General features: G+C 44.8%; 1 pseudogene; it reads left to right on the forward strand.

Annotated features, from left to right (window-relative positions):
- The first annotated feature begins 28449 nt into the window (after window positions 1-28449).
- Window positions 28450-41367, forward strand: LOC144499228 (vasopressin V2 receptor-like; annotated as a pseudogene).
- The last annotated feature ends 30722 nt before the right edge of the window (window positions 41368-72089 follow it).

Below are 72089 nucleotides of genomic sequence, written 5' to 3' on the forward strand. Positions count from 1 at the left end.
CCTTTATTGGTCCATCAGATAAATGTTCAGACTTAGCCAATTTATGAAGAAAGTTTCTGACAGCCAAGGCTGTTAGTTTTGGAGGTCAATAAAAGGTGTCAATCATAAATTTGGGGCCAGTGGCTCAGACTAACTGAATCCAAACAGCTTCAACTACTGCTGATGTGCCAATTTCTCAGGTTACAGCAGACAGAGATTCTCTAACAAATGAAGTTACACTTCCAGCTTTTAACCTATTCCTTCTTTCCTGAAAGAGAGCTAATTACTGCAACATAACATTTGGTGCTGTCACTTAATATAAGAACATAACATCATAACTTGGAGCAGGAGTAGGCAATTCAGCCTCTTGAGCCTGCTTCGCCACTCATTAAGATCAGGACTGATCTTGTCTGGAGGCTTTTTCTCCATAACCCTTCAATCCATTACTAATTAAAAATCTGTCTATCTCCTTAAATTTACTCAATGTCTTGGGATTCACTGCACTCTGGGGTAGTGAATTCCACAGATTCACAACCCTTTGAGAAGCAGTTTCTCACCTCTGTTTAAGTCTTCTACCCTTTATCCTAAAATTAGAACTCTCGTTCTAGATTGCCCCACAAGAGGAAGCATGTACTCTACATCTACCCTGTCAATCCCCTTTAGCATCTTATCTACCTCAAATAGATCTCCCCTCTTTCTTGTACACTCCAGAGAGTATCGGCCTAAACTGCTCAATCACTCCTCAAAACAAACCCCTCATTTCTGGAATCAATCCAGTGGACCTCCTCTGATCTGTCCCCAATGCAACTATATCCCTCCTCAAGTAAGGGGACCAAAACTGTGCATAATCCTCCAGGTGCAGTCTCACTAATGCCTTGTACAGCTGCAGCAACACATCCCTACTTTTATATTCTATTCCTTTAGCAATAAATGCCAAATTCCAAATTAAATCCATGTGGGTCTTGGTATGAATATACAAAAAATGAATTAGGTGCATGAGTAGACCACTCAGCTCCTTGAGCCTGCTGTGCCATTCAATTAGATCATGGCTGATCTGATTGTAACTTGAATCCCACATTCCTGCACACCCCCAAGAACCTTTCACCCATTGTTAATCAAGAATCTATCTCGCTCTGCCATAAAAATAAGACTCTGTTTCCACTGTCATTTTCTAAAACTGCACAAGATTGTACTTCTCTGTGCCTTTCTCTTTGTAAATATAGGTGGGGTTTTGTTAGTGCTACCCACCTACACATGTTGGCTGTTAGTCCTACTTAGCCAAGTAAAACTATTGGTTGGTTTATCTATTTTAACCCTTGAATCAACAAATGTAAAGCCCACCTCAAAATTCTTGACCAATATCTGTGCACCCAGAAAATTAAACAGCAGCGATGTCCGAAAATGCTTTATCTTGCCGCTGAAACATTCCTCAGTGATCTTTGAAAGAAAGCCATGCTCTCCTTATGCAGGTGCTTGATTGAATTGCAGGTCCATTCAGATTATTCTGCTGCTGCTTTCTGCAGAGACGTGTAGCACACTGGGAAGGACTGGAGGCCTTTGCTCTGCTGACCTTTATTTGAAACCTAAACCAACTTCCTGTGGTTGTCCTGCAAGTGAAAGGAATTACCTCATTTGTTCCTGCCTGCAAGAGCATGATGATTCCATGTTGCTCATCTTCATTTAGTCATCTCCTTTAATCAGGAAAAGGAAAAGATGGTAGCCTATTGGCAATGCTCACTGAATTAGAGGTTCAGGCTAATATCCTGGGGATATCGGTTTGAATCCCACTATGGCAACTAGCAGAATTTAAATTCAATTAATAACTCTGGAATACAAAGCTAGTCTCAGTAATGATAATACTGAAACAATCATCAATTGTTGTAAAAACACATCTGGTTCCTTTAATATCCTTAAGGGGAAGGAAATATGCTGTCCATATGGTCTGGCTTACACAAGATTCCAGACCCACAGTAACATGGATGACTCTTAACTGCCAGCAAGCCATTCATTTGAAGGGCAATTAGGAACAGGCAACCAAGTACTGATCTTGAGAGCGATGCCCACATTCCATGAGAAATTAAAAAATAAACTAACCTTGGCCCCTGAAAAATGCATAACTTTAAAGGATAAAATGTGAAGGCTGACCACGGAGATCTGATGACCAGAACCTTTTATCGGATATCTCTTTCTTTGACTACGCCTTTCTATTCTCCTATGCTTTGCCTTATTTTCATTAGGATCAGCATAGAATAAAATCCCTACAGTGCAGAAGCAGGCCATTTGGCCCATTGAGTTGCACTGACTCTCCAACAGAGCACCCCATCCAGACCCTAACCCTGTAACCTCACGTATTTACCCCACTAATCCCCCTACCTACACATCCTGGGACACTAAGGGACAATTTAGCATGGCCAATCCATCTAAGCTGCACATCTTTGGAATGTGGGAGGAAACCTGAGCACCCGGAGGAAACCCAGGCAAATACGGGAAGAATGTGCAAACTCCACACAGAGGGTCACCTAAGGTTAGAATTGAACCAGGGTTCCTGGCACTGTGAGACAGCAGTGCTAACCACTGTGCCACCATGTCACCCCCCTCTTTTGATGGCAACTTGGGTTGTGCCATCAGACACATCTACAATGTATTGGAATCTGTCCTTGTGTAGGAGCTGCAGACCCACTCTCAGCATAGAGTGTGGAAAGAAATATTGTCACAATGCAATCAGAGTCCAAAAATTGTTCTAACAAAAAAATGATCAATTATTGAAGCAAGCAAGAAGCACAAGGTCAATGAGAAAGAAGGGAAGGATTTGGACTTACTGTTATGTATCACTTCTTAGAATCTCAAGGCACACTAAAATACTTCATCGCTAATTAAATACTTTTAAAGTGTCGTCCTTGTGGTGAACCATCGTTGGTTCACCACTGGGGGTTGTTACTATGTTACTGTTGGGCTAGGGTGTTGTTACTGTGGGGGTTGTACTACGTTGTTGGGTTAGGGTGTTTACCTGTTATAAGAGTTATCATGGCACATTCCAGTGGGGTCCCGCCTCCGGTGGCGAGGTATAAGACCCCCTGCTCCGGCAGGACCCCTTCAGTCTGAACTGGTGTATTCGTGTTAGTAGTTCCATTGTTACTTTATTAAAGCCTTCAATACCGAAGCCTTGGTTCCATGTGCTTATTGACGCGCATCAATTTAATAAAGTAAACAGAAAACTCACAACTGTGCAACAAGAAGAAAAAACAGAGAGTATGGAACAGATTCTAAAACCGGATCGTCTGACACTGGACCCACGTGCGGTCGGTGCAGCTAACACATTCGACCATTGGTGGAAGTGCTTTGAGGACTACCTGGCAGCCTCGGTAGCTATCACTACAGACAGTGATAGACTCCAGGTCCTCCACGCAAGGGTAAGCGACACGATTTACCTAGCCATTCGTGCAGCTCCCACTTACCAGGGTGCCGTCGAGCTCCTAAAGAAAAGATACACTATGCCACCCAACGAGATACACGCTCGTTACCTCCTCGCTACACGACGTCGGCAGTCGGGCGAAACCATGGAGGATTATGCCAATGAGCTCCTGCAGCTTGCCAGGGGTTGCGACTGTAAGGACGTCTCCGCCGAACAGTATATGTACGACCTCGCCCGAGACGCGTTCGTAGCAGGGGTAGGGTCCTCGTACATCAGGCTTAAATTGCTAGAAAAGGGGAAACTCAACTTAACCCAGGCAATGGAGATGGCCGTGAGGTTGGAGGCGGCGTCGAAGAGCTTGGCGCTGTACCCCGAGGACCACGTGCAGTCAACGTGGTTGGAGCAAGCTCAGCTCCCTCCTCGTCCCGCGAACCCACGCTCCCAGATCGATTCGACGACGGCGGCAGCTCCAGGTGGCCAGCGATGCTATTTTTGTGGAGGGGCCAAGCATCCACGGCAACAGTGTCCGGCAAGAACGGCAATCTGCAGCCAGTGCGGTAAAAAAGGCCACTACGGCAAAGTCTGCAGGTCCAAACCTAAAAACGGCAGTGCAGCTTGTAACCCTCCAGAACGGAGACCATCTCTTTCGGCGTCGCAGTACCCACGAGGTCCGACCACGTGCGATCTCAGGACGGCGCCATCGTGGCAGACAGAGGAGGAGGAAGACCACCAGGAGTCGCTGCGCTTGGCGCCCTCGCCCACGTGCGATTCATGGGGGCGGCCATCATGGTCCACGACGACTAGGAGCGACCAGCAGGGGTCCTCAGCATCCACATCGGCAGCATGCAGTGACGCCCAGGGGCCAACGGTGGCGTCGATCTCCCTGGATCAGACCAGGCATTACAGACTGGAACATTCTATGATGGAGGTAAAGGTTAGTGGCAGAACTGTGAATTGTCTGTTTGACAGCGGAAGCACCGAAAGTTTCATACACCCTGAAACTGCTAAAAGGTGTGGACTCCGGATTCTCCCTGCCAAACAGACAATTTCCATGGCATCACGGTCCCGGTCTGTACCGATCCAAGGACGATGTATGGTAACTCTTGAGGTACAGGGCACAATTTACGAGCAATACAGGCTCCTTGTGCTACCTCACCTTTGCGCGCCAATTCTCCTCGGACTAAACTTTATGGCCCACATGAGGAGTGTGATCCTACAGTACGGTGGGCCACTCCCTTCACTGGCAGTAGGGAATCAGCCGCAGCCTCCAAATTGCCCAAAGCGCCCCGCGTGCAATTTATCCACCCTGAAGATCACGACACCATCCCTTTTTAAAAATCTGGTACCTGGCTGCAAGCCCATCGCTACTAAAAGTAGGCGTTACAGCGCTGAGGACCGGATCTTTATTAGATCTGAGGTTCAGCGGCTCCTCAAGGAAGGGATCATACAGGCCAGTGCTAGTCCGTGGAGAGCGCAGGTCGTGGTAGTCAAAAGCGGGAACAAACCTCGGATGGTCATCGACTATAGTCAGACCATTAATAGATACACGCAGCTGGATGCGTATCCTCTCCCGCGCATTTCTGATATGGTCAATCAGATTGCGCAGTACCGAGTGTTTTCTACCATAGACCTTAAGTCCGCCTACCATCAACTCCCCATCCGCCCAGAGGACCGACAATATACGGCTTTTGAGGCGGATGGTCGTCTATACCAATTCCTCAGGGTTCCATTTGGTGTCACCACTGGGGTCTCGGTCTTCCAGCGTGCTATGGACCGAATGGTGGACCAGAACGGGTTGCGGGCTACCTTCCCGTACCTGGATAACGTCACCATCTGCGGCCATGACCAGCAGGACCACGACACGAATCTCCAACACTTTCTGCGCACTGCATCTCGCCTGAATCTGACCTATAACAGGGAGAAGTGCGTATTCCGTACGCGTAGGTTAGCCATCCTCGGATACGTGGTGGAAAACGGGGTCATTGGCCCTGATCCAGACCGTATGCGCCCACTCACTGAACTTCCCTTGCCCGCTAGCACGAAAGCACTGAGGAGATGCCTCGGGTTTTTTTCATATTATGCACAGTGGGTCCCCAACTACGCGGACAAAGCTCGTCCGCTCATTAAGTCCACGACCTTTCCACTTACGCCGGAGGCCCAATTGGCCTTCAAGGTTTTGAAGAGCGACATCTCGAAAGCCACGATGCACGCGGTGGATGAATCCATCCCTTTCCAGGTGGAGAGTGATGCATCTGACTTCGCCCTAGCCGCCACACTAAACCAGGCAGGCAGGCCCGTCGCGTTCTTTTCCCGCACCCTTCAAGGCCCAGAAATTCGGCACTCAGCGGTGGAAAAGGAGGCTCAGGCCATTGTGGAGGCAGTCAGACACTGGCGCCATTACCTGGCAGGTAAGCGGTTCACCCTGATCACGGATCAACGATCCGTGGCGTTTATGTTCAGTAACACGCAGAGGGGCAAGATCAAGAACGATAAGATCTTGCGGTGGAGAATTGAGCTCTCCACCTATAATTACGATATTATGTATCGTCCAGGGAAGCTCAATGAGCCCTCGGATGCCCTCTCGCGCGGAACATGCGCCATCATGCAGGAGGACCGCTTGAAGGCTCTCCACAATGATCTGTGTCATCCTGGAGTCACCAGACTCTACCACTTCATCAAAGCCCGCAACCTGCCTTACTCGGTGGAGGATGTCAGGTCAGTGACTAGAAGCTGTCGGATTTGCGCAGAATGCAAACCACACTTTTATCGACCAGACCGGGCACAATTGGTCAAGGCCACTCGCCCTTTTGAGAGGCTGAGTGTGGATTTTAAGGGCCCCCTTCCCTCAACGGACCGGAATGTCTATTTTCTCAACATAATAGACGAGTATTCCCGGTTTCCGTTTGTTTTCCCCTGTGCGGACACGTCAACTGCCACCGTCATTAAGGTTTTCAGTGAACTTTTTACCCTGTTCGGGTACCCCTGCTATATTCATAGCGACAGGGGCTCGTCGTTCATGAGCAACGACTTGAGGCAATTCCTGCTCTCATTCGGGATTGCCTCTAGTAGAACCACGAGCTACAACCCTAGGGGTAACGGACAGGTGGAAAGGGAGAATGCTACAGTCTGGAAGGCTGTCCTACTGGCACTGAAATCCAGGGGCCTTCCAGTCTCCCGTTGGCAGGAGGTCCTTCCAAATGCGCTCCATTCTATCCGCTCCCTCCTGTGTACGGCAACCAATGCTACTCCCCACGAGAGGATGTTCTCATTCCCTCGGAAGTCGTCCTCGGGGACCTCATTGCCAGCCTGGTTGACGTACCCAGGACCCGTCCTTCTGCGGCGCCATGTGAGGGCTCGCAAGTCCGACCCCTTGGTCGAACCAGTCCAACTCCTCCACGCCAACCCTCAGTATGCCTATGTGGCATATCCTGACGGGCGAGAGGACACTGTCTCCATTAGAGACCTGGCGCCCGCAGGGGACGTAGCAACTCCTGTCGCTCCTATTCCCCCAGTCACGAATCCACTACTCCTCATTACTTCCCCAGACGTGGCGCGGTCAGCACCGGGACCAGTGCATAACACTTTTACTCCCATGTACAGCTTGCCTGAGACTCGGAGATCGGCGCCACCATCATCATCACCACCACCACTACCACCAAACGTTCCAGGATCCCCTGCACCATCACCTCACCAGGGCCGGCCGGCCCGGGAGTCCTTGAGGGGACAGCCAGACGTTGCTTTGGAAAGAGCGCCACCACAAGCACCTGCTCCGGTTTCGCAACCGGTGTTGAGGAGATCGGCACCTGCTCCGGTTTCGCAACCGGTGTTGAGGAGATCGCAGCGTCGGTGCGGTCCTCCAGACCGTCTGGACTTGTGAATCCTGTGATTTTTCTGTTATTGTCTGTTTATATGACCTGTTTTTCGTCCACCCCGCCACCTTTTGTTCTTAAAGGAGGGGTGAATGTGGTGAACCATCGTTGGTTCACCACTGGGGTTTGTTACTATGTTACTGTTGGGCTAGGGTGTTGTTACTGTGGGGGTTGTACTATGTTGTTGGGTTAGGGTGTTTACCTGTTATAAGAGTTATCATGGCACATTCCAGTGGGGTCCCGCCTCCGGTGGCGAGGTATAAGACCCCCTGCTCCGGCAGGACCCCTTCAGTCTGAACTGGTGTATTCGTGTTAGTAGTTCCATTGTTACTTTATTAAAGCCTTCAATACCGAAGCCTTGGTTCCATGTGCTTATTGACGCGTATCAGTCCTAATGTGAGGAAAGCTGGTAGCCAGTCTGTGTGCAGCAAGATTTCACAAACAGCAGTGTGATAATGACCAAATAAAGTGAAGACCAGGGTAGAGTTTGCATTCTAAAGTGCATGTCTTGGTTTGGGAAACTCAGTTAGGAAACTCAGATGCTCAGAGAGTCACATATTTGAGCTCTCCTCCACCATTTCTATCCCTTGAAGACTAAGTACTGAGCAGGGTCTTCAGCAGCTCTCCGAGTGAAGGAGACATGGGCTGTCCCTGCTTCTTTGAGGTGTTCTCCAGAAAGTGACCCCAAATCTAACTTCGAGTTACGTCCCACTGAAGTATGTGGCTCTGCACTGGTGGAGGGTGCAGGGAGCTCTGTGACAGTTCTTCCTGAGCCCCCTTATCCTCAGACATGCTCCAGGACCTCAGAGCTGCTGGGCTGGCTAGCTGGTCATGCTATGTTGGTGGCTGAAATACACACAAGGACAGTTTTAATGGATGAGCTAAAGCTATTTCAGAATATATTGTACTCAGTGTGAATTGCAGGATTTGGTGAAGTGATAGGGAGGGGATCTGTTCTTGGTTGTTGTGGGAGGCCAAGCGCTGCATCACCATAGGGGAAATCGCTGTCCTCAGTGGTGAGCTCTGTAGCTGTCTCTGCAAATTTGATGAGGGTGATGATCTCTGCTGTCCCTCTCCCGTCTGGGATTGCTTTCGCTTGTTGTACACAAGTTTGGCCTTGTATGGAGACAAAAGAGAGAGATGATGCAGCAGAGGTTGTGTGAAATACATGTCCTGTGTGTGTTGTGCCCTACTCAAAAAGGACAGCGGGGGGATTGTGAACAACAAGACAGATGTGATGGCGATGTTGAGATTGAGTGTTGATATGTGCTCCCTGTGAAAAGAATAGCTGTTCGAGTACATGACGCCATGCTGAGAATTTGATAGTGGAGGGAGCTGAGAGGACTTACCCAGTAAGAAGTTTAACAACACTAGGTTAAAGTCCAACAGGTTTATTTGGTAGCAAAAGCTTTTGCTACCAAATAAACCTGTTGGACTTTAACCTGGTGTTGTTAAACTTCTTACTGTGTTTACCCCAGTCCAACGCCGGCATCTCCACATCAGGACTTACCCAGGCAGAGAAGATGAGATCATTCATCCACTTCCTGCACTGAATGGCAATTTGTGGGCGGATGCCAGCTATGCTGACCTTTGTGCAATTTCCTCCCAGGCCTAAGGTGGTGAGGTTTTGTGCGTTCTCGAGCCATCCCTGGGATAGGACTCCCTGAAACACGGCCTCGAGGGCCCTGGTGGTAAAAGCTTCTCATTGAGACTGCCTGCTGCTTCTGGATTGTGTAACATCCTGCATGATCTGGTGAGTTGGAGAGAGTAATGAGCGTGAGGTGACCTGGTGTTTAAATATAGCGTCGGAATCTTTGAACTCGCCAGCTGATAGTGGGCTGACAAATAAGCTGCCGGCCTGCCAGGTGATTCAGAGGGAGACTCAGCTGTGTATATAGTTAATGAGGTTCAAAGTGCAGAATCTGGTGTAGGATCCCGTCATTCGGGCCAGCAGGAAAGACGACGCTGCACTTAGTCTCAAAAACAGAGAATTCATGAGTCTCTTTCACGGCATTCATTATCTTATCCATGACTTTCTGCATTTCTTATCTCTCATGAGAATACTAGGAAAGGGAGAATCAGAGACGAAGAACAATATTTAGTTTATTTGGCAGTGCTTTGATTTAAAATAATTGTTAACTCTGCTCAGGAGAATCTAAATATCTCTGCAAATGGATAAATTCTGATAGTTTATGAAAACCATTTTTATACTTATTCAGCTGCTGCCTGAGTTGATCAAAATTCACCTCCTTCCTTACATAATGGTTCATTATAGATAGCAGACCAACTGCATTTAAATATACAGCTTCTTCTGCTCTTCATTCTCTGAAAGCACAGAATAGTAAGCAAGTTGTGGTTAACAGCTATCTCAATGAATAGGAAATCAAGGTGGCAATTTACAGATAAGTTAGAGAGGATGCACCTTAACAATAGTTTTAATTGTAAAATACTCTAGTTGTCCAAAAGAATTCAATAGAAAAAATATTTGTGCTGGGACAAAGGGAGATTGTTGATCCTATTTCCTCAGCCAATACTCCTCTCAGATTCAGAACATCCCAGAGCTCTGGCAGAGTCTTCCAGACTCGAAACCTTGGCTCTAACCTCTCCCCACAGATACTGTCAGACCTGCTGAGGTTTTCCAGCATTCGCAGTAATTTGCATCCATCAGAACATCCCAAACTGCTTTACATGAAGTACATTTAACAATTAGTGACAGTAACAATGTAGGAAATGCAACAATCTATAATGTATAGCAAGCTCCCAGAAACAATGAGGCAATGACCAGATAATCTGCTTTTTTTGTGTGCTGTTGGTTAAGAGGTCACCAGGAGCTCTCAGCTCTTCGTCAAACTACTGTACATCTTCCCAAGCGGAAGACAGGGCCACGGTTTAACATCGCATCTGAAAAAGGGCACCTCTGATGGTGCAGCACTCCCTCAGTACTGCATGGAAGGTCAGCTTAGATCTTGTGCTCAAGTTTGTGGATTGTTTGTGCCTCTGACTGGAGAGCAATTATGATACTCACTGAGCCACAGCTAACATCTAATTAGAAGCTAGGACAAAATATTTGACGTTACAGAGCAGCTACAATAGAAAAGCAATGGCAATGCAATCAATATGTTAAAATCGCAAAAGAGAAATTGGATTAGAGAGAAAATTAACAAGAGAGCACCAAGAAGGCTCACCAAAGGCACGTTGCAGTGAAGTGATAGACAAGGTCAGAATAGGCCTTCTAAAAGATGAAGGAATTGCGTTAATCCACAACATGGGAACAATAGAAATACTAAATACTTTGCCTCCGTTTTTACGGAGCAAGGTGCATATTTGTACCATTAAAACTCTAGAGGAGAATGCAGAAGAGTTAGTGTGGGACTTTATTCAAGGTGAGATGCATTTCAAATTTAAGATTGTCAACTGACTGGGATCTGATGGTTACATTGGAAAATCCTGAGGGACAGTGTAGCAAAAATAATTGAAGCCCCGGCTATTAATTCTGCAAAATGCTGTTGAATGGAAAATTAGGCTGGAGGAATCCAAAAAAAGGTGTAAGCTAGAAAATTACAGCCAGCTCCATCTCACCTTAGGAAAGGTTATTTACCTTACTTTATTTGTAAAATGTGTACAGGAGGGTTCGTTGGAACAATATGTAGACAGCTCGACTAGAGAGGGGGCTATACTGGACCTGGTACTGGGGAATGAGCCCGGTCAGGTCTTCAAAGTTTTGGTAGGGGAACATGTGGCAAATAGTGACCACAATTCTGTTAGCTTTAGGATAGTGATGGAAAAGGATGAGTGGTGTCCCAAGGGTAAGGTGTTGGATTGGGGGAAGGCTAACTTTAGTGGGATCAGGCAGAAATTGGCAGCTCTTGATTGGGAGAGGCTGTTTGAGGGTAAATCCACATCTGGTATGTGGCAGTCTTTTAAGGAACGGTTGTTAGGGCTACAGGACAAAGCATGTGCCTGTAAGAAAGAAGTATAGGAAGGGTAGGATTAGAGAACCGTGGATAACCAGGGAAATTGAGGGACTGGTCAAAAAGAAAAGGGAGGCGTATGTTAGGTCCAAGCAGCTAAAAACGGAGGGAGCTCTGGAGGAGCACAAAGAAAGTAGGAAAGTACTCAAACGGGGAATTAGAAGAGCAAAAAGGGGTCACGAAATGTTCTTGGCAGACAGGATTAAGGAGAATCCCAAGGCATTTTATTCATACGTTAGGAACAAAAGGGTTGTTAGGGAAAAAATCGGACCTCTCAGGGACAAAAGTGGGGACTTATGCTTGGAGCCCAAAGAAGTAGGGGAGATCCTAAATGAATACTTTGCGTCGGTATTCACAAAGGAGAGGGATGTGTTGACTGGGAGCGTCTCAGAGGGGAGTGTTGAACCGTTGGAGAAAATCTCCATTACAAAGGAAGAAGTGTTAGGTTTGTTAGAGAATATAAAGACAGACAAATCCCCAGGGCCTGATGGAATCTATCCAAGGCTGCTCAGGGAGACGAGAGGTGAAATCGTTGGGCCTCTGACGCAAATCTTTGTCTCGTCACTGGACGCAGGTGAGGTCCCAGAGGATTGGAGGATAGCCAATGTGGTCCCGTTATTTAAGAAGGGTAGGAAGGATAACCCGGGTAATTATAGGCCGGTGAGCTTGACGTCCGTGGTGGGGAAGTTGTTGGAGAAGATTCTTAGAGATAGGATGTATGCGCATTTAGAAAGGAATAAACTCATTAACGATAGTCAGCATGGTTTTGTGAGAGGGAGGTCATGCCTCACTAACCTGGTGGTGTTTTTTGAAGAAGTGACCAGAATGGTTGACGAAGGAAGGACCGTGGATGTTGTCTATATGGACTTTAGTAAAGCGTTTGACAAAGTCCCTCATGGTAGGCTAGTGAAAAAGGTTGGATCTCATGGGATAAAGGGGGAGGTGGCTAGATGGGTGGAGAACTGGCTTGGTCATAGAAGACAGAGGGTGATAGTGGAAGGGTCTTTTTCCGGCTGGAGGCCTGTGACTAGTGGTGTTCCGCAGGGCTCTGTATTGGGACCTCTGCTGTTTGTGATTTATATAAATGATCTGGAAGAAGGAGTAACTGGGGTGATCAGTAAGTTTGCGGACGACACAAAACTGGCAGGACTTGCAGATAGTGAGGAACATTGTCAGAGGCTACAGAAGGATATAGATAGGCTGGAAATTTGGGCAAAGAAATGGCAGATGGAGTTCAATCCTGATAAATGCGAAGTGATGCATTTTGGTGGGAATAATGTAGGGAGGAGCTACACGATAAATGGAAGAACCATAAAGGGTGTAGAGACGCAGAGGGACCTGGGTGTGCAAGTCCACAGATCTTTGAAGGTGACGTCACAGGTGGAGAAGGTGGTGAAGAAGGCATATGGCATGCTTGCCTTTATAGGACGGGGCATAGAGTATAAGAGTTGGGGTCTGATGTTGCAGATGTATAGAACGTTGGTTCGGCCGCATTTGGAATACTGCGTCCAGTTCTGGTCGCCACACTACCAGAAGGACGTGGAGGCTTTGGAGAGAGTACAGAGGAGGTTTACCAGGATGTTGCCTGGTATGGAGGGGCTTGGTTATGAGGAGAGATTGGGGAAACTGGGGTTGTTCTCCTTGGAAAGACGGAGGATGAGGGGAGACTTAATAGAGGTGTATAAAATTATGAAAGGCATAGATAGGGTGAACGGTGGGAAGCTTTTCCCCGGGTCGGTGGTGACGTTCACGAGGGGTCATAGGTTCAAGGTGAAGGGGGGGAGGTTTAACACAGATATCAGAAGGACATATTTTACACAGAGGGTGGTGGGGGCCTGGAATGTGTTGCCGGGCAAGGTGGTGGAGGCGGACACACTGGGAATGTTTAAGACTTATCTAAACAGCTATATGAACGGAGTGGGAATGGAGGGATACAAAAGAGTGGTCTAGTTTGGACCAGGGAGCGGCGCGGGCTAATTGTTCTTTGTTTCTCGTTTCAAGGCTTCATTCTATGATCATCTTGCTGGTGCCAGTACAGAGCGAGACTGCGGATAGTTGGGAACCTTTCTCGGGGGCAGGGAATTCAGATGGTGTTCGTAAAGCAGAAGTGGAAATGAATAGGGTTGGGAAGCATTTTCTGATCAGGGCCAGTGTGATCTCCTGGACTCGTTTCGATCGCCTCAGGGGGTCGGAGAGGAATTTCCCAGATTTTTTTTTCCCCATATTGGCCCTGGGGTTTTCACTCTGGGTTTTCGCCTCTCCCTGGAGATCACATGGTCTGGAATGGGGGGGTGGGGGTGAGTTAATAGGTTGTGATGAACAAAGCATCGTAGCTGTGAGGGACAGCTCGGTGGATAGGATATTAGGATGTAGATAGGCTGGAAAATTGGGCGGAGATCCTGGATTCAGGATTCAATCCTGGACCGGGGAGCGGCGCGGGCTTGGAGGGCCGAAGGGCCTGTTCCTGTGCTGTATTGTTCTTTGTTCTTGTTCTTTGAAACCACTAGATTTCAGAAGGTGGGATAAATCGATTGAACACTTGAAGAAACATGCATTAATCATTTCAACAGAAATTTCCAAAAGCCTTCACTAACCTGAGCTAATTTTTTGAAGGAAAAAAAGGGTATATGAAAGTTTATTTATTGGTAACAAGTAGGCTCACATTAACACTGCAATGAAGTTATGGTGAAAATCCCTCAATCACCACACTCCGGTGCCTGTTCAGGCACAATGAGAGGGAACTTAGCATGGCCAATGCACCTAACCAGCATGTCTTTTAGACTGTGGGAAGGAACCAGAGCACCCGGAGGAAACACAAGCAGTCACGGAGAGAACATGCAGACTCCACACAGACAGTGACTCAAGACAGGAATTGAACCCGGGTCCCTGGAGCTGTGAGGCAACAGTGCTAGCCACTGTGCCACTGTGCAGATGTAGGGAATATAGAAGAGAATTAAAGTATTGTTCAAAAAACAATACCAGACAAAAGACTTAAAGTCCCCAGAGGGATGATGTTGAAACTTGCCAGTGGCTCAAAGTGGCAAATGATGCCCAGAACTGAAATACTCAAGACAACATGCATGGTTAGCAACAAGGCAGGGTAATTGGCAGATGCAGCAATACATTTTGAAAGTCATCTGGAAAGGAAATGCATCTAAATGGTGAAATGCTCGCTTGTGTAGAGGGACAAAGGAACCTCGGTGTGTCTTGACACCGTTAGTTAAAATGATGGCAGCAAATGGAGGTACTGCGCCATTTAAAAAAAATCAAAACAGAGCGTTAAATTTTCTGATCCCACCCGCCGTGGGAATTGCCGCAGGCGGGACGGACAATTAAAAGGTCTGTTGACCTTTGGTGGGAATTTCCACTCCCCGGTTGGTCTGGAAACTTCCACCCAGAACCATTAATTTTGTAGCAGGAAGCCTAGAATCATATGGCATATTCAGCACAGAAACCGGCTGTTCTTCTCTACTCGTCCATTTCAGCATTTATGCTCCGCTTCAGCCTCCTTCCTTCTCATCTACTTCTATCATTATATTGCCTTCTCCCAGGGGTGGCACGGTGGTTAGCACTACTGCCTCACAGTGCCAGGGACCTGGGTTCAAATCTGGTCTTGGGCAACTGTCTGTGTGAAGTTTGTACATTCTCCCGTGTCTGTGTGGGTTTCCTCCGGGTGCCCTGGTTTCCTCCCACAGTCCAAAGATGTGGAGTTTGTGGATTGGCCATGCTAAATTGCCCTTTAGTGTCCTAAGATGGGTAGGTTAGGGGAATTAGCAGGGCAAATGTGTAGGGTTACAGGAAAGGACCTGCGTGGATCCTTTTTCGGAGAGTCAGTGCAGACACGATGGGCCAATTGGCCTCCTTCTGCACAGTAGGGATTCTATGATTCTCATATGCTTATCTAACCTCCCTTGAATAGTATTTCTCCTGTTCATCTCAACCACTTCCTATTGTTATGGATAGGAGAGAGGCAAACTGACATTTATTCTGTCACTGCCTGTCATAAGTAGAGGTGTTTTTGAATTAGTTTTAAAATAGGCTAAGATGTGTTTCCCCAACCTGTGGTCCAATTTTAACATGCAGAAAACTCTCTTTATAGTTAACTCAGAGGCTAGTTTATTTCACATCCAAACCCAGGGTTGAGGTAGGACACAGTAAGGGGGGATAGGAGGAGAAAGTTTTTCCAACTATGGATAACAACAGGAAAAGAACCACAGAAATGAAGGAGTTCACGTGATTTCCAGAGTCCTGAAAGTTAAAGTCCAGAGGGTATGTTTCCATTGTGACAGAGATCAGACCAGATAAGTTCCTGGTTGGGGAGTCATGTGACCTGCAGCAGCCATCTTTTTCTGTTTGACAAAATCCATTTATAAAAAAAGCAAAGAAGGAATAAAGTTCAATGTACACAGTTAATCCCTCTTCATGTCCTATTTATATGACACTGTGGTTGTGAGTTCCACAGTCACATCACTCCCTGGGTAAAGAAGAATAAATTGCCTATTTGATTTCTCAATGAGTTTTTGCATCGATGGCCTCGATCTTTGCTTTTCTCCACCAGTGTCAACTCTCTCTGTATATTCTATTAAAACATTTTATAATTTTAAAGACATATTTTAGGTCACCACTCAGCCTTCTCTTATCAAGAGCTCCAACCTGATAAATATAACATCACATTTCTGCTGCCAGCATTGTAAAGCCTGTCTCTAGTGTTTTCATACCCTTTACAGGGAATTATACACAGTACACCAATTGTGGGCTAAACAGGGTTCAATTTATGTTTAAAATGTAAATTCTCTACTTCTCAATTCTATCTCTCGATAAATAAATCCTTAGTGCTTGTTTTGCTTTTGATATGGTCTTATAAATCTGCACTGCAATATCAATGATCTGCGTGTTTGCAATCTCAGATCACTTTGCTCCTCTACCCCATTTAGAGTCTTAATTTCCAAGCAAAAAGTTGTACATAAACAGGATCGTGTACCCTGGATCATCTGACTAAATGGCTTACTGACTGGGCTGGGATATCGGACAGGCCGAGTGGAATGTTTAACTGGGTGAAAGAGTCATGATTAAAAACAACAGGTAATTTTGAATCTGTACAATCCTAAATTAGGCTGCTGTTGGAGTAAGGTGCATAATTTTGGACATCCTATCATAGGAAGGATACCAAAGCAATGGAAAGGGTGCAGGGTACATTTTCTAGGGATGAAGAAGTTACAGTTACCCCAAAACCTCTCAGTTTTCTTAATAAATTCAGCAGTTCTGCCTGGTGCAGGAATTGGCACAGGCGGGACTGAAAATTTGACACACCATTGAAAGGTCTGTTGACCTCAAGTGGGAATTTCTGGTCTCAGGTCAGACAGGCTTGGAAAATCCCGCCCTTGTTTTTGTACAGGAAAAAGTAAATGTCTTCAGGATCGTTAAAGGGTATCTAATATTAAAGAGCCGTAGGCTGTTTTGAATAGGCAATTAGACATTTAACAAGCTGGCACAAACTTATGGTAACAAAAGTGAATTACAGGAGAGGTTAGGAAAGAATTATTTACACAGAGAAGAGATTAGAGTGTGGAGGTTAGTCCTAGTCCACTAGTGGATCAGAGTCATAGAATCCCTACAGTGCAGAAGGAGGCCATTCGACCCTTCGAGCCTGCACTGACAACAATCCCACCCAGACCCTATCCCCGTAACCCCACATATTTACCCTGCTAATCCCCCTGACACTAAGGGCAATTTAGCACGGCCAATCAACCTAACTCTTTGGAGTCCATAATTTTTTTTAAAATCAGGTAGTGCTTGACCAGGAATATTGAAGGGTACAGGGAGTGAATGGGGTTAACCTTGGTGAGGTCAATAATTGAGATATGTAAGATGTAATTGAGATATACAAGATACTAATGGGGATTGATAGGGTAGATGTAGAGCAGATGTTCCCGCTGTTGGATATTCTAGAATGAGAGGCCATAATTTTTGGCTAAGGGTGGCAGATTTAAAACAGAAATGAGGAGGAATTACTTCACTCAAAAGGGTCGTGAATCTGTGGAATTCTCTACCCAAGAGTACAGTGGACGCCGGAACACTAAACAAATCTAAGGAAGAAACAGATAGGTGTTTAATTAATAGCGGGATGAAGAGTTATGGAGAACAGGTAGGAAGATGGAGATGAGGCTGAGATAAGATCAGCCATGATTGAATTGAATGGTGGAGCAGGCATGAGGGGCTGAATTGTCTACTCCTGCTCCTAGTTCTTAGGTTTTTTATGTTCTATACCGTGCTCAAAGTGTAAAATTAGCCCACATGAAATTAGGCCATTCACACTCATTCTATTAAATGGTTAATTCACACATTTTCAAATAATACTATGGGCAGTTAAAAAATCTAAGGTCACAGCAATCTACAAAAGGCAAATAAGGATTTGTGTTGAGTTCAGAGCAAAATATGTTTCTATTCTTATTCTGTTACCAGTTATGCAGAAAGCCAAATGTCACTCAAACCCACTCACAGTTACCAGTTTTGGAACAGTTATCAATCAATCAATGGGAATTAACTAAAGTGGTAAAACTAAATAATGGGAATTGAAAGCTCTCACATGGGATGCAGCAGTAGCAGACATTGAATATCAACTAAAGGATGTTCACATTAAAATTACTGATTATTATAGCAGTCTAGTAGCATTGGAGTAATTTGTTACAGTTCCAGAAATATGTAGCCCAATTATATTTTGAATATATTCCAAAGGAACTAGTTAAAAGAATGTCTAGTTTCTCTATTCTAAACAGAAGAGAAGGAGCAAGAGTGATATGGATCCACAGTCATGGTAAAAATTAAATAACGTTGCTTTTAATGAAGATACAATTTCAAATGGAAATCTGGGCTTGAATCCTGCAAGGAGCTTGATTAACCACAATCTTCTTGCGCTGGTTTCCAATTCACTGAAAATAGACTGCAAAGCACAGTAATCCACAACATAGGAGGCATTAATTGTATTTCAAAATATCCAACCCATCCACCACAAACAACCACACACTCAAGACATTTTGCAACATCCACAAAAACATGCAAAGAGCTGGAAGTATTTAACAAATTATTTTGATTTGCACTGCCAAGCAGTGGGCAAGATGGTTAATGCCTTAAAACAGATGGAACGGTCAGTCATCTTGCAATAATTCACTCACATTCACTCTGTTCCTCAGGAGAAGGTCTTCAGAAAAAGCAGAATCTACAGGGGTAGTTTATTTAGCTTATATGTGAAAATATTTTTGAAAATGTTAGGTTTAGATAAATAAAACACATCTCTGAAGGATGATGAGAGAATTAAATGTCAATTGTGTGAATCATAGAAAGGCGCCTTGGTCAGAGGATTGACGCACTTTATGACAGTTTGCTATATTCCTTAAAAGGGCATTTTGCTTGAACTAATTTTATCTCATCCTCTGGAGAGAGCGCTGAGGTTTGCTGAGATGAAATTCAATCATCATATTTACCTTCAGAGTCCATTGTGCACCATTATAGGCCGCAATTGCTTGCTGACTTGACACTGGAATGTACAAGTCCCAAGACTCTCACATACATTCATCAGCACCACTGAATATTTTTTTAAATTCATTTACAGGACATGAGTCTTGCTGGCTTGGCCAGCATTTATTGCCCATCCCTAACTGCCGTCAATTCCAGAGGGCATTTAAGAGTTTCGCATTGCTGTGGGTTTGGAATCACATGCAGGCCAGACCGGGTAAGGATGGCAGATTTCTTTCTCTAAAAGATATTAGTGAACCAGATGGGTTTTATGATAATTGACAAGGGTTTCATGGTTATCTGTAGATTCTTAATTCCAGATTTTTATTGAATTCGAATTTCACTATCTGCCAGGGCAGAATTTGAATCTGGATCCCAAGATTGACAATACCACTGCACCACCGCCTCCAACAACATAGTTATCTGGTCAGTTAGATTTACCTAATTCTTTGCAATGGTCAATGAGACCAATTGTAGCACAGGAGTTGTTGCCCACTGTTTGGAAAAGAATGAGTGGAAGATGGTTCAATGGGTCTTGATTTTCAGAGGAAGATGGAGGTCAGTGCTTGGAATGCTGAATCTCGAGCGCCGAATAAACTAATAATGGAAAGCTCAGAAGTGCATTAGCCATTGTCATATGAACAAAGAGACAGATTAGAATATATTTTGTTTCTTAGGAAGCGGGTGATGCTGTCAAGACTGCATTTATTACCCATCTCTAGTTACCCTAAGACAATGGTGCATGCGCACGAGAGACATGAGTGTGCATGCACGTGAGAGGCTCGTGTGTGCATGTGCAAGAGAAAGGTGAATGTGTGTGCCCCGATCTGTCAGACTCCCTGTTTGCTGGCCAGCCCTATAGCTGGCCGGCCCGGGATCCCCGCAGTGCTGCTCCTCCAGCCCCCCCCACACAGTCCGATCGTGGCCCCCACAACAATTCCCGGGCCAGCCCTGACCGACCCCCCCCCCCCTCTCCCAAATCTGGAGTGCCCCGATGTCCAGCCCATCCCACCCCCAGTAGTGGTGATCCCCCCCACCCTCTCACCCTGGCAGAGTCTCCCAAATCCGGAGTGCCCCAATGTCCAGGCCACCCCACCCCCAGCAGTGGCGATCCCCCCACCCTCTCACCCCGGCAGAGCCCCACCCCTTCCCCCCCACTGACCTCCTTCCGGTGGTCAGACCCCCCCCCCCCCCCCCCCGCCGGGAGGTAGGACCCCCTCGCAGACCACCCCCACCCCCGTAGCCCACCCCAATCACTGCGAGAGAGGGGTAAATGTATGCGCACAAGAGTGAGGGGTGAATGGGTTCGTGCGGGAACAAGAGGCAAGTGTGCATGTGCAGGTGAGGTGAGTGTGCACATGAGAAAGAGAATGCAGCTCTTCAGCAGCAGCCCCAGTATTAAATGGATTTGTGAACAAGAGATCAGCATTACCCCTCCCATTAAAGGAAGTATTTGTTGAATAAGAACTCTTTAATTATGTATAAGTAGAAAACACTTCTATAATTTTGCTCATGTTTGTATGTATTGTGCAATAATAATTGTGGTTTAAATTTTCAGTAAAATAAAAATGTTTCTTAGGAGTTCTGTCAGTAATCCTGGGAGGTCAAAAGCGTTCCATGGCTGGAAATGTTTGGGAAACCTTGGCAGCGATTCTCCCAAAAGGGCTGAATTGCGGAAAAACTGTTCTAGATCCCGACTGTTTTCTCAGTTCAGCTTCTCACCCTAACCTCCCCACTCTGTGCACTGCAGAGGTCCCAGTCGTGATTCTCATTAAAAACTCAGGGGGTGGGGCCTATTTGCGCTGGAGTCTGACAGTTCTGGAACTCTGCGCATGCGTAGTGGTCCCGATCTGTCTGACTCCCTGTTTACCGGCCAGCTCGATCGCTGGCCAGCCTAGGACCCCCGCAGTGCTGCCCCTCCAGCCGCCCCCCACGGCCCGATCGTAGCCCACACAACAATTCCTGGGCCAGCCCTGACCCCCCCCCTCCAATCCGGAGCACCCCGATGTCCAGCCCACTCCCCCCAGCAATGGCGATCCCCCCCACCCTGGCAGAGCGCCCCCCCCCCCCCCCCGCTGACGCCCCTTCCGGGGGTCAGACCCTCCCCCCCCCCCCAGGGAGGTAGGACCCCCCCACCGGCAGACCACCCTCCCCAATCGCTGCCCTCCCTCCATCCCAGACTGATCCTGTCTACAGAGTGGCAGCGGAACCCCGCACCTCTACCGTTTGCCCCTAGGCCACGTGACAATAGGTCCTGGCCCCTTGACACTGCCCGATGCGCAATGCCAAGGTACCCCCTGGGCATGGGCATTTTGCCCCTTGGACAGTACCAGGGAGCACATGCCCAGGGGGCACCACTCCCCCTGCCACCAGACTCCCTGGGGGGCCCCGATTGCCCCCCCCCTTTATTCAAGCGGGGTCTCCCACTAGTTCCCCGAACAAGGGGAACTACTTTAAACCCCGCCGGAATGAAGTACGCCTGGCCGGGTGGGAGATTCAATCGGGATCGGTAAGTTCCCAGTAATCACATTTAAAAGACATTTAAAACATTAAAAACAGATTCAAATGACTTATCATAGAATCCTACCTGCCTTCCCACCGGTTTCCAATGTGGTCTGACCAGCGACTGTTCACCGGCTCTGGGAGATGCACATATGTTCCCGGTGCATGCACAAATCCCGGAACAAGGCCGGCGACGCGCATCTCCTACCCCGACCCGCCAGGAAAGTTGTGGGTTGGGATGGGAGAATCGCGGCCGTTGTTCTTGCCATTCTTGCCAGTTCAATTGACCTAATCTGTCTTTGTTACAGACTTCAATAATTTTGCTTAATGCGCTGCCCAATAGTATAAACTCATGCATATTTCCTCGCAGTGATTAATTTAGCATCACATTCTTTTTTTCCTGGCTTTGAAGGACATTTTACCTCTTTAATTTTCCTCATTCACATCTGTCTTCACAACACTTTTAGCCACAATCCACATACGAGTATGGCTGAGGAAAGGATATCAAAAGCTGCTTACAATGTATTAATGTATTACAATGTATTAACCTCCCCAAGAACTCAATACACTTATCTTTTCAGAGCTGAATGTTGTGTTTCAATTCAGAAATGTTTTCTGTTTGAAACATGAACAATTTCTTCTGGATTGCAAATAAGAATTACTTTCAGTGGTAGATATGCACTCATTTATAATGCATGGAAATTTCACTGACAGGAGGTAGAAAGCAAGATAAAACCGCTAACATTCCAAACTTCCATCTGCATGCCCTGTGCTCACACACTCTTAACTGTACTGCTCTGTAAGTGGTCTGAGGTGTAATTATGGACATATTTTACTGCCAATCGATTCACTTATGAAAAAGATAAACAGGGCTTGAAAAGTACATTCATTCCTTATAATGTGTGACTACAGAGTGAAAATACTTAGTCAATCCAATCTCTGGAATGTTCTTACAATAAAACGTGGAGATAATAAATACTCAAAATGGCACAGTTCTAAAAATGTGCTTAAAATTAAATAATTGTTATTCTGGTTTTGTTCCACAGGCAGTCTCACTCTCCAACATGTACTTCAGTAAATGACAGAGCAAGATATATTTGTCACACTCCAGCGATATTTGGAAAATGTCACAGTTTGGTAATGTGTTTGAGCCATCTTTTTGCCTCAAGAACATATAGTATGTGACTTTGCAGTGCGCACTATTCAGCTATTAAACTTTCATGCTCAAACATTACATTAGATGCCTGTATGTGTGGAAAACTTCCCACATCTTCTCAATGTTTTCAAAGTTCTGGAGTAGATCGCAACTTCAATTATCAATTTGCTAGCAGCAATACCAGATTAAGGGAAGTGTGGTTTTGTGACATTGATCTATTTATATCTGATGTGAACCTCTTGCTGAGAATGGGCATGATGTAGGGAGCCTACAGATTGCAGAGGTGGCGTTTCCTACACAGCAACACCCAAAGCTGTTATCTACAAGGAGGAAGCTTCTGCTTTTTGGAAGGTTAATTTTTTGGGAGAGAAAATGAGTTTGCTGAACCTAGTAAAGGAATAAATGAAACTTCCACTTTATCTGATGCTGTACTCAAAGTATTTTCATCCCAAACTGGGGCAGAAGGGTCAGTTCTGCTATCCTGGGTAGTGGCACAACCTTGCAACCAAATGGTAACCAGGCTGCACTGGAGGCAGCATTCAAATACACTCACCTACATCTCTGGTTTACCAGTCTGAAGTAACTTCCTTAATCGTGATTTATGCAGATAACAAGAATGACCCAAAGCAGTTCCTCAATATGATCCAGCTTAACTTTTCAGTCCTTTCATACATATACATGCTCACCCATATTGCTGCAAGATAGGTCTGTAGCTAGATTTGGGTATGCTTACCCATATTGCTGCAAGATAGTTTTGTAGGTTGGTGGGACAGACCATGTTGCAGCCAAATTTGATGACAAAAATTGGTTGGAGAGCAATTTGTGAGGAAGATACAAAGAGTCTGCAGGTACAGTAATGAGCTAACCCTGAAGCCTTCAGCTTCTTGTATGCACTATTGATACCAGCTGCCCAACACGGAAACCAAGCTCGAGCAATTGGCAGTGATTTTCCAGGACACACAAGTTGACTCTGAAGTTTCCACATGGCACAGGATGTTCATACAATGGGCTCAAGTTCTCCTGCCATGTTAGCTAACAGTATTTCAAGTCATTATTTTTAACTTTAAGGCTAGCTCCAAACTACTGAACCATTAAATAACCCGCTAATCAGTAAAAATACTGACCAGAAATCTACATGCTCTCACTAAGCATTAAAAATACCCATCAATAAATGAGACACATCTGTAATGTACCCATCCAGTTCCATATTCTGTGCCAACAATGACATCTCTTGCTCTATCTGGTAATTTAACAGCACAGATGTCACACCACCATCTGCTCTTTGAAAGAGTTATCATATTTAGACTTATTTCCCAGTTTTTGCCCCCCTTATAAGCCCACAAATTAGGCCTCTTCAAGAGCATCGAAACATATTGGTGCAGGAGTAGGCCATTCAGCCCTACATGCCTGCTCTGCCATCCAATAAAATCATACCTGATCTGTTTGTGTCAAGTTCCACATTTCCCGTCTACCCATGATAACCTTTGATTCCCTTGCCTAACAAGAATCTATCTCCGCCTTAAAAATATTCAGTGGTTCCACTTCCACCACCTTCTGAGGAGAGTTCCAAAGTTGAATAACCCTCTACAGAAAGAATTTCTCCTCACCTGTCCTAAAATGGTGCCCACTTAATTTTAAAACAGTGTCCTCTGGTTCTGGACTCACCCACAAGAGGAAACATCCTTTCCACATCCACCTTGTCAAGGCTGTTCAGGATCTGATAATAATTCAATCAAGTCATAGAATCCCTACAGTGCACAAGGAGGCCATTCAGCCCATCGAGTCTGCACCAACCACAATCCCACCCAGGCCCTATTCCCGTAACCCCACGTATTTACCCTGCTAGTCCCCCTGACACTAGGGTCAATTGAGCATGGCCAATCAACCTAACCCGCACATCTTTGGAGTGTGGGAGGAAACCGGAGCACCCAGAGAAAATCCAAGCAGACACTGGGAGAATGTGCAAACTCCACACAGACAGTGGCCCAAGGCTGGAATTGAACCCAGGTCCCTGGTGCTGTGAGACAGCAGTGCTAACCACTGTGCCACCATGCTGCTCCTCACCCTTCCAACACTAATGGAAACAAGCCCAATCTGTCCAACTTTTCCCTCATAAGGTCCACTCATTCCAGCTATCAATCTAGTAAACATTCTCCAAACTGCCTCTAATGCATTTACATGCTTCCCTAAAAAAAGGACCAAGACTGCATTCAATATTTGAGATGCGGTCTCAATGTGCTGTATACTGAAGCATGTATAACTGTATTGTTCCTCTCATAATAAAGGCTAGCATTCCATTAGCCTTCTTAATTACATGCTGTACCTGCACACTAACTTTATTGCACCAGAGCATCCAGATCCCTCTGCAGCTATTCTGTTTTTTTAAATTCTTCCTGCCAAAGTGAACAACTTCACATTTTCGGCTTTGACAAAGAGTAATCTGGTCTCGAAACGTCAGCTCTTTTCTCTCCCTATAGATGCTGTCAGATCTGCTGAGATTTTCCAGCATTTTCTCTTTTAACTTCACATCTTCCCACATTACACTCCATCTGCAAAATTTTTGCCCACTCGCCCACATATCCAACTGCAACCTCCTTGTATCTGCTTCACAACACAGAGATGGGTGGGAAAGTGTCATCTGCAAATTTAGCCAACATGCCTTCGCTCTCCTCATCTAAGTTGTTTGTTGTTGTTTCACTTCCCACACTTAGTGGTGCACAAGGCAGACTTTCATCTATTCCCACAGTGAATTTTCTCCTGAAACAGGTTACTCTTCTGTCACCAAAGGCTTAAGCTTGAGAGGCACCACTCTACATCAAGCATGGCCGACCCAGGAGTCTTTCTCACTTTTACCACATGTCAATGGTGCATTGGAAGGATTTACAGGTTAATATTCAACCTGTTTCGCCACATTGTGAAAGAGCTTTCCTTGGCCATCAAGTCCTGGAGTGGGACTCGAACCTAGAGCTTGTGTCTCAGAGACACTGGACCACAAGACCTCCATCTCCTCATTTAAATCATTGACATAAATTCTAAAACCTTGAGGCCCCAGCACCCCAGCACTCCACTCATCACATCCTACCAATCAGAAAAAGACCAGGTTATATATATTCTGTGGCGTGCCAGCCAGTCTTATATCCATGCCAATATGTTACCTCCTACATCATGAGTTTTTAGTTTCTGCAATAACCTTTGATGTGGCACCTTATTAAATGCCTTCAGGAAATCCAAGTACAACACGCCTACAGGCTCCTCTTTATCCACAGTGCATGTTACTCCTTCAGAAAATGCCAATAAATTCAGTAAACAAGATTCCCCTATCACAAAACCATGCTCTTTCCAAATTTCTTTTCTTGCCCAGCTATGTCTTGGTCAATTCTAACACCTTCCCTATGATAGGCTTCAAGCTAACGGGCCTATAGTTTCCTGCCTGCTTCCCTTGAACCTTGCAGATAACACCTTCCAGATCTCAATAGCTCGATGGGAGAAATGTATCCTCATTCCCCCTCTAGTTCCTTTGCCAGTTATTTTAAATCTATGCTCTGGTTACCAACCCACTTCCAGAGAGGCAAGTTTTTTCCCCTTACTAGCTCTGACAAACTCCTTCAATTTTGTCTAACTTTCCCTTCACATCCTCTGTTCCAAGGAAACAGTCCCAAATGTCTTCAATCTCTCCACATGACTAAACGCCTTGGTCCCTCCACTATCCTGCTAAACCTCGGGGCCATTGGCACCCTATATAAAGCATGGACACCTGGAGTGAACACAATTCTCCAGCTGAGGCCTAACCAGTTATTTATAAAGGTCGTTAATGTAGCTGTTTGTAACAGCTGAAGTCTGAATTTGCCATAACCGTTATGCTCTGTATCCTTCGCAAATTAAAACAAATTGCAATCCCTAACCATGACTTGATCAGTTGTGTGTAACAAAAGCAATGGTCCCAATATCGAGTCCCCGACTCTCCCATTCGGCTCTGCTGCTGGCAAAAAAAATCTAATCTCCAGTTTTCAAAAATCCACGTGGTTAATGTTGACAGCGACTAAATGCTGGTCAAAGGATCGAAAGGCGGCCTGCCATTTTACAAAGCCGGTGGTTGCTCTAGATTTGGAAAAAAATCAGACGCCAGTTGCACGAAAATAACCAAAATATTGCGGATGCTGGAAATAAAAACAGAAAATGCTGGATAAACTCAGGCAACATCTGTGGAGAGGAAAACAAGGGTTTATTGCAGCATTTTCTGTTCTTATTTCAGTTGCACTATCTATCCAATGGAGCCAGTCTCGCCAGTGCGTGGAGCTGTCCAAGGCCAGGGTGCTGAAATCACTCAACACCAGCATCACTTGTCGCTCAGCAACCTCTCAACAAAACAACTTTTAAATCCTCTCAACAGCTTGTAATGTTTTTTTTAAAGGGGTACATCTGCAAGTCAATGTGATATTTGAAGGTCCACTCTCGACTTCGTAAGAAAACCCAGTGGCAATTGAGTTTCTATAGAGCTGGGTGGGGAAGAAGACAACATCAATGTCGAGGGAAAACGACATTTTGCATTCCATTGTAAGAAATACGTTAATCTGGCGGCACTCGGCTCATGTCCTGGGGCTGGTGGCCTATATGTTTCCAATATCTGGGAGAGAGGGGGAGTCTGCAAATATGTAAGACGCGGAGATAGTCTCAAATTCAGCGCTGTTTACAACACTTAATCATCTATCCACCGGCTGGGTCCAAGTGTGCTCAGGGCTATTGAGATCTCCCCAAGCAGTCATTGTAAAGAGCCGGAGCAGTTGTCATTTAAGAGCCTGTCGCATGAAAGGCGTCTTGTATTTCATTGGGGCCTTACGGTAGCACAATGGCACTGTTGTCTCACAATGCCAGGGACCTGGGTTCAATTCCAGCCTCGGGTCACTGTCTGTGTGGAGTTTGCACATTCTCCCCGTGTCTGCGTGGGTTTTCTCCGGGTACTCCGGTTTCCTCCCACACTCCAAAGATGTGCAGATTAGGTGCATTGGCCATGCTAAATTCTCTCAGTGTACCGGAATAGGCGTCAGTGTGTGGCGACTAGGGGATTTTCGCAGTAACTTTATTGCAGTGTTCATGTAAGCCTACTTGTGACACTAATAAATATATTATGTAACAACATGTATTGCTAAACCTATCAAGACGACCAACTGGTTTAGCAGTAAGGGGAGCATCCTCACAACGGCTTGGAGAGCTTCTCTGGGGAGAAAAAGGACAGCATTCATCTGCTGTCCGACTTCACCTCGAGTTAAAAGACAGTATACTGTCCAATAATCTGAATAATAATCCTGTGTGAATTTGGGTAGCTGGGATATTGGTATAGCATTTCCGATCCATGTTTTAAAAGTTAAAAATATGCCTGTTCAAAATCACGAGTTTAAAAAACTACTAAACGGCACCATCGCATGTATTACATTGTACAACCAGTTGCTGGATAGCACAGCGCACACAATCTAATTGCCTTTGCATCACATCTTTGATTTAGAAAGCAGATACATATGCAGAATAAACGCACAATCAGCAGCTCCTTTCAGTTGTGCTTGGCCTCACACGTATTGCCAATGCTTGGTGCTGTGTCGGGGGTATTTGCGTTGGGAGTTTTGTTTTAAACATTGCAGGCTGCTTAATCTACCCAGTATCTGAAAGTGAAGATTTCTGATCGTGTGGGCTGAGAGTGGAACTGACGAGATTGCACTGAAAGCAAAGCGGGTGTTTCAACCTGCCCACGTCAATGGTAAGTTACTTAATTACTTTCCATTGGGAATGATCAGCTCAGAGGATGATAAACCAGGAACCAGAAACCTGAGCAGCACCGTCAGCCACCCGGAATAAGGTGACTTTTTGAAAAATGACCCGTTCAGTTGCGTGCTGGAGACAACCGTAAAAAGTTGGACAGAAGTTTTAAGAATCATTTCTTCCAAGAAGCATTTGCCGGTGTATTGGTACTGGGGATTAAACCGCTTGGACAAATTCTAATGGCAATACGAGAGCGGAATTCAATCAGTCACACTCAAGGGGAGATGAGTGAAGACAATGGGGACCCTTTCCACTGGGAACAAGCCAGCGCCGGTCAAAATAACCGTGCTCAGCTTCGCCTTCGTCCTGGCCACTTTGGGCAACTGCATCTTCCTCTGCACTTTGTGGCAAAGGCGCAAAAGGAGCAATCGCATCCGCCTCTTCCTCTCTCACTTGTGCACTGCAGATCTGGTGGTTGCTTTCTTCCAGGTGCTGCCCCAGGTCGTGTGGGAGCTGACCGACAGATTCATGACCCCCAACACAGTTTGCAAAGCCGGGCGACCTTCATCAAACTGTGGGGCAGAAAATCCTAAATCACCTGGACAGCCTTGGTCATCTTTGTGATCCCAACAGCTGTTCTGGCCAGGTCAAAATTTGTAGAACCATTTACTGAACTGAGCAAAAAAACAAGAAAGAATTGCATTGACAAGGGCGAACATGATGGGGGCAAGGGGGAGTGCCAGGGGGATACCCAGCACCTTACTGAAAATACTGAAGATGACTATTTTTCTGGTGTTGGTGTATATTTTGCATTGGGCACCATTCTTCATTGTGCAGCTCTGGTCTGTGTGGGACCCAACTGGAGGACCTACTGAAGGCACGTTCTAGCCCACCTCCCCCTTTTGGTAGTTCAGAGTCCTTTTGAGTAGCTGAAAGGTCAATCATACAGAACTCCAGTCCATGTTCATTGCTAGTTATTTGGCCATAGAGGGCATCAATGCAAGTCCAATTGTGACCCCCTTGCCCTGCATATTGTACATGCTCCCTGTATAGCAGCCAGAAGAGATAAATCCTATTGGGTATTTTCTCTCCTACTTCCAGACCAAAGATTTGCTGACTAAACACAGCCACAATTGAGCCTAGAGCCATTCTGATGATATTTAAATTCAGTTAAAATCAGGAATTAAAAGTCTAATGATGACCACAAAACCATTGTCAATTTTGTCATAAAGACCCATCTGGTTCATGAATGTCCTTTCAGGAACGGTGGAACAGTGGTTAGCACTGCTGCCTCACAGTGCAGTGTTACAGTCATAGCCAGGTTCAATTCCCATCTTGGGTGATTGTGTGGCATTTCCATGTTCTCCCCCTGCCTGTGTGTGTTTCCTCCAGGTGGTCCAGTCCAGAGGTGTGCAGGTTAGGTGGATTAATTACGGTAAATGCATGGGGTTATGGGCTCTTTGAAAGTCTGTGCAGATTTGATGGGCCAAATGGCCTCCGACTGCACTGTAGAGTTTCTTCGGCTCATCACTGTTCATATCAGAAATCTGCCATCCTTACTTGGGTCTTTTTCTGATTTGATTTATTATTGTCACATGTATTTACAGTGAAAAGTATTGTTTCTTGCGCGCTATACAGACAAAACATACCATTCATAGAGAAGGAAATGAGAGAGTGCAGAATGTAGTGTTACAGTCATAGCTAGGGTGTAGAGAAAGATCAACTTAATGCAAGATAAGTCCATTCAAAAGTCTGACAGCAGCAGGGAAGAAGCTGTTCTTGAGTCGGTTGGTACGTGACCTCAGACTTTTGTATCTTTTTCCCGAAGGAAGAAGGTGGAAGAGAGAATGTCCGGGGTGCGTGGGGTCCTTAATTATGCTGGCTGCTTTGCCGAGGCAGCGGGAAGTGTAGACAGAGTCAATGGATGGGAGTCTGGTTTGCATGATGGATTGGGCTACATTCACGATCTTTTGTAGTTCCTTGCGGTCTTGGGCAGAGCAGGAGCCACACCAAGCTGTGATATGACCAGAAAGAATGCTTTCAATGATGCATCTGTAAAAGTTGGTGAGAGTCGTAGCTGACATGCCAAATTTCCTTAGTCTTCAGAGAAAGTAGAGGCATTTGTGGCATTATGGTCTACAAAATGTGATTGACTCGAAAATGGCATCTCAAGTGCACTCAGTTCAAGGGCAATTAGGGATGGGTAATAAATACTGGCCCAGCCAGCAATGTCCACATCCCATGAGCTAAGAAAAACTTTTGTGATGCATTGCCAAAGGGATCCATGTAATAAAATAATACAGCCTGTTCAGCCATTGGCCCAGCTGTTCCACTCAAGGTGGCTGATCATGTCCACTCTACCCTCACAAGGTCTATATTTTTGGCTGCTGAAGTTTGATTGTCGGATGGGAGTTGAATGGTTCTTGGTCATTGCGTCCAATTCTGGAAAAGGAATTCCTTGCACAATATGTTCCAGCTCAGGATTTAGAGTCAAACAGCTCAACAGCCATTTATAAACCCTATAAATTGTTTCAGCTGCATATTTTGCACAAAATATCCTTCACATCTGACCAATATTGTAAACCAGCACAAATGCATTTTCCGATCAATTATCAGATGTGTTGTTCGTTGACGTTTCAAATTTGGCACAAAGTACCTCAACTAATGCCGAATAGAAAAAGATGATTTATGATTAAGAGAAATACATGAGAGGTTAAATGGCTCACAAAATAAACAAGTCAACCAAAAGAAAACTGGGAAAAATGCACGTATACAGCTGTTTATGAGAGCGATCTGTAAATCTTGGACATCAATATAAATACTGCTTAATCCAATTCTAAATATGTAAATCAGATGTTATCAAGCACTTGCTAAAAGTAGATCTTTGCCAAGCCAATATCTTCCTTTCCTGATGCAAATATGTCTGGGTGCCAACATCCACAGTAACAAAATACTTCTGAACTTTACGCAAAACTCTCCTGAAATGCTGAGTCATTCGGCTTCCTGGGATAACATCTGCAGGAAGTTGGATTTATGAACCCCCCCTCATTTAACATCAGGAGTCTCTGGACCCATGTTTAGAATTGAGCTTATTCTGGGGGAGGGAGAGATGTAAGGCTGGGGGAAATGGAAGGGAAAGCTGAGTTGATGAGGTAGTTTTCACAAATTGGGAAGGTGGGAGGAAGTTTTTCTTTCATGTTTTCAAGACATGCTGAAGTGCATCACAGGCAATTAATGACTTGATTTAGTCAATTGAATTAGTGAATTACTGGTGTTTGTAGGCTTATGTGGGAGTCAATTTGAGCATAGCAAGGTCACACAATGAAGGAAATAACCAAATAATTTGTCTTTGTTGGGGGTCAGTCAAGAGATAAACATTGGTCGAGCCACCAGAAGAACTCCCCCATCCTTCTTTGAATAGGATGATAGGGGTTCTTAAAAAAATCCCGTGTTGGAGGAGAAAAATTCAAATGGTATTAGATGATCACAAATTGCTTGCTTTTATCCCCCTTCTAGTTTCTAGTGGACTATGAGCATTCCAAGTGCAGTTATGTGGAACCTTTACACCGAGAGGAATTATATTTTAAAAATTAGCTGGCTTCAAATTCTCAAGTCTCTTCTTTCTTGCAATGGTTATGAAAATATTAATAATTAGGATGAATAAAAGCAATGTAGGTTACATAATTACATGGGAAAGATCTCTTTGAATCAATGGTCTTCCAGCTTCTTTATCTGGGGGAACCTCCTGCAATAATAACACATTCCAAGCTTGTTATAGCTTCCAGTATACTGGTCAGCTATACTCAAGATCAATAGTTCTCACATTCCAAAATACATTTTTCCACATATACAACAATAGGAAAAAAAATCAGCTTTTGTCAACAAATATTGAAGTTAGATGACAAGTACAAAATCTGATTACTGTTGGAATCCTCATTGGATCCACTTGGAACTGTAGAAATGCAAATCTTTCACGTACAGATGCTGTCCATAACCTTGGGAAAGTGATCACACCAGAACCTGCATATATGCATTTGTAAACCAATTCTTCCAAATCCAGTCTTCACAAGCTAGTTGCAACTTATTCTTAACACACAAGTGGGTGTCTGCCATAACCACTTCAAGTCATTCCCCTTGGGTGAATTTCACATTCTAAATGTAACTGGTGTTAGGAGCAAGGTTATTTCAAAAGTTGTAGCTGTTAATTAGAATTGCAAAATAAAACACACAGGAAAGAAATCTGCTGAGATAAAATGCTAAAAGGAAATGGAGTTCCAACTCTTTTCCTTCAGGTTTCTACAATTCCTATCAAAGAACTCATTATATCCAGGCACTATCCTGCTCATGACTCGAACAGTTTCAGCAAACATGGAACAACCGCATGCACAAAATTTGTAATCATGTAATTCCTACAAAATAATGTTCATGACTAACCCATTCTAGTTGGAGGTGGTGCACACTAGCTAAAATAGAAAAATCAGCCAATGAGTGGGTTGAGAATATCATCAAAATTACAAATTTAGCACAACTGCCTCTGATAGCATTCCTTAGGCACTCAGGAAAATTCGCTCACAGAAAATGATAATTATTTAGGGCTTGGCTGTGGAATGCACAGATCTGCATCCAAATAGATTTTAAATTGATGCAAAACTGGGGGTCAGTTAACTGTCAACAGGCACAGTACTGCAAAGCACAGATGCCAAAAGATTATGTTTTCTTTGCACAAATGCCCCAATCAAACTACTGAGAGAAAGCCAGATAGACTGCTCAGCAGAAGGTTGGAGAGAGTTGGCTAGCGGTTTTCTTCATTCTTCGCAGAAATTGGTGTAAATGTTTGGGTGTAGGCCAACATTTATTGCCTAATAAAAGCAAATTACTGCAGATGCTGGAATCTGAAACCAAAAGAGAAAATGCTGGAAAATCTCAGCAGGTCTGAAAGCATCTGTAAGGAGAGAAAAGAGCTGATGTTTTGAGTCCAGATGACCCTTTGTGCTGTCAGGCCTGCTGAGATTTTCCAGCATTTTCTCATTTATTGCCTAATCTTCAGTTGCCCTTGAGAAGATGGAGTTCAGCCACCATAGAATCCCTACAGTGCAGATGGAAGCAATTCAGCCCATCGAGTCTGTGCCACCTCTCCGGAACGTTTACCCAGGCGCAACCCCACCCTATCTCTGTAACCCCACACATTTACTCCACCCACCCACCGAACCGACAAATTGTTTGACACTAAGGGGCAATTTAGCATGGTCAATGCACATCTTTGGACTATGGGAGGAAATCAGAGCACCCAGAGGAAACCCAGGCAGATACAGGGAGAACATGCAAACTCCGTACAGATAGTCACCCAAGGTGGGAATTGAACTTGGGTCCCTGGTTCTGAGGTAACAGTGCTAACCACCGTGTGGCCCCCAACTTGAACCACTGCAGTCAATGTAGTACAGGTACGCCCACAGTAGTGTTAAGGAGTTCCAGGATTTTGACCCAGTGACAGCAAATGAACAGCAATATATTTCTATGTCAGGATGGTGAGTGGCTTGGAGGGGAATGTACAGGTGGTGGTGTCCTCTTGTGTCTACTGCCATTGTCCTTTGAGCAGTAGAGGTCAGAATACTTGAAAGTGTTGTTGAAGGAACTTTGGTGAATTGTTGCAGTGCTGCTTGCTGTAATGGTTCAAGGAATGAGGAACTTAAGTTGGAACAGTTTTCCTTGGTGAAGAGAAGGTTGTGAAGAAATTTGATAGAGGCATAATGAGGGGACTCACTGTGAAAGGATTGAGAATTAGGGGGCACAGATTTAAAGTAATTGGCAAAAACAGCAGAAGCCATCGGAGTAAAAACTTTTTCACATAGCAAGTGGTCTGGAATGCATTGCCCCAGAGTGTGATGGAGGTTCAAATCAAGGCATTCAGAAGGGAATTGGACTGTTATTCAAAATAAAATACAAGGGTTTCTGGGAGAAGGCAGGAGACTGGCACCAGGTGAATTGGTCAGAGAACCTGTGCAGACATTATGGGCCTCCTCCTACCCCGTAAGCTTGTGGATGATGCACATTGCTGCATTGTGCATCAGTGATGCAGGGAATGAACATTTTTGGTAATGACTGGGGTGTCAATCAAATGAGTTGCTTTGACCTAGAGAGAGTGTTGTTGGAACTGCACTCATCCAGGCAAGTGAAAAGTATTCCATCATACTCTGACTAGTGCCTTGTACATGGTGGGTAAGCTTTCTGTTACTTTCTACAGAATTTCTAGCCTCCGGCCTGCTCTTGTAGCTACAGTATTTATATGGCTAGTCCACTATGACATCCCCCAAGGGTGTTATAATCCCAGTGGATATTACTATGGGACATTCAGGTCCCAGAATGGAACCCCGGCTCAATAGACTAACTTTTATTTTTTTGTTCAGCAACATAGATGAACAGAGTCTCAAGAGGGACAATTAACTTTTAACAAAAGAATAAAACATGAGAAGATTGACTGAAATACAATACTCCTTAATACCACCTACATCTTCACAGATTTTCAAGAATAACACAAGTTACAAAATATATGTTATACTCTAATGTTCTCAGTAAGTACACAGTCTATGTCAATCAAAAAGCAAACCGTGATCAGACACACCACACTCTGAAATCAAATTAAAGATGCCACCTGAAGCAATTTCTTTGGATTTCTCATCAAATCCTCGAGATGCTAATCACACTGAGCTAACTGATCTGAATGGATTTTGACTTCTATCCAAGTGTTTTCAAACTCCACTCACGAAAAAAAACCACACACCTTACAATCTTCTCTCAAACAACACTCGCTCTCAGATGTCTTCACAAGGAACAACTTCCAGGATTTCAATATCTCCTCAGTGTTCCTCTGCCTTGGATTATCACGTGTATTCAAGCTCTCTCTCATTCTGTCAGGTATCCAACCAAGCCAACAGAACACTGCCGCTTCAGAGGCTGTATTACAATTTCACCAACCTTAATATTACCTTAAATGCATGGCTACTTGCTAACCAGCTTCTCCAGATCTGCACCTTTCAGCTCTGTCTTTAAGTGGGAGTCTCTCTCTGCTCCTTCCTTTAACTTCAGTGAACTGTACCTTGCTGTGATTCCAGTTCTTTGTTCCTTTGACTTCAGACTTCGTGGGACTCCTCTTTTCATCCCCTGGTTTCTAGAATTATTTGTTCTTCAGCTTCTGGGACTTGCTACCTTCCCCTTACTCCATTGTTCTCTATCTTTGCTGGCAGTTTCAGTGTGAGCTGTTTGCTTCTCAAGCACTTGGTTGCAACTGAACGACAAGTGCCATGTATTTCAGTGTGGGCTCCTGGTTCCTAAGCAACAGCCCAGTTTTCCTTTAAATCCCATTTGCTTTCATGTCAAAAAGTCTTTAATTACAAGTGCAATTTGAAATGAAACCAAAACAGACATGCAGGCACCTGTGTTTAACATTAAGCTAACTAAGTTTTAACCCTTTTTTACATAGAAACACAAAATTAAACTTAAACTTACTTAAAGCTATACCTTACTTCTAATACTCACAAATACAGATAAAACTATCTTTATATGTTTATAATGGGGGGATTCAGCGATGATTATGCCATTGAATACCAAGAGGAGACGATTAGATTCTCTTTTTGGAGGTGGTCATTACCTGGCACTTGTGTGGTACAAATATTATTTGCCATTTGACAACCCAAGTCAGAATGTAGTCCAGGTCTTACTGCATACGGACATGGATTGCTTCAGTGCCTGAGTGGTCATGAATGGTGCTGAGCATTGTGCAAACATCAGTGAACTTATGATGGAGGAAAGGCCATTGATGAAGCAATTAAAGATAGTTGGGCCTAGGATACTGCCCTGAGGTCCTTCTGTAGTAATATTCTGAAACTGAGACAATGGATCTCAGACAACCAAGCGCACCTTTCTTTGTGCCAGGTACGAGTCCAGCCTGTGGAGAATCTTTCTCCTGATTACCATTGACTCTAGTTTTGCTGGGGCCCTTTTCTACTACACCCAGTCAAATACTGTGGTGCTGCCTTACAGTGCCAGGAATCAGGGTTTAATTCCAGCCTTGAGTGACTGTGTGGGGAATTTGCATGTTCTTCCCGTGTCACTGGTGGCTTGGCCTTAACCAACCAGTTCGCACACAAAAAGGCTGATGCACTTGAGGCTGAAATAACAGAAGCAAGAGGAGGAAGTGGTTGGTATTGCTGGAGAAGATTATTGATACAAAGATTCAAGGCCATGGAAGAAAATAGTGGGCACCAGTGCAACTTGGATCTCCCTGCTCCACAATGGAACACACAAGTACATTGGAGAAGGCATTTGTGCAAAGTTTCCTACCCCATTCTAAACCTCCCTCTACATTGCAGCCCAAGACTTGGTTGCTTCCAACACCTTCCTAACCAAACCTTCAGCTCGGCTGCTGTCTATGGCTAATTATTTCAGTACTTTACCCTCAGATATACATGACTGATATTTAGAGAAACCTGTTTTCATGTGATTTTGTCATACAAATGAAAGCACTGAATGTCTCCCCAGTCCCAAAATAGTGCCATCAAAAAATGAACACCACGAGCACTGAAAATGACCTCTAATATGTGGGAAGCCTTGAAAATAGTGGATCGCCCGGATTTTGTAATCGTCACCATGATTCATCAACTTCCTTTTTAAGGGGCCAGCCAGTGATGAGATTATTTTCTCTGATTACACAACAAAAATCAAAATGGTCTCTTAAATTCAAATCCCAAACCACAGTAAAGAGAGGACGACAACTTATTTTCAAATTGGAAAGGTGATAAGCTTTCAATAATTCCTTTGCAAAATCTAGAATCTAAGTTAGTCAGCATATGATCCAGGCTCATTACACATGATGATAAAATGGTGACTTCTACCTCAGCCAAACAATTAAATTCAAATGTAGCTATGACTCAAACTTTGCCTGAAATTGTTCTGAAGCATTAGTTGTTGGTTGACCTGATGCATAACTGACTTTAAAAATTGCCACTTTGCAATTTCCTCCTCATCTTAAGTGGAGTGCTATTCTTGTTCATCTGTGACATTTTGCAGGCAGTATTCCTCTCGCCTCTGGGCTTGAATACAGTTAAGTTCATCTGACATGCCAATTCAGGTTTTAAACACCCTCCACACATTCCATAGCTTTATTTAGCCTAAATGGGAAGAGATTTCTCCTTTCTAGGTGGTTTTCAAAGAGTTAGGGAATTCACCCCAGTTTCCTGACCTACAATTTATCGCTCAATCAATGTCACTAGAACAGGTTATCACATTACTTGTGGAATCTTGCTGTGCTCAAAATAACAACTGGAGACTCCCTATATCACAACAGTGGCCACCCTTCAAAATTATTTCATTGGCTATAATGTGCTTGGGAGTATCAGGAAGATAAGATGGGAACAAAATGAACCCAAGTTCATTGTTCCAGAAAGAACAAATAGCAACAGAAATCTTTACACCTTTGTTTACCTTGTCTATTCTTTCCCCTGGGAGAAAATATTAAATGGTTTATATTATTCCTTATTGCGGTGATACAAGTAAATTTCTGACAGTAACTTGGGTTCTCTACTTTTTATTTATTATTTCATGGGATATAGGTGTCACTGGCAAAAACCAGCATTTGTTGCCCATCCCCAATTGGCCCTTGATCTGAGTGGCTTGCTGGGCCATTTCAGAGGGCATTAAAGAGTCAACCACATTGCTGTGGGTCTGGAGTCACGTATACGCCAGACCAGGTAAGGGCAATAGATTTCCTTCCCTAAAGGATGTTCATCAACCAAATGTGTTTTTATGATAATCGATGATAGTTTCATGGTCAACATTGCTGAGACTAGTTTTACATTCCAGATTTATTAATTGAATTTAAATTTAATCAATTGCCCTGGTAGGATTTGAACCCATGTCCCCAGAGCAATCTCCTGTGCCTCTGGATTACTAATCCAATGACCATCACCACTATCACTCCACAATTTAGGTTCAAAGTCAATGATACTCTTACCAGTGGATATCACAACTCCACTGTGCCTTTATCTCCCCACTATCCAAGTAAACATAGCAGGATCCTCATGTTGAACAGAGAATACTCGTCACTGTTCTCTATTCACGTCACCAAGTGACCTCCTTGTTTTTTGGTAGGTCAGTGAACTGACATGCCACCCAGCATAGACACTGATTATATAGCAAACACGCATGTGCATTTAACTCTTCACAAGTAGATGACACATATTCTTTAAAAATAGAACATTTAAGGATTTACAACCAGTACCAGTCTCCTTGAAATATCAATAGGGCAAAGACCAGCATTTCAATGACATTGTTATTTCAGACATGATCACTCACGCCTCAACATACCAAGTCATCCATCACAGAGTGTGATCCAACTGTCTCCTTCTGTTGATTTTAATTCTCTGACTCAATCGATTATTCCAAGGAGCCAAATATAAACTTTCACTGTAAAACTCAACGAGAGGCAATAATCAACCTACCCCTCTTACAGAACCAATCCACGTCTTCAGCCAGACACAGCTTTCAATCATGGATGTCAGTTACCTCAAGATACTTGTTTCAACAGTTTTATGATTATTGGTTTGTCACCCATTGAGGATGCTGCTCAGTAATTAACAGTAATAACATTGCAACAGATGGTTAAAATATATTAGATTTTTAAAGACCCTTTAATATAACATGCTCCTTCAGCAGAGTACGGACCGTACCCAACCATCCCGCATTTGCAAAACCCAATACAAGACATTTCCTTTTAAATGTGATTATGCAATTGGGAAGCACTTGCTGAACAATCCTGGGTGTGCTAATAACTACATTAACAGCCAATTTAAGATAATCAGTCAAATTCGTAATGTGGCTTGTTTACACTTGCTAGAAGTAACAATTCATATGCAGGGACCTGCAAGCAAAGAGAACATGTTCAAGCCTTGTGCTTTTTGTGAATTACCTGGGAGGTCTTTTTTTTAATTCATTCATGGGGCATGGGTGTCACTGGTTGGCCGGCAATTATTGACCAGCACTAGTAGTCCTTGGAGAGCAGTTGAGAGTCAAACCATATTGCTGCTCTGAAGTCACATGTGGACCAGGCAAAGACAGCAGATTTCCTTCCCTTAATGACATTGATGAACCTGATGGGTTTTTCCAACAATTGACAATAGTTTCATGTTATCAGTAGATTCGTAATTCCAGATATTTTTTATTGAATTCAAATTCCACCAGCTGCTGTGGTGGGATTCAAACCTGGGTCCCCAGAACTTTAGCCGAGTTTCTGCATTAATAGTCTAGCGATGATAACAATAAGCCATCGCCTCCCCTATATTTCCCCCATTGCTTTCTCCCTGGCAATATCTCAGCTAATCAGATTCTGCCTGCCAACCAATCTCCTATAGTTATTGTGTTTGCTTGAAATTTGGCATGGTGTTTGTCCTGATCAGTGCAAGATAAAAAGATTCAGCAACGTGTCTCTTGCCAGCAATATTAAATGCTCTTTACTTCAATAGGCACCAGTCCCCTAACATATTAACACATTTTCTGAGCAAATAGTGGTGAATATTCCAAAAGGTTGTAGAACTGGCTTGAAGAAGCCAATATAACATTATGCACGTGCTGAGATCAGTGAAAAGACCGTAGATAATGTAACAAATTAAAAAATGCTTCCCCTTTTCTGCAATGAGTTCTACCCCTTTCCTCAGTCCACAAACTCTTCATCTAATATAATGTCGGAAGACTTCAGTTGGACTCACTGATTTGAAAAGGACAGGTTGATCAATACATTCAAAAAAGTGACCATGAACCATCACATTTAACTAACTGTCTGCCTGAATCAAAATGCAAGTTGCCAAACACATAGAAATACATTAATGTGGAATTTATTCCAATTAGATGGCCTGGCCTCATTCTCCAACACCCATAACAATTGTACCAAATCAAACAGCATTTCTGAAAGTGAAACCGTTTCATTGCAAAACCCACAAAGCAATTCTCGGCTAAATATCAGACAAAAATGCTTCATTTCTCCTGAGGACAAGTTCGCCTTATCCAAATTAATTCACATTATATCCATCAGTTCCCTGGGTTGTGCTTTTTTCAAAAAAAAATCAGCTTGGGATTTTCGTTTAGTTGAGCTGAGACAAGACCAAATGTGAGAGTTCGTGATCTTTCTCCCCCACCATCACCTGATCAGATATTTAAAACGCCAATTGAGAGACTTCTTAAACAGGAACTCTCAAACCACAACCTCCAAAACCCAGAAGAACAAGGGCAGCTGCAGCATGGGAGCACCATCATCTCCGAGTGGCCCACCAAGTAAACATGTGCATATATTGCCATCCGCTTATTGTTACTGGATCAAAATCTTCTTCACCAACTTTTCAGGGTAGCTTACGATGGGCAATAAATATCAGAGACCCACAACCCAAGAATCACTAAACTGAAAAATATGTAGAAAGCTATGACTCCAAGTAAAGTCAAACCTTTACCCAACCTAAAGTATTTAACACATTCACTTTCCACTTTCTAAACGCAAATGTACTTTGAATAGAAGGTAAACAATTTGCTTGAACGTGCTTTGCTCCTACAAATTATGCCAAGGCAATCTCCACATCAATACCGCATCCAAATGTGATCCAAATGTAATCATAGAATCTATACAGTGCAGATGAAGGCCATTCAGCCCATCGAGCCTGCACCAGCAACAATCCCACCCAGACCCTCTTCCCGTAACCCCACATATTTACCCTGCTAATCCCTCTGATAGTAAGAGACAATTTAGCATGGCCAATCCACCGAACCTGCACATCTCTGGAATGTGGGAGGAAACCAGATCACCCAGAGGAAACACAGGCCGGCATGGGAGAATGTGTAAACTCCACAGTCACCCAAGGCCGGAATTGAACCCGAGTCCCTTGCACTGTGAGACAGCAGTGCTAACCACTGTGCCACCCTATAATAAAGCTTCACAACCAAAGTGAATATGAACTCATCAAAGTATTATTCAAAAGTAATTATTTAAGATTAAAATAAAAATGTGAATACAAATATCTATCTGCATCTATGAATTTACATATTGTTAGTATAATGCAATATATTTATATTGTAACTTTTCTTTCTCGGTTTCAAGGGTCATCATTCACCATCATAATGCTCCTTGCAAGCCTCAACAGTTGCACAAACCCATGGATGTACATGGCCTTCTATCGCTAGGTTTATACAGCGTCCCTTTCTGAAAACCTGTGCCCATGGGAAAAACCAGAGACCTTGGCCTGGATTGTGTGGTTGGCAATGGGTGAGTGGTGGTCATAGTTCAGTTTGTCTATGTACTGTATGTTTATTGTTGCACTGGAATTTGTGCAGAGAGCCAAAGCAGCATGGCACCTTCTAGTTGGGATCCTGGAACTGCCCGAACAAGGCAAGCAACAGTGTTTGACTTCTTAGCCATCAGGCTGAAGAATCCTTAATGAGATAGGCAAGCTTCAAATGTCAGCTCCGTAGCCCCACTTGTGCCTGAGCTGTGGAAACCCAGAATCCTCAAAATAGTGATCAATATGCTTCTAGCCACTCCAGCACCGCCCATGTGGTGTGCCATGTTTGTTAGGATGTAGGTGTGCTGTGCGTGTGACGGGAGCATGTGGTAAGGGCAGATCATGTATTATCTCCAAATTTGCAGATGATGCAAAGTTGGGTGGGAGGATGAGCTGTGAGGAGGATGCAGAGTTGCTTCAGCATGATTTGGACAGGCTGAGTCCGTGGGCGCCTGCATGGCAGATTCAGTATAATGTGGATAAATGTGAGGTTATCCACTTTGGTAGCAATAATAGGTAGACGGATTATTACTTGAATGAGTGTAAATTGAGAGAGGTGGATATTCAGCGAGACCTTGGTGTCCTCATGTATCAGTTGATGAAACTAATCGTGCAGGTATAGCAGGCAGTAAAGAAGACAAATGGTATGTTGGCCTTCATAGCAAGATGATTTAAGTATAGGGATGCTTTGGTGAGGTCACACCTTGAGTATTCTGTGTAGTTTTGGTGTCCTTATCTGAGGAAGGATGTCCTTGCTATAGAGAGAGTACAGTGAAGGTTTACCAGGCTGATTCCTGGGATAGCAGGATATTGAATTCAGTGACCAGCCATTATCAAAATGAATGCTGGGTCAAACTCGAAGGGCCTACTCCTGCTTCTAATTTCTATGACATCACTCAGCATCTAATACTGATTTGACATCTGGCCTGCCATTTGGGGCCTTGCAAGTGCTGTTAATACCTCTCGCTTAAATACTCACAGCTGAACATGTATCCAGCTGCATGAGGGATCATCTCATCCCACCCCAGACCCACTAACTCACTCAAAGGGCGCCAGGATGGGATTTTCAGTACAAGGTGTGGTTGATGTTTTTTTTTTGCTCCTGCAGTGTTAATGGAATTAGGGTACATTGGTTGTGTGAGGAGTTCTGAAAAGTTGTTAGAGTCAGGGTGTGTGGAGCCAAGGAGTTCAGTGGAATTTGAAAGCTTGCCAGCAGAAAGGTTATTAACACACATCATCGGGACTATTGCAGTCCCTCTAAGGCTACAATACACTCGGGACATGGAGCACAGGCTGAAGAGAGGGGAAGCTAGGCAATAAGGGAGGAGGAGGAGAAAGGTTCTCAACACAAGGCCATTTCCACAGAGATTGAGAGAGAACTTGTCCAACTTTCACCTCAACCAGAAACAGTATGGCGTAGGTGTGATTCACCAAGAACCGTGCCACCTCCTCTAAGTGGTTCAGCAGCCAAAAAGCAGGGGAAAGATGGCACTGCCAGTGACTGGAAAATCACTATTACCCAATTGCTACACTAATGAATCTCAGTTTGCTGAGTATCGGTGCAACAAGGAGGTAACAAAAGCCCTGTACACGAGGAAAGGGGCAAATCAGACAAAAGCAGACAAGTAACTTGACCAAGGCAGTGGGATTTACAGAGCTGCAGGGAACCATTATAGGGTGGCTCAGTGGCACAGTGGTTAGCACTGCTGTCTCACAGCACCAGGGACCCAGGTTCAATTCCAGCCTTGGGTGACTTGTCTGTGTTGTGTGGAGTTTGCATGTTCTCCCCGTGGGTTTTCTTCAGATGTTCCAGATTCCTCCCACAGTCCAAAGATGTGCAGGTTAAGTGGATTGGCCATGCTAAATTGCCCCTTAGTGTCCCAAGATGTATAGGATAGGTGGATTAGCCATGGTAAATACATAGGGTTATGGGGATGGAGGGGGCCTCAGTCGATGTCGACTCAATGGACCAAAGGGTCAAACATATGGAGAGCACTTGTACGACAAGATCCATGTTGCTGCAGTGAACATTGTGGAGTAAACCTTCTAATCCTTCTGAGGGATGACCTGATCAAGGTGTACAAAATTATGAGGGAACAGATAGGAAGAAATGTTTCCCCTTAGCAGAGAGTCAATAGCCAGGCGGCATAGATTTAAGGGCAGGAGATTTAAGGAAAAACCATTTACACCCAGAGGGTGCTGGGAATCTGGAATTCCCTGCCTGAAAGGGTGGCAGAGGCAAGAACTTTCTGTGTGGAGTTTGCACATTCTCCTCGTGTCTGCGTGGGTTTCCTCCAGGTGCTCCGGTTTCCTCCCACAGTCCAAAGATGTGTGGGTTAGGTTTGATTGGTCATGCTAAATTGCCCCTTAGTGTCCTGAGATGTGTAGGTTAGAGGGATTAGTGGGTAAAATATGTAGCGATATGGGGGTAGGGCCTGGGTGGGATTGTGGTCGGTGCAGACTCGATGGGCCAAATGGCCTCTTTCTGTACTGTAGGGTTTCTATGAACCCTCACAACATTTAGATGAGCACTTGAAATGCCATTGCATACAAGGCTAGGGACCAAGTGCTGGAAAATTGGATTAGAATCGATAAGTGCTCTCTGTGCTGTAAAACTCTAACTCTATAACATTGTTCTAAAACAATGATTCTGCTGCCTGGGTGGAAAACACCACTGGAATAGGTTTCCAGGTTTGTGGTGGGTTGTTACCATGCATAATCTGGCTCTCATGAGAGCCTTGTCCAGGCCCTCAGCAGGAGGAGGTGTCTGTGAACCAGCCGCTCTGGACAGGCTGTTCTTAAACAGTCAATTAGTCTCCATTTGCTCTAAAATTATTTCTGTTACTCAACAATTTCCTCCCTTTCCATTCCTCTGCTCTGGACATCACAACCAAAATTCTGAAAGAAACCATTTCTCCAAATGTTCCATCAATAACTCTAACAACACTTCCAAAAATCCAGACAGAAATGAACTACAACACCCTTGTACCCTTTGTGCCCCTCCCTGGTGCCACTTCCTTGCCTAATGTTTTTATGTAGCGCTACTCCAGTGGCTACAGTACGGCTAGTGGAAGACTATTAGTTTGCCCGACTAAAAGTTGTCACTGGCCTTAAAAAAATCCTTGAGCAACTCAGAGCCAAGGATCTGGTTTCAACCTGCACCATCGCAGCATGGTGGTGGCAGCAGTCTGGTCTGGCTGAGTGACAGACAGTGTCCTCTTGAGAAAGGACATTAGGTTAATGCACCAGAACGGTGCCTCAGCAAAATTGATGTAAATTGCTAAAACTTGCATTTCTGGACTGCAGTGTGAACCTACAAGCCACTTTGACCGCTGGCATCTGCAGCCATAATGGCAGCAGTCTGAATTTGCATAACACCAAGCTAGGCTGGCATGGCAACCAGCATGATCCAAGTCTGAGCTGCCACACAGTTGGTGGTTCTTGCCTGTCTCATTGAAGCTGTGACACCAAAGAGGGGAGGCTAGGGTTATTTAAGGAAGGACATAACTGCATTGGAAGCAGTTCAGAGAAAGTTCACTCTACTGATACATGGGATGTTATCTTATAAGAAAAGGTTGGACAGGTTGGGCCTGTATCCATTGGATTTTAGAAGAATGAGAGATGATCTTGTTCCCTCATGCTAAAAGGATGTTTCCTCCTACTGGGGACCACAGTATAACTACAAGGAGTCTCCCATTTATGACGGAGATAAGGAGAAATGTTTTCTCTCAGAGGATCGTGAATCAGTGGAACTCTGGGAGAGTAGTAGAGGCAGAGAGCAGTCGGATAATTTCAAGGTAGAGGTGAATAGATTCCTGACTAACAAGGGAGGAGGTGCTGAATCACTAGCAGTATCAGAATTGCATTCAACCACAATCTTGTAACCACATGGCCCGGTACATCTCTCACACTAGTACGATCAAATGAAGAGGACAGCAATCAGCACCAGGCAGATCTAAAAATGAAGTACTAACCTTTGTGAAGCTACAATACAGGACTACTTGCATGCCCAACAGCATGCGATAAACAGAGCTAAGCAATGCCACAACTAATGGATCAGTTCAAAACTTTGCAGTCATACTACACCCTGTCATGTATAATGATGGGCAATTAATCAACTAACAGAAGGAGGAGACTCCACAAGTATCTCCATAAGACATAGGAGCAGAATTAGGCCACTCGGCTCATTGAGTCTGCTCTACCATTCAATCATGGCTGGTATTTTTCTCATCCCCATTCTCCTGCCTTTTCCCCATAACCTCTGATCCCCTTACTAATCAAGAATCTATCTATCTCTGTCTTAAAGACACTCAATGACCTGGCCTCCACAGCTTTCTGCAGCAAAGAGTTCCACAGATTCACCACCCTCTGGCTGAAGAAATTCCTCCTCATCTCTGTTTTAAAGGATCATCCCTTTAGCCTGAGGTTGTGCCCTCTGGTTCTAGTTTTTCCTACTAGTGGAAACATCCTCTCCATGTCCACTCTATCCAGGCCTCGCAGTATCCTGTAAGTTTCAATAAGATCCCCCCCATCCTCTTAAACTCCAATGAGTACAGAGCCAGAGTCCTCAACCATTCGTCATATGACAAGCTCTTCATTCTAGGGATCATTCTTGTGGACCTCCTCTCGACCTTTTCCAAGGCCAGTACATCATTCCTTAGATATGGGGCCTAAAACTGCTCACAATACTCCAAATGGGGTCTGACCAGAGCCTTATACAGCCTCAGAAGTATATCCCTGCTCTTGTATTCTAGCCCTCTCAACATGAATGCTAACATTGCATTTGACTTACTAACTGCTGACTGAACCTGCAAGTTAACCTTAAGAAAATCTTGAACAAGGATTCCCAAGTTCCTTTGTGTTTCTGATTTCCTAAGCATTTTCTCATTTAGAAAATAGTCTATGCCTCCATTCCTCCTTCCAACGTGCATAACCTCACATTTTTCCACATTGTATTCCATCTGCCACTTCTTTGCCCACTCTCCTAACCTGTCCAAGTCCTTCTGCAACCCCCCTGCTTCCTCAATATTACCGGTCCCTCTACATATCTTTGTATCATCTGCAAACTTAGCAACAGTGCCTTCAGTTCCTTCCCCCAAATCGTTAATGTATATTGTGAAAAGTTGTGGTCCCAGCACTGACCCCTGAGGCATATCACTAGTCATTGGCTGCCATCCTGAAAAAGACCCCTTTATCCCCACTATCTACCTTCTGCCAGTCAGCCAATCCTCTATCCATGCCAGGATCTTCCAGTGACACCATGGGGTCTTAACTTATTTAATAGTCTCCTATGCGGCACCTTGTCAAACGCCTTCTGGAAATCTAAATAAATCACATCCATTGGCTCTCTTTTATCTAACTTCCTTGTTACTCCTTGTTACCTCCTCAAAGAATTCTAACAGATTTGTCAGACGTGACCTCCCCTTGACAAAGCCATGCTGACTCAGTCCTACTTTATCATGCACATCCAAGTACTCTGCGATCTCATCTTTAATAATGGACTCTAAAATCTTGCCAATGACGGAAGTCAGGCTAACCGGCCTATAATTTCCCACCTGCTGCCCCCCTCCCTTCTTAAACAGCGGCGTTACATTCGCTACTTTCCAGTCCTCTGGGACCCTCCCTGCCTCCAGTGATTCCTGAAAGATCACCACCAATGCCTCCACAATTTCCTCAGCTATCTCTTTTAGAACCCTGGGGTGTAGTCCATCCGGTCCAGGTGATTTATCCACCCTCAGATCTTTCAGTTTCTCCAGAACTTTCTCCTTAGTGATGGCCACTACACTCACCTGCGTCCCCTGATTCTCCTGGAGCTCTGACATCCCACTGGTGTCTTCCACTGTGAAGACTGATGCAAAGTAACTATTCAGTTCCTCTGCCATTGCGTTGTTTCCCATTATTACATCTCCAGCCTCATTTTCCAGTGGTCCATTGGGTATTTTTGTCTCTCTCTTACTTTTTATATATTGAAAAAAACTCTTTCTATCTTCTTTTATTTACTAGCTAGCTTACACTCATATTTCATCTTCTCCTCGCTTACTGCTTTTTTACTTGTCCTCTGCTTGCTTTTAAATGCTTCCCAATCTCTGGCTTCCCACTAATCCTTGCCACTTTGTATGCTTTTTTTTTGCTTTTATGCTGTCCTTGACTTCCCTCGTCAGCCATGGATGCCTCGTCCTCTCCTTAGCATGTTTCCTCCTCCTTGGGATGGATTTCTGTTGTGCTTCCTGAATAACTCTCAAAAACTCCTGCCATTGCTGTTCCACTGTCTTCCCTGCAAGGCTCCCTTTCCAATCGACTCTGGCCAGCTCGTCCCTCATGTCATTGTAGTTACCTTTATTTAATTGTAATACCGTTACATCTGATTCCAGCTTCTCCCTCTCAAACTGCAGGGTAAATTCTATCATATTGTGGTCACTGCTCCCTCAGGGTTCCTTCACCTTAAGCTCCCTAATCAAGTCTCAATGATAGGGGAGCCTAGCACATCAGTGCAAAAGACAAGGCTGAAGCATTTGGGGTCATCTTCAGCCTGATGTACCAGTGAATTATCCATCTCAGCCTCCTCTCTAGCTCCCAGCAGCACAGATACAGATCTTCAGCCAATTCCATTCACTCCATGTGATCAAGAAATGGCTAAAGGGCTATGGGCATGACAACATTCCAGTTTTAGTGCTGAAGGTGTGTGTCCAGAGGTAGTGGTGCCCCAGCCAAGCTGTTCCAGTTTAACTGCAACATTGTCATCTTTCTGACAATGTGGAGAATTACCCAGAAGTCCTGTCCATAAAAAAGTAGGATAATTCCAACCCAGCTAATTACCATCCCTCAGTCTCTTTGTGATCATCAGTAAAGTAATGGAATGTGTCAAACAGTGCCATCTCGCAGTACTTTCTCATCAAATGACCTGCTCAGCATTCAGCTCCTGACCTCATTACAACCTTAGTCCAAAGTAATTCATTCCAGAGGTGAGGTGAAAGTGACTTCCCTTGACATAAGGCACGTTTGACCAATGGTGGCTTCAGAGTAAAATTGAAATAATTGGGAATGGAGATAAATTCTCCACTGTTTGGAGTCAAATCTAGCACAAAGGAAGATGATCTGGTTAATGGAGGCCAATTATCTCAGTCCCAGGGAATTGCTGTATGGGTTCCTCAGGGCAGTGTCCTAGTCCACAACTTCAGCTGCTTCAACAGGGGCAGCCTGGTGTCACAGTAGTTAGCACTGCTGCCACACAGCACCAGGAACCCAGGTTCCATTCCAGCCTTGGGTGACTTTGTGTGGAGTTTGTATGTTCTCCTTGTGTCCATGTGTGTTTCCTCCAGTTTCTTCCCGATGTGCAGGTTTAGTGGATTGGCCATGATGAATTGCCCCTTAGTGTCAGGGGAGACTAGCAGGGTAAATATGTGGGGTTATGGGGATAGGGCCTGGTGGGATTGTCGTCGATGCAGGCTGGATGGGCTGAAGGCCTCCTTCTGCACTGTATGGATTCTATAACAATGACCTTCCCTCCATCATAAGTCAGAAGTGGGGAGTTCTCGGATTGTTCAATATCATTCATAATTCCTCAGATATTGAAACAGTCCCGAACCACATTCAGGCTTGGGCTGTTAAGTGACAAATCAACAAGAGAGATGCTGACCATCTGTCCTTGACATTCAATGGTACTACTATCACTTGAATCCCTCACCATCAACATGCTGGGCGTGACCATTGACCAGAAAGTGAACCAGCCAAAAAAATACTGTGGGAACAAAAGTAAATTAGAAGCTGGGAATTTTGCAGAGAGTAACCTGCCTCGTGAATACCCAGAGCATATATCAGGAATGTGATGGAATACTCTCAAACTTGTTTGGATGCTGCTCTAACATACAAGATGTTCAGCACCATCCAAGACAAAACAGCCCAAATTATTCTGTACCCCATCCACTCAGCCTGCTTGATGGCAACCTATTCACACTCTCATGGTGTGCCGCTGTGTGTACTATCTACAAGATGTACTGCAGCAATTAACCATGGCTCCTTAGGCAGCACCTTCCAAACCCATGACCACTACCATCTAGAAGGACAAAGACAGCAAATACCTGGGAACATGACCACCTGGAGTTCCCCTCCAAGCCACTCACCATCCTGACTGAGGTTTCACCATTGCTTCACTGTCACTGAGGCAAAATCCCAAACTCCCTCCCTAACAGACGTGGATGTCCCTACCCTACATGGTGACAGAGTGGGATTGGGGGAGGGGGGCGGGTGCAGGTTAAAGTCGTGGAAACTGCCCTAGCTCCAGAATAAAGTTTCAGCCCCATGTGTCTGAATGTAGAGTTTGTTAGTGAGCTAAAGGTAGAGCAAAGCAACTCAAAGTAGCTTTCTGACTTCCACATGTAGCTGCCAATGTGTTGCTGTCTGATAAGCTCCTGAATATCTTTGAAGGCCGATAACCTCACTGGTATTTCTATAGCAAAGTCGGGATCATCCAAAATAAAAGAACTCAGAAGTGCCTGCTCCCAGCTATGAACCAAGAGCATGCACAGCAAATAACACTGACCTATTGCCATACAAATACACTGGTACCCAGAAATTGGAGTTTCTCAGCAAGCTGAGGTTTTAACTCAACAGTGTGTGTCATTTGTCCTCGACAGGCTCCACATTCAAAAATCAGTTTGACAGGTTTGGGTTTGAGATTGGAAGGAAGACTATGTGGCAGACCACAGAGTCAGTTACGTCTAATCTATAACTCAACAGGTGGATTAGCAATCCCCAACTCATTGAGGAGGTATTGGAGGGGTGGATCCTGGATATGAGGGCAAGTCAGAGTGGAGCTAGGGAGCAGTTTAGAAAGCTGGCCCACCAGCAGTGCTGTAAACGTCTCCCTGAAGCTGTATTCACCTCTCTTCAGCTGCTGTGTTTCCAGAAGCCTGTCACTATTAAACAAACAAAACGTAGAAAGCAGCTAAATCAAAGGCTGACAGCCTCATTAAAACACTTCGATTTGCAACCCATCTCTTGCCCATTCCTTGTAATGCCTCCTTCAAACCAGAAAGTGGGAGGGTTGGAGGCAGCTTTTATTCTTCTAAAACTTTAACATTTGACCTGACCCCAATGTACCCATTTTTGGGTGTTAAATTTCAGCACATTATGTTCAAACTGTAGACAGTTGAACTATCAAGGGTCACTTTGTCAGAGCTGCTTTAGTATTATTGTGGTTTTCCAGAACGGAAGCCATCTGCCTGTTTAATGAGGCATATTATTTATCTCAGTGCATCCGTTGTACTGTGTATCACAATCTAGTGCTGGGAGGAAAGGATGTTTTTTAAAAAATGTCCTTCTGCTTATGCATTCCAAAAGGATTGACTTGACGTTGACCCTGAGATCATAGCAGTCTCGTAGGATTATTTTTGTTTAAAGTTAAGGGCAGTGAGGCTTTTGTTCAGGGGCAATTTGTCACAACTACAAGCCAAGTTTCAGTCAAAGCTAGGATCCTGTGCAATAAAGGGGGAGGCAGTGGCGTTGTCACTGGACTAGTATTCCAGAGACCGAGAGCAAGATCTGGGGACCTGGGTTTAAATCCCGCCATGGCAGATGGTGAAATTTGAATTCAATACAAATCTGAAAGTCGAATGATGACCATGAAACTATTGTCGATTGTTATAAAAACCCATCTTGTTCTCCAATGTCCAATGAGAAAACTGATGTGTGAGAAACACATGTTTTGTTGCTGGAAACAACACTGCCATTTTTTGTGTAAGAATTCACCTGTAGCCTTTTGGCACAGGCCAATAAAAGTTCCACATAGGAAATGTCTATCATAATGGAATAGTCTACAATTAATTTATCCACCCCACCCTTGATAATTGCAACAGCAAATCCAATTAACTAGCCTATATAGCTCACTGCCCTCTATTGCAGTACTTTATGGCCAGTTTGAGTAATTAAAGGAGATGTCTCTATATTTGTTCCAAGTGTACCAGCAATGATGAGGTGGTTACATTTATTCCCCATTTGCTTGAGAAAAATAATCAGGAAAACTGTAAAGCAGATTAGATAGGGAGGTGGAAGGATGTCAATTGGGAAATGGAAATTGCCACACAGACTAAAGTCAACAGTGTTTGATTTGTGTTGGTCCTGTGCACCCATAGCATCCTCATGAGCTCTATAGATGTCCCTGTGCTTGTGTATATAAATGTAGATTGGGTATTGGAGTTGTTTTTAGTCATAATTTGTTAGGTACTCACAGCCTTATAGCTAGCACCAGTGCAGATTATCATAAACATTTACAGCAGGGATGAAGGACATTTGGCCCATTGTGTCCATGCTGGTCGACCAGTAACCATCCAGCCAAGTTCAACTTTCCAGCTCTTGGACATGATATGGAACTTCGGTTTATCCAAGTCCTATATGACTTTTCCTTGGAGGAAAAGCACACTGGGGAAGGGGAATATGTTTGAATAAAAGTAACCCCCAATTTTGTGTTAAAAATGAAGTACTTTTATTAAAATTATTGTACGACAACGCAGTTTGCAGTACATTTGGTTGTAGTTTTGTTCTTTATATGACCTTAGAGTTGCTTTGATACATGAGGGAACAGGAGCTTCCAGTGGGACATTCTTCTTGATTGTAGTTACACACAACTGGGCAGATTCTTTTTTCTGTATCTTTAATTCCCACAAACCTGGGGAAGCACTTTAAAGGGAACCTACCACAGTATAATGCACCGGTTGGGCAAAATTCAAGAGAAAAGGTCCCAAAGCTTCCACCTGATGTCTGCTGGATCCTGACCAATTTGCAATGTAATTTCTGAGCTTTAATCTGAACAAATAACCCATTCAATAAAATGGACACACTGAAAACTTCCGGACTGTGTTTTTCTCATTGATATGAATGTATAAATTCCAAAAGCTGCAGTGATGTGGAAAGTACTACCAAATCACTAACCAAACTATATCTTGCACAGGTACACACAAGGGATTGATTGTATACTTGGTGGGTTAAAACTGTGCTATGGATTAAGTTAAAAACAAGGCTACAGATCTTTCAAAGGCATGACAGGTCAAACAGTGGCCAACTCAATGGAATATCCTACAATTCATTTATACACTCACTTTTAAATGTAACACAAATCCAATTAGATAGCATGTATAGCCAACTGCAAGAATGGTACTTATGGCCAGTTTGGGTCATTAAAAGTAATGTTCCTTCATTGGTTCCAAGTATGTGAGCAATGGTATTAAGGTTACATTTGCTCTTGAAAGTTAACCAGGGGAAACACTACCAGATTAGTTAGGATAGCCAGAAGATATAAATTGAGCACTTTATTTTTTATAAATGTCATGCTCAGTAAAAGCATGCTCTATTCACAACTTAAAACATGAGTTTCTGGAGCTACCATTTATTTATAATAGGCACTGATGAAATTTCAAGATGGCTGTCAAGGAGTCAGGTGACCTTTGCCTATTCAACACAGGCTATCAAGCTTCCAGAAGTTGAAACTGAATCATCTGTGGTGGGATGGGAGGCCCAGACCCCCTTACAATAGATGTAACCATATATACAGAAAGCACTCATCTGTGAAATTCAGATCTGCATTGTTTGAAGTTTATTCAAAACAGAGTTAATAGACTCCTGGGGGTGGAGGACCATAGAAAGGTCCATTGACCTCACGTGGGAATTTCTCACCTTGATGCTCATCCCAAGGCCAGAAAATCCTAGCCCTGGACTTTAATGTCTCCAGAATAAAAGAAGGCTGATGAGATCAGTCATCTATGAGTGTGAAAGATTACAATCTCTCTCTTATTGTGTCGTGATGGCTTTGATCTTCCAACCTGTTCTGGTTGGACAATGCCAATATTGGTCATGTGATTGAAACCAACTTGAGGTCATGAGTTTTATCTAAAATCAGAGACACCAAGGCAGTCTGCAGAAAACCACCAAAGAGACAGCAACTGCAGGAAAGGCATAATTTTTGCCTTTAAAGAACCATCAGGCATCAGCCAGTCTGAGAATCAGACCCTGAAGATAGCTGCAATTCATCAAGCAGCAAGTAATTAACCAATTCCAGTTTCAAAGTTCACCTAAGAACCAATCTCCTAGATATTCAACTTTAAACCAAATCCATTCAAGGAACCACTGGCCTGTCATGTTGGAGACAGGAAATTGTAAATTAACTGTAATCTACAAAGATGCTCTATAATATCCAATACTGAGACCATGTGTGTCACATTTCATTAGTTCTGGGCAATGTGAAAATAAATGACCTTCTTTATCTTAAACTCACAAAAGCTTGCTGCTGAACTATTTACTAGTAATGCACACCTGCAAGGGAAGAAAGAATATTCTTCATTCCACGCAAATAAAGCTGATTACAAGCAATGAGTGCACAATGATTTGTCTGTGACAAATAGCAAGCACGCGGCTTTCGTCATCAACCTTTTCTAGGTGCTAGCCCACAAATTACCAGAATTACAAAATTATCAGTTGCCATGCTGGGTGCACATCATAGACATTGCAAAAATCAAGTACCACAACCATCACAATACCACACCTTTTATATTACAAATGAGCAGAATTTCTGCCAAATCAATCCTGTAACGAAATGGAAAAAAATGAACGTGAGACTAAGCCAAGGGGAAATAAGCAGGTGCCAGTGAATTACTCAGGTTCCATTCCTGAGTTATGATACCGGAACTGTTGAATGAGCAGTTGTATTATTGTTTACCTGCTTGTCACTCATATCTGCTTCTTCAGCAGTTTTTCTTCTGCAAAAAGAGTGGTTGCTTAGAAATAATGGATGGTAACTCTGCTAAATGTTGCTGATTTTGGAAGGTTTCATCACTGCGTCTTCTGTAAAAGCACCTTGCATATAATAGGATGATATCATCAAATGACACATTTGCACATATTTAGCAGATTTAATTCTTGCCTACACACCATTTCCAAAATATTACCAGTTATAAATTTCATATGAATGTTTTATTGTTTGACCTTCATAGTGTATTTGTACAAGTTTAGGGTCAGCCTTGGATGTCTTGTGGTGCAGTGGGTAGCATCTAAGCCTCTGAGCCAGAAGCTCAAGAGTTCAATCCCACTTCAGGACGAGATGTCCAAGGAAGGTGTTCATAACCTGGCCAAACAGATCAAGTGTCAATTTGTAAATACTTCCAACATAGGTCAAGTGGCAGGTGGAAAGGGTAGGAGAGATTTGTGGCCAGATATGTGATGGAAAAATAAATGGAGCCTCTACCATCACTATTCATTGCTCCAGACTACAATATGTAAAAGTGCATGTTGCCACAGCTACGAGACATGTTAGAGAGTCAGTTAGCTGGATGGCCAGTGTGGATCAGTTTGTTGCCAACAGCACAGTGTTTGATCCCCATTCTCGTTGGAGTGCTTCAGGACCTGTCTCCTTGCCCTATATGGGAGGAGGTCAAGAAACTATGGGTTGGATCTGCCTTTGGGCAGAGAATTGAAGGAGGAAAAGAAGGTTCCATGTGAGGCAATGTGTTGTCTAAATTGGGCAAGGCCTTGCTTGACAATTGGACATACACTGAACAAGATTCCATCCTCCTGAATTCTACCTGGATAAGCCCCAACTCTTAGAATTTGGGCTGTTTTTAACACAAAGTATATTGGTGCAAGAACATTACAAAACTACTTCACATCTATAACAACATTGGGTGATAGAAATCTTGCCTCAGAAATCAGTCTAGAAACTTAAACTACAAAACCTAGACCAATTGCCTTGTTGTAAAAGCACTATCACAAGTTCCTTCTTTCAGATATTAAATCAAGGTTCCATGTGCTATCTCAAATGGGTATAAAACCATGTTTCAATGAAGAAGAGTGGTATTCTTCCCAGTATCCTAGCCAATATTTATCTTGCAATAAATGGCGCTAAAAAGACAAATTACTTTGGTATTTATTTCACTACTCTTCGTGGAATCTTGCTGTGTACAAATTGCCATTGTTTCAAAAAGTAGATACTTGGATGTAAAGAGCCAAGGGATGACTCAAGGGTGTGGAAGGTACAACATAAATGAAGTACTTTAACAGTTTCCAATTGATGGGGCGGCATGGTAGCACAGTGGTTAGCACTGCTGCTTCACAGCTCCAGGGTCCCGGGTTCGATTCCCGGCTCGGGTCACTGTCTGTGTGGAGTTTGCACATTCTCCTCGTGTCTGCGTGGGTTTACTCCGGGTGCTCCGGTTTCCTCCCACAGTCCAAAGATGTGCGGGTTAGGTTGATTGGCCAGGTTAAAAATTGCCCCTTAGAGTCCTGGGATGCGTGGATTAGCGGGTAAATATGTGGGGGTAGGGCCTGGGTGGGATTGTGGTCGGTGCAGACTCGATGGGCCGAATGGCCTCCTTCTGCACTGTAGGGTTTCTATGATTCTATGATCTCCAAGGAGATGAGGTTCCAATTCCTCATTGCTATCAAGTGTTCACTACTGGAAAGGCATTGTGTGTGTTGATGCTGAGGAGATGTCTGGGCCCGCAGTCCCTCAATAGACAGTAGAATAGCTTAGAAGTTCATTATCTAGGCCCAAGCCTCATTAGGATGAGGTTATGAGAGAGCAACTTAGCAACCTGAAGCCCAATCCCTCAGTCAGGAATCAAGGGAGATTGACTCTAATTCCCAATAACAAAATTGAATCTTAGTGCTGGTGCTAGCTTCTTCCGAATAGTAAGTGAAAGGATTGCTCGTCTAAATGAAGCTAGGCTATGATAAATGATACTCAATGCTGTGCTCTGTGAAGCTGAACAAGGATAAACAAGGCAAAGTACAAGGAATTGCATTAAAACCGTTGCCATTACAGTGAAGCAGTTAGAGCTGACATACATATGGTCCTGCTGCACTAACAGGATGCAACATCATTCATCAGCAGTTGAAATAAGAATTGCAAGCATTGCTCAAAGCAGCAGTGTGCGTTTTGTTTCTTTTTCCTCCATCTGATATCTCCAGATGGCCTGGAGTCATGCAGTTCCGTAGGCATTGGCAGTCCTCTCGTACTGCACAAGCTTTGTGCAAGAAACTTATTGAGATAAAATTGGGGCCTAGATTAAGTAAATAGATCATCCCTATTTACTCAAAGTTTAATTAATCGTGTCACAAGTAGGGTTACATTCACACTGCAATGAAGTTACTGTGAAAATCCCCTAGTCGCCACACTCCAGCACCTGTTCGGGTTACACTGACAGAGAATTTTGCATGGCCAATGCACCTAACCAGCACATCTTTCAGACTGTGGGCAGAAACCCACAGACATGGGGTTGTGGGAGGAAACCCACAGACTGCACAGACAGTGACCCAAACTGGGAATCGAATCTGGGTCCCTGGCGCAGTGAGGCAGCAGTGCTAACCACTGTGCCCCCAGCACTAGGGTTCAAAAGCCAGGAGGCTTTAAAGTAATTGGTAGGATTAGAGGGTGGATGAGGAAACATTTTTTTCACCCAGAGTGTGGTGGGGACTTGAAAAATCATTGCCTGAAAGGATGGTAGAGACAGGCACTTACCACATTCAACAAGAATTTGGATGATCACTTGAAGAGCTGTGAATAGCTGGGCTACAGACCTAGTGCAAGGAAGTGGGATTAAGATGGGTACCTTGAAATCAAATAGCACAGATGAGCCAAACGGTCTCCAATATCATCAATTTTTTATGATTTCTAACCTAGACAGTGAGTGTTGCCTATTATTTGACTGTAATGGGCATCCCATTTGGCATGAATCATTGAACACACTCATCATTTTGAAATAAAGGCCCTTGGATGGTGATTAATGCTGAAACAATGGCCGACATTTTGGGTGCATTCAGAACAATTCTCATGTTACAAAATTGGGGGAAAACAAACACCTGTATGGAAATTTTTATTTAACTTATTTAACAAGAACTATTGCAAACGAATCAGGTCACAGCTAGCCCCCTTACTTTATGCAAGATTTTCTTTCCATTCCAGATAGAGCTTTAAATAATAATATTGAACATTACAATTCCTTACAAGGACACAAAGGGAAACAATGATCAGCATGATGTTTATTCAATATTGGAGACAAAGTCCAGGTAGTGGAAATTGTAGCTCCTCTGGGAACAGTGACCATGAATGACACAAATCATAGAAGTCTAAAGCGCAATTGGAGGCCTTTGGTTCATTGAGTCAGTGTTGGTTTTTTGAAATGATTATTCATTCATGGGCTTTGCTGACTAGTCAGCATTTATTGCCCATCCCTAATTGCCCTGGAGAATGTCATGGTGAGCTGGTGAACTGCCTTCTTGAACTGCTGCAGTCTGTGTGGGGTAGATACATCCAGTGCTGTTAGGGAGTTCCAGGGTTTTGACACAGCAACAGTGAAGGAACAGTGGTATAGTTGCAAGTCAAGGATGGTGAGTGGCTTGGAGGAGATCTTCCAGTGGTGGTGCTCCCATGCATGTCACCCTTGTCCTTCTAGCTGGTAAAGGTTGTGGGTTTGGAAGGTGCTATCAAAAAGAGCCTTGGTGAGTTCCTGCAGTGCATCTTGTAGATGGTGCACACTGCTGCCACTGTGAATCAGTGATTGAGGGAGGGGATGCTGAATCAAGAGGTGGCTGGATATAGCACTTGGGGCGAATGGGATCAAAGGTTATGGGGAGAAAGCAGGATTAGGCTATTGAGTTGGACGATCAGCCATGATCGTAATGAATGGCGGAGCAGGCTCGCAGGGCCAAATGGCATTCTCCTGCTATATGTTTCTATGAAGGTGGTGGATGGGGTGCCGAGTAAGCTGTGTCTTGGAATGGTGTTGAATTTCTAAGTGTCATTGGAGCAACATTTAGAAACCATAGAAACCCGACAGTGCAGAAAGAGGCCATTCGGCCCACCAAGTCTGCACCGACAACAATCCCACCCAGGCCCTATCCCTGTATCCCTACATATTTACCCACTAATCCCTCTCACCCTCATATTTTACCCGCTAATCCCTCTAATCTATGGGACACTAAGGGGAAATTTAGCTTGGCCAATCAACCTAACCCGCACATCTTTGGACTGTGGGAGGAAACCGGAGCACCCGGAGGAAACCCACAGAGACACGGGGAAAATGTGCAAACTCCGCACAGACAGTGACCCAAGCCAGGAATCGAACCCAGGTCCCTGGAGCTGTGAAGCAGCAGTGCTAAACACTGTGCTACCGTGCCATCCCTGCAAGCAAGTAGAAAGTAGTCCATCACACTTCTGACTTGCAGATGGTAATTCCCAGCCTCTATCTGCTTTTGTAGTTACAGAATTTAGAAGGTCATGGAATGGCAACCATATAAAGTTAAAGTGGGGGGAAAAGGAGTTGAAGTACAGATCAGAGCTCAAGGGGCTGAGTGGCTGACCTCAGTTTCTATGTTCCTATGCTGAAGCAATTCAAAACTAACCCCCCAATCCTATTCTCTCTCCAGGACCCAGGATCCTTCAAAACATGTCGAATTTCCACTGCAACCACTCAAACAGCAGAGTGTTCCATTGCTTCAACAACCCTCCCTGGGAAGAGTCATTCTCCTAACCCTTTGCCTCAGCTACTTCTCTCAACACTGACTTCCCAATGAGGGCAAACAGTCTTTTCCCACTTTTAAATTTCAGTATGATGAGATTCTGACAGAGGTGCAGGATTTTGATAATCCTACTAAATTTTAGAATCTGTAAAGTCTATGGATTTTATCCTGTAACCAAAGTTTAAAATTAAATGGTTCAGTTTGGACTTTGTTGGACAATTAACAATCAAGGCAGCTGGGGAACAGGAAAGCAGTTGTGAAGAAAAGAAAAACAAAATTGTTTTATGATGGAGCCCCTTTGAATCTTGAGCTGAAGCTTCCATATAGTCAACATGTATAGTAAAGAAATTAGTAAGAATTTATCAATTACAAACTAGAAACAAAACAACCACTATAATGTATAACTCTTAATGAATATCTCTAATGTGTTCCAATGAAAACCAAAACCCATAGACAACAAAAAGTCCTTTTCACAGGTTAAACACAGCACAAATTAATGCTTACTTGGTACTGGGATTGGTTCTTTTCCTTGAGGCTGCAGTCAAATACTCCTGTGACTCAGCAGTTTGAAAACAGAACTTCCACCCTTCAGGAAAGCAAGATCTTGTTTTCAGCTAACCAACAGAATTTCCAAAAAATAAACAAACAGGGAGAAGAAGGATTTGATGCTTTTAACAGTCCATCTCACAAATGGAAAATGTTACCCTGACACCTGAGCTCCACCTAGGTTTTCACCTCCTACAAGGCTGTGAGCTGCAGAGATCATGATTTTAAAAAAAACATTTCTTTAAGGGACACTAACATCACATCGCTGGGACCAGAAGATCCCACTGCCAGCCAATGGCATGCCGCCTGCACTGTCACGAAACAGACTACAGAAAATCCTGCTCATGATGTTTAAACAAAACATACATTGCTTGAATTGATTTGTACCAGAGAGGAAACATTTATTCTCTGATATTACGATGTGAAGTGGTCTAAACGTTTAATAGCTTTAGTGTGGGGCTTGGGTTAAGATATGTTGGCAAGAGAATGTGACTTTATTTATGCCTTCTCTGTATCTCGAGGGAAATGTGCATTTGGGATGGAAATGTAAACTTTTGGAGTCTAACCCATAAAGCAGGGATTGTTGCAAAGGTGGAATGACAGAAGATGATATGCATCCTATATGCCAACAGGAGGGGTGAATTTCAACTACCTCCAAAAAACAAGGACAATGGGAGACCGGGAGATAAAAGTTGAGAATCATAATCCTTGTTGGCACACCATAGCTTCTGGGGTATGACTCTTCTGGATACAGTTCAACATCACTTCAAAGAAAGAGAGAGGGACATCATTTCTGCTAACAACACTAAGATATTCTGGAATTTTGAGGAATTAGAAACTTATGTTGTCTTCACTGCTTCTTGGTTAATATATGTAACATCTTGCTTAATAAATTCTACCTATTAGTTATTCATACCTTGCAAGTTAACAAAATCGAGGACCAAGTGTTAGAAATTATAAATTCAAAACTTTTTTTAAAAATACCTCAAAATGGACAATACATAGGCTGGAATTTTTCAGCCTGGAATTTTTTCAGCCGTTCACGTTGGCAGGATGATGGTGCACCCCTCACTGCTGTGAAAGTTTACAACAGGAAACACCATTGAAAATGGCAGGACCGGTGGGCCATCTTTGCCGCTGTTAAACACGCAGCGAGGGGTGCGGAATCTTGAACGGTAGATGTAATGGAAACAAATGAAAGAACAACTAAGCAAAAGATTGAAGGTGAATGCTCTGGACCAGAAATTGGACAGAGTATAAATGCGAGTATGGACTAGTTGGGCTTAAGGATCTGTTTTTGTCCATCTTACTCTATGAATTAATACCAGGAACAGATAGTGAATTTCCCCTCAATGAATGAATAAACAAAGTGACAGAATGAATAATGTTGGAAGGATATTAAAACGGTAACGATAGAGATTACAGCAGAAAACGTGGTTCAATACTACAATAGCAAGGGGGCAGTGTAAGAGGAAATAAAATCAAAAGCCTGAAAATGTTTTGAAAAGGAAAATGGAAACAAAGTAGTAAATATTCTGAATTAATATTTCCTCCAGGTATTAGTAAGGGAAAGATATAATCAACAGAAATCAAGGCTGGCTAATTACTAAATATATATGTGATGAAGTCTAAGTGAATTCAAAATAAGATCCTTACAAACTGATTGTATTTATTAGAGAGACTAGGAAGATTTGAGAGTTGAGCAATCGATGAGGTCACTAGACACTGCGCAAGTACCAGGAGATGGATGGTGATCATATTTCAATATGAACGCAAACTGGAGATAGGCAACTATTAGACCTTCTTTTCAGTCAGATAAATAGAAATTAATTATCAGGCTCTGTGTGGATTTTCTGTATTGTAATAATTTGTTAAGTAGCAGTCAGCGTGAAGTCTGAAGGAAGAACCTGCCAAACAAACTTTCTACATCAAATTGAAGGGTGACAACCCAAGTAGATTATGGGGAACTTTACAACATTGTGTACCTCAACTTCTAAGAGATGTTTGATAAAATTTCAAATGTGTGGTGAACCATTGTTGGTTCCCACCAGGTAGTGCTGAGCCATGGTCTGGCCAGTACTATGAGTCTGTATATATGTTACTGTTGGGGTTAGGGTTGGGCTGTTCTACCTGTTAATATAGTCCTTATGGTACACCCCAGTCGGCTCCGCCTCCTGGGAGAGGTATAAAGGTCACTGCTCTGCCTGGTGACCCTTTAGTCTGGAATCGTATACTGTATATGGTAGCTCTGTTATTGTTGGCAATAAAAGCCTTTATTTCCCGAGTACATCCAGCCTCTCGTGTGTTATATCGCACATCAATTTTATTGCCAACAAGTAAATTCTTTTTTGAAAAAAAAACGACAAAGAAAACATGGAGCAAATGCTTAAACCCGAACGGCTTACGTTGGACCCACGTGCGGCGGGAGCATCGAACACTTTCGACCACTGGTTGAAGTGTTTCCAAGATTACCTCAACGCCTCCACAGCGGTCACCGACGACGCCGACAGACTCCGGGTCCTCCACGCGAGGGTAAGCGATGCTGTATACCTAGCGATCCGTGGGGCCACCTACTACAAAGGAGCCCTCGAGCTTCTCAAGAAGCGATACAACAAACCGCCGAATGAGATGCATGCTTGATACCTTCTAGCCACTCGACGGTGGCAGCCCGGCGAAACGACGGAACAGTACGCGTGCGAGCTTCAACAGCTAGCCAGAGCCTGCAACTGCAAGTCAGTGTCGGCAGACCAGTACATGAACGACCTAGCTCGAGATGCGTTCGTGGCGGGAATCGGCTCGTCGTACATCCGCCTTCGGCTGTTGGAGCAAGGTAACCTCGATCTCACTAAATCCATAGAGTTAGCTGACGCTCTAGAAATGGCCTCCAAAAGTCTGGCGATGTACCCCAACGACCACGTGGAAACAGCGTGGCAGGGGCAGTCACAGACCCCACTTCATTCAGCGGGACCGAAAAACTGCGCGATTGCGTTCCCAGCCTCGGACCTGACGACGGCAGCAGCTCCAGGTGGCCCACGGTGTTACTTCTGTGGGGGGGTGAAACACCCTCGGTAGCGATGTCCAGCTAAAGCGGTGTTGTGCTCCCCCTTCGGCAAGAAGAGGCACTATTCCAAGTTATGCCGGTCCAAACTTCCATCCAAGAACAGCAGTGCGGCGTGTGACTCCCCGGAGCCGGCCTCCTTGTCTTCTGCATCTTCAAGGTCTTCTACCACGTGCGATTCCAGGACGTCGCCATTCCGAACGACGGAGTTGCAAGACACGTGCAACCTGCAGGGGCCGCAGGTTTTGGCGCCACCGTCCACGTGCGACCTATGGGGGCAGCCATTTTGGTCAGCACCGACTGCGAATGACCAGCAGGGGTCGTCATCAACCATCTCAGCTGCCTGCAGTTGCGCCCACGAACCAACGGTGGCGTCGATCATCCTGGACCAGACCAAGCCTCACAGACTCAACAAGTCCATGATGGACATACAGGTAAACAAACGCCCGATTTATTGTTTGTTTGACAGCGGGAGCACGGAGAGCTTCATTCACCCAGACACCGTGAAGCGGTGTGGTCTCCAGATTTGGACTGTCAAGCAGACAATTTCGATGGCGTCAAGGTCCCGGTCTGTCACCGTGCTAGGGAGTTGCGTGGTCAATCTGACGGTGGAGGGCATGGTTTACGAGAACTTCAGGCTCCTTGTGTTACCGCACCTTTGCGCGCCAATACTCCTAGGACAAGATTTTATGGTCCACTTGAAGAGTGTAACCCTGCAGTATGATGGGCCACTCCCTCCGCTTTCAGTGGGAGGCCCGCAGCCTCTAAATTGCCCACCGCGCTCCACATGTAGTCTCTCAACGCTTAGGATTACCACACCCTCCCTATTCCAGAATCTCGTGCCAGGCTGCAAGCCCATCGCAACAAAGAGCAGGCGTTACAGCGCTGAGGATCAGATCTTCATTCGATCTGAAGTTCAGCGGCTCCTCAAGGAATGGATCATCCAACCTAGCGCTAGTCCATGGAGAGCGCAAGTTGTGGTGGTTAAGAATGGGAACAAACCCCGGATGGTCATAGACTATAGTCAGACCATTATCATAGAAATCATAGAAATCATAGAAACCCTACAGTGCAGAAGGAGGCCATTCGGCCCATCGAGTCTGCACCGACCACAATCCCACCCAGGACCTACCCCCACATATTTACCCGCTAATCCCTCTAACCTACGCATCTCAGGGGCAATTTTAACCTGGCCAATCAACCTAACCCGCACATCTTTGGACTGTGGGAGGAAACCGGAGCACCCGGAGGAAACCCACGCAAACACGAGGAGAATGTGCAAACTCCACACAGACAGTGACCCGAGCCGGGAATTGAACCCGGGACCCTGGAGCTGTGAAGCAGCAGTGCTAACCACTGTGCTACCGTGCCGCAGCTGGATGCGTATCCCCTCCCGCGCATAACTGACATGGTCAATCAGATTGCGCAGTACCGGGTGTTCTCCACCATCGACTTAAAATCTGCTTACCACCAGCTCCCCATTCGCCCAGAGGACCGACAATACACAGCCTTTGAGGCGGATGGTCGCCTGTACCATTTTTTAAGGATTCCTTTTGGTGTCACAAATGGGGTCTCGGTCTTCTAGCGTGCTATGGACCGAATGGTGGACCAGAACGGACTGCGGGCTACCTTCCCGTACCTGGATAACGTCACCATCTGCGGCCATGACCAGCAGGACCACGATGCCAACCTTCTTAGATTCTTACACACTGCATCTCGCCTGAATCTGACCTACAACAGGGAGAAGTGTGTATTTCGTACGCGCCGCCTCGGATACGTGGTGGAAAACGGGGTCCTTGGCCCTGATCCAGACCGTATGCGTCCTCTCCTCGAACTTCCCCTGCCCACTAGCGTCAAAGCACTGAGAAGATGTTTAGGCTTCTTCTCATACTACGCACAGTGGGTTCCCAATTACGCGGACAAAGCCTGTCCGCTCATCAAGTCTACCTCTTTTCCCCTAGCAACAGAGGCTCGCTTAGCCTTTGCAAGAATAAAAGCCGACATCGCGAAAGCCACGATGCACGCTATCGATGAGTCCATCACCTTCCAGGTGGAGAGTGATGCATCTGATTTCGCCCTGGCCGCCACACTTAACCAGGCGGGCAGGCCCGTCGCCTTTTTCTCTCGCACCCTCCAAGGCCCTGAAATTCGACATTTGGCGGTGGAAAAGGAGGCCCAGGCCATTGTGGAGGCCGTTCGGCATTGGCGCCATTACTTGGCGGGAAAACGGTTCACTCTGCTCACGGACCAGCGGTCCGTGGCGTTCATGTTCAACAACACGTTACGGGGTAAGATCAAGAATGATAAGATCTTGAGGTGGAGAATCAAACTCTCCACCTACAATTATGATATCACGTATTGTCCAGGGAAGCTCAACGAGCCCTCGGATGCCCTGTAGCGTGGAACATGCGCTAGTATGCAGGAGAATCGATTGCAGGCTCTCCACAATGACCTCTGCCATCCGGGGGTCACTCGGCTCTTCCACTTCATAAAAGCCCGGAATCTACCCTACTCGGTGGAGGATGTCAGGTCCATAACCAGAAGCTGCCGGGTATGCGCGGAATGCGAACTGCACTTCTACCAACCTGACAGGGCACAACTCGTTAAGGCCACTCGTCCCTTCGAAAGACTGAGTGTGGACTTTAAGGGCCCCCTTCCCTCGACAGATCGGAACGTGTACTTCCTCAATGTGGTTGATGAGTACTCACGATTCCCTTTTGTCATTCCCTGTTCTGATATGACCGCTGCCACGGTTATCAAGGCATTTCGTGATCTTTTCACCCTGTTCGGTTACCCCTGTTACATCCACAGCGATAGGGGCTCGTCGTTCATGAGCGATGACTTGAGGCAATACCTGCTCTCATATGGGATTGCCTCTAGTAGAACCACGAGCTACAACCCAAGGGGTAACGGACAGGTTGAACGAGAGAATGCTACAGTCTGGAAGGCTGTCTTACTGGCGTTGAGGTCTAAAGGTCTTCCAGTCTCCCGTTGGCAAGAGGTACTCCCTGATGCGCTCCACTCCATACGCTCACTCCTGTGTACGGCAACCAACGCTACTCCTCATGAGAGAATGTTTTCATTCCCTAGGAAGTCTTCCTCTGGGACCTCATTACCGCCTTGGTTGACGTACTCAGGACCTGTCCTCCTGCGGCGACATGTTAGGACCCGCAAGTCCGACCCTTTGGTTGAACAGGTCCATCTCCTCCACGTCAACCCTCAGTATGCCTACGTGGCATATCCTGACGGGCGAGAGGACACGGTCTCGATTCGAGATCTGGCGCCAGGAGGGGGCTTGGAAACCCCTGTCGCTCTCACACCTACTGTTAGGGACCCCCCAACCACTATTTCCCCTCCTGACATGGCGCGGGCAGTATCGGGACCACCACTTAACCCTCTTACTCCCGTGTACAGCTTGCCTGAGTCCAGGAGATGGTCGCCACTTCAAGGCGTGCCCGAGTTCAGCGGATTGTCACCACCTCGGGGTCTACCGGTCCGTGAGGCACTGGAGGAGTCGCTGGACACCGCCTTGGAGAGAACGTCACCGCGATTGCCTGAACCGGTGTCATCGCCGGTGTTGAGGAGGTCACAACGACAGTGCGGTCCCCCAGACCGTTTGAACTTATAGACAGATGAACAATTGTTCTGTGTTTTGTACCCCGCCGGCCTTTGTTTTCAAAGGAGGGGTGAATGTGGTGAACCATTGTTGGTTCCCACCAGGTAGTGCTGAGCCATGGTCTGGCCAGTACTATGAGTCTGTATATATGTCACTGTTGGGGTTAGGGTTGGGCTGTTCTACCTGTTAATATAGTCCTTATGGTACACCCCAGTCGGCTCCGCCTCCTGGGAGAGGTATAAAGGTCACTGCTCTGCCTGGTGACCCTTTAGTCTGGGATCGTGTACTGTATATGGTAGCTCTGTTATTGTTGGCAATAAAAGCCTTTATTTCCCGAGTACATCCAGCCTCTCGTGTGTTATATCGCGCATCAAAATGAAAGGCTAAAAATTAAAGCTCAACTCTGCAGAAAATCATAGGAATGGATCTAACAAAAACTGGACAAAGGGCAGGAAAGGATGGCTGCTTGTTGGGAGTTAATTCAATGATGAGGGAGAGGGTGACTAATTAATGTCGGTGACAGAACAGGGGGGGAGGGATCCTGAGTAGTGGGGCTGAAAGTGAGGGATGCATGGATGGGGACTGCAATGCACGGCATTGCAGAGGTGGGGTGGAGCAGGGTTTGAAATGTGTATACTTCAATGCCAGGAGTATTCGCAATAAAGTGGGTGAACTTGCAGCGTGGATCAGTACCTGGGACTTCGATGTTGTGGCTATTTCAGAGACATGGATAGAGCAGGGGCAGGAATGGATGCTGCAGGTCCCGGGGTTCAAATGTTTTAGTCGAAGTAGGGAAGGAGGTAGAAGAGGGGGAGGGGTAGCATTATTGGTCAGAGATTGTATCACAGTGTCAGAGAGGAGGTTTGATGAGGACTTATCTGTTGAGGTAGTATGGGCGGAGATTAGAAATAGGAGAGGAGAGGTCACCCTGTTGGGAGTCTTTTATAGACCTCCTAAAAGTTCTAGAGAGGTTGAGGAAAGGATTGCGGAGTCAATCCTGCTTAGGAGTGAAAGTAATAGGGCAATTGTTATGGGGGATTTTAACTTGACTAATATTGACTGGAATTGTTATAGCTCTAGCTCGTTAGAGGGGTCAGTTTTTGTTCAAAGCGTGCAGGAAGGTTTTTTGACTCAGTATGTAGACAGGCCAACTAGAGGTGAGGCTATATTGGATCTGGTGCTGGGAAATGAGCCAGACCAGGTGCTAGACTTGGAAGTTGGTGTGCATTTTGGTGATAGTGACCACAATTCGGTTACGTTCACCTTAGTGACGGAAAGGGATAGGCATGAACCTCGGGCCAGTGGTTTTAGCTGGGGGAAGGGTAATTATGAGGCTATTAGGAGAGAATTAGGAAACATAGGTTGGACTAGGAGATTACAGGGACTGGGAACGTCCGACATGTGGAGTTTTTTCAAGGAGCAGCTACTGCGAGTCTGTGATAGGTATGTCCCTGTCAGGCAAGGAGGAATTGGTAGGGCTAGGGAACCGTGGTGCACCAAAAAAGTTTCTTTGTTGGTTAAAAAGAAAAAGGAGGCTTATGTTCGGATGAGACGTGAGCACTCGGGTAGTGCACTAGAAAGCTTTAGATTGGCTAAGAGGGAGTTGAAGAGCGAGCTTAGAAGGGCTAAAAGGGGACATGAGAAGACTTTGGCGGATAGGGTTAAAGAGAATCCTAAGGCGTTCTATAGGTATGTCAAGAACAGAAGGTTGGTTAGGGCAAGTTTAGGGCCAGTTATAGATGGCAGAGGGAAGTTATGTGTGGAACCGGAGGAGATTGGTGAAGCATTGAACCAATATTTCTCTTCGGTGTTCACGCAAGGGGACATGAATATAGCTGAGGAGGACACTGGGTTGCAAGGGAGTAAAATAGACAGTATTACAGTTGATAAGGAGGATGTGCAGGATATTCTGGAGGGTCTGAAAATAGATAAATCCCCTGGTCCGGATGGGATTTATCCAAGGATTCTCTGGGAGGCAAGAGAAGTGATTGCAGAGCCTCTGGCTCTGATCTTCAGGTCATCGTTGGCCTCTGGTATAGTACCAGAAGATTGGAGGTTAGCGAATGTTGTCCCATTGTTTAAGAAGGGGAACAGAGACTTCCCCGGGAATTATAGACCGGTGAGTCTCACTTCTGTTGTCGGCAAGATGTTGGAAAAAATTATAAGGGATAGGATTTATAGTTATTTGGAGAGTAATGAATTGATAGGTGATAGTCAGCATGGTTTTGTGGCAGGTAGGTCGTGCCTTACTAACCTTATTGAGTTTTTTGAGAAAGTGACCAAGGAGGTGGATGGGGGCAAGGCAGTGGACGTGGTATATATGGATTTTAGTAAGGCGTTTGATAAGGTTCACCATGGTAGGCTTCTGCAGAAAATGCAGATGTATGGGATTGGGGGTGATCTAGGAAATTGGATCAGGAATTGGCTAGCGGATAGGAAACAGAGGGTGGTGGTTGATAGTAAATATTCATCATGGAGTGCGGTTACAAGTGGTGTACCTCAGGGATCTGTTTTGGGGCCACTGCTGTTTGTAATATTTATTAATGATCTGGATGAGGGTATAGTTGGGTGGATTAGCAAATTTGCTGATGACACCAAAGTCGGTGGTGTGGTAGACAGTGAGGAAGGGTGTCGTAGTTTGCAGGAAGACTTAGACAGGTTGCAAAGTTGGGCCGAGAGGTGGCGGATGGAGTTTAATGCGGAGAAGTGTGAGGTAATTCACTTTGGTAGGAATAACAGATGTGTTGAGTATAGGGCTAACGGGAGGACTTTGAATAGTGTGGAGGAGCAGAGGGATCTAGGTGTATGTGTGCATAGATCCCTGAAAGTTGGGAATCAAGTAGATAAGGTTGTTAAGAAGGCATATGGTGTCTTGGCGTTTATTGGTAGGGGGATTGAATTTAGGAGTCGTAGCGTTATGTTGCAACTGTACACAACTCTGGTGCGGCCGCACTTGGAGTACTGTGTGCAGTTCTGGTCCCCACATTACAGGAAGGATGTGGAGGCTTTGGAGAGGGTGCAGAGGAGGTTTACCAGGATGTTGCCTGGTATGGAGGGGAGATCCTATGAGGAGAGGCTGAGGGATTTGGGATTGTTTTCGCTGGAAAGGCGGCGGCTAAGAGGGGATCTTATTGAAACATATAAGATGATTAGAGGTTTAGATAGGGTGGATAGTGATAGCCTTTTTCCTCTGATGGAGAAATCCAGCACGAGGGGGCATGGCTTTAAATTGAGGGGGGGTAGTTATAGAACCGATGTCAGGGGTAGGTTCTTTACCCAGAGGGTGGTGAGGGATTGGAATGCCCTGCCAGCATCAGTAGTAAATGCGCCTAGTTTGGGGGCGTTTAAGAGATCCGTAGATAGGTTCATGGACGAAAAGAAATTGGTTTAGGTTGGAGGGTCACAGTTTCTTTTTTTAACTGGTCGGTGCAACATCGTGGGCCGAAGGGCCTGTTCTGCGCTGTAATGTTCTATGTTCTATTAAATCTAGAGCCATAACCTGCATTCAAATTCAATGTAATTTGGTTACCAAAGAAAGCCCTTGCTTGTCTTCAAGTAATGCCTTGGGATTTTTTACTGTTGCTACAAATAAATAGCACTGCACAGCATAAAGAAACATGGACAACCAATGTGGTCCATGAAATTGTACTAAAATAGCCAAAATAAATTCAAAGAAACCCAGAAACTGACATAGTCAAAATAATGTTGACCTTCAGTGCTGCAGCAAGAGAATATAGGTCAGAGAAAGTCGTGATCAAAGTGCACAGGGATCAGACTATACTTGAATAGCGTTGAATATTTGTCACTGAAAAATGAGAAATTTCACAGTAGGAAGCCAGAAGGTGGACCACGAATATCAGAGCTATGATGGCAATCTTTCAGCTTGGAAAGACGCCTTTGAAAAGGCTGATTGCAAAGCTATCCAAGAAAATTGAAATATTACTTCAAATTTGGAAAGGAGTACATGGGACCATAGGTCCAAACTGATAAAGGGCATCTTCTTTGTCAAATGAGAAATAGCTTAGAGATTAGGCAAAGCAAAAGCCCAGCAACTATTCAATAAATTATTGGATGCTGGAACATGGGAACGAGAGGGGCTGGTAGAGGGATAGAGCTGGAGAAATTCCTGGATAAGTCAAACAGCCTTCTTCATCTTGGATTATCTTGTGAATTTTCAACAGCAATGTTTCAAAGCTTCCATGTTTTGCCTCCCTCAGCTCACCCTACACTGAAGGAGTACACCCCCCCCCCCTTTCCCCCCTCCCAAAGAAAAGCAGTATATTTAGCATGGACTCAGTTCAGAATTAGAATTGTGATTAAATTACTGATCAGTGGAACAGTATGCTACCTGTACGAATAGTTGTTATGGTAACTGGAAACTTCCTTCACTGTTTCCCAGATTAAGAGAAGCAGGAATCCAAAACTTGAATCATGCTGATTCAAACCGGCATTGCAAGATAAAACGAGGAGACACCTTTTGGTTTCCCATACTGTTTTGTAGAGCTAAGCAATTAATCCCCTTTCCCTGGTTTCTCCCCCATAAACTCTGGAACATTTCTTCCTTCAAAGTATTAGTCACTTTCAAATGTTACAATTGAATTCTCTCTCAACCTTTACAGGCAGTGGTTTCCAGATTACAACACTTTGCTATGTAAAAGAATATTGGCTTTGCAAATCATCTTAAGCCAGTGATCATTGGCCAGTCAGTATTGCAGATCACCGTTTTAGCTGGACACTGTTGCCGTGGATGCTTGGCTCCTCCGCAAAAGTAGCACCGCTGGCCGCCTGGAGCTGCCGCCGTCGTCGGGTCGATATGGGAGCGCGAGCCCGTGGGGCGAGGAGGGATTTGTGCTTGCTCCTGCCACGTTGTCTCCATGTGGTCTTCGGGGTACAGAGCCAAGCTTTTTGACGCTGCCTCCAGCATCTCAGCCATCTCCATCGCTTGGGTCAGGTTGAGATTCCCTTTCTCCAACAGCTTGAGCCGGATGTACCCCTGCTACAAACGCATCTCGGGCGAGGTCGTACATGTACTGCTCAGCCGACACAGCTTTGCAGTCGCAGCCCCTGGCAAGCTGCAAGAGCTCATTGGCGTAGTCCTCCATGGTTTCGCCCGACTGCCGACGTCGTGTAGCGAGGAGGTAACGAGCGTGAATCTCGTTGGGTGGTCTCGTGTATCGTTTTTTCAAGAGCTCAATGGCCCTCGGGTAAGTGGTGGCCGCACGAATCGCGAGATAGACCGTGTCGCTTACCCTCGCATGGAGGACCTGGAGTCTGTCGTTGTCCGTAGTAACTGCTGCAGAGGCCGCCAGGTAGTCCTCGAAACACTTCAGCCAGTGGTCGAAGGTGTTAGAGGCACCGACCGCACGTGGGTCCAGCGTCAGACGCTCTGGTTTCAGCATTTGCTCCATACTCTCTTTACTATCGAGAGTTTTGTGTTTGTCAATAAAATTGATGCGCGACAATCAAGCACGAGGTACAAGGCTTCAGCGATTGAAGGCTTTTATTGACAAACAATGGAACTATCTAAACACGAGTACACCATTCCAGACTGGAGGGGTCCCGCCTGAGCAGAGGGTCTTATACCTCTCCCCAGGAGGCGGGGCCCGACCGGGATGTGCCATAACAGCATCCACCACAGGTATATTAATCCCACAGTGTAAACACCCTAGCCCAACAACAACATTATAACAACCCCACAGTGTCAACACCCTAACCCAACAGTAACATTGGAATAACCCCACAGTGGTAACCAACGATGGTTCACCACACAGACATAACCTGTGAAAAATATCCTTCTCCTTCTCCACATCTCTCTATTCAACTATCATTCTCAGTGATCTATTACTTTGCATGCTTCATAACTTAAAAACACTATCACGATGATGTGCATGAGTGGCATCAA

Source organism: Mustelus asterias, chromosome 9, assembly GCF_964213995.1.
Source record: "Mustelus asterias chromosome 9, sMusAst1.hap1.1, whole genome shotgun sequence".
NCBI classification, from domain to species: Eukaryota; Metazoa; Chordata; class Chondrichthyes; order Carcharhiniformes; family Triakidae; genus Mustelus; species Mustelus asterias.